Source organism: Hibiscus syriacus, unplaced genomic scaffold, assembly GCF_006381635.1.
Source record: "Hibiscus syriacus cultivar Baekdansim isolate YM2019G1 unplaced genomic scaffold, ASM638163v2 tig00110933_pilon, whole genome shotgun sequence".
Classification (NCBI taxonomy): Eukaryota; Viridiplantae; Streptophyta; class Magnoliopsida; order Malvales; family Malvaceae; genus Hibiscus; species Hibiscus syriacus.
The window spans coordinates 289,955-346,975 of record NW_024062919.1 but is presented as its reverse complement, the minus strand read 5'-3'; the positions used below and the strand labels follow the sequence as shown (position 1 = coordinate 346,975).

At 34.4% G+C, this 57,021-nt stretch overlaps 4 protein-coding genes, 1 long non-coding RNA gene and 5 pseudogenes across 7 annotated transcripts; 3 read left to right on the top strand and 7 right to left on the bottom strand.

Moving 5' to 3' along the window:
* Positions 1-382: 382 nt before the first annotated feature.
* LOC120147190 (probable mediator of RNA polymerase II transcription subunit 26c) lies at positions 383-3,178 on the top strand. Of its 2 annotated transcripts, XM_039160626.1 has the most exons (9): positions 385-1,013; positions 1,111-1,179; positions 1,255-1,337; positions 1,426-1,499; positions 1,595-1,641; positions 1,724-1,757; positions 1,850-1,977; positions 2,212-2,305; positions 2,407-2,742. In XM_039160626.1, the coding sequence occupies exons 1-9, from the start codon at positions 615-617 to the stop codon at positions 2,514-2,516; spliced, it is 1,038 nt and encodes a 345-aa protein (XP_039016557.1). In that variant the 5' UTR covers positions 385-614; the 3' UTR covers positions 2,517-2,742. The 2 variants fall into 2 exon arrangements, with proteins under 2 accessions (XP_039016558.1, XP_039016557.1); XM_039160627.1 differs by lacking the exons at positions 2,212-2,305; positions 2,407-2,742 and adding an exon at positions 3,074-3,178 and having other exon boundaries at positions 383-1,013.
* A 642-nt stretch (positions 3,179-3,820) lies between these two features.
* Positions 3,821-9,659, bottom strand: LOC120147187 (xylose isomerase-like). The gene is made up of 20 exons (XM_039160625.1): positions 9,540-9,659; positions 9,314-9,424; positions 9,088-9,162; positions 8,887-9,016; positions 8,692-8,783; positions 8,557-8,607; positions 8,310-8,386; positions 8,056-8,110; positions 7,815-7,916; positions 7,244-7,295; positions 7,043-7,088; positions 6,890-6,945; positions 6,558-6,609; positions 6,178-6,257; positions 5,857-5,927; positions 5,595-5,635; positions 5,055-5,154; positions 4,835-4,906; positions 4,668-4,745; positions 3,821-3,945 (listed from the first exon to the last, which is right to left on the bottom strand). The coding sequence occupies exons 1-20, from the start codon at positions 9,594-9,596 to the stop codon at positions 3,910-3,912; spliced, it is 1,434 nt and encodes a 477-aa protein (XP_039016556.1). The 5' UTR covers positions 9,597-9,659; the 3' UTR covers positions 3,821-3,909.
* A 1,766-nt stretch (positions 9,660-11,425) lies between these two features.
* Positions 11,426-16,888, bottom strand: LOC120147186 (annotated as a pseudogene).
* A 624-nt stretch (positions 16,889-17,512) lies between these two features.
* Positions 17,513-23,956, bottom strand: LOC120147195. Of its 2 annotated transcripts, XR_005518270.1 has the most exons (6): positions 23,777-23,956; positions 20,823-20,883; positions 20,617-20,731; positions 18,859-18,906; positions 18,562-18,772; positions 17,513-17,737 (listed from the first exon to the last, which is right to left on the bottom strand). It is a non-coding gene; the product is annotated as an uncharacterized LOC120147195 (long non-coding RNA). The 2 variants fall into 2 exon arrangements; XR_005518271.1 differs by lacking the exons at positions 17,513-17,737; positions 18,562-18,772; positions 18,859-18,906 and adding an exon at positions 19,915-20,001.
* A 140-nt stretch (positions 23,957-24,096) lies between these two features.
* Positions 24,097-25,173, bottom strand: LOC120147075. The gene is made up of 2 exons (XM_039160532.1): positions 25,066-25,173; positions 24,097-24,600 (listed from the first exon to the last, which is right to left on the bottom strand). Exon 2 carries the CDS (start codon positions 24,598-24,600, stop codon positions 24,097-24,099), a length of 504 nt encoding a protein of 167 aa, XP_039016463.1. The 5' UTR covers positions 25,066-25,173.
* Positions 25,174-28,796: 3,623 nt separating this feature from the next.
* Positions 28,797-30,165, top strand: LOC120147137 (annotated as a pseudogene).
* Positions 30,166-32,535: 2,370 nt separating this feature from the next.
* LOC120146949 (E3 ubiquitin-protein ligase SINA-like 8) lies at positions 32,536-36,444 on the bottom strand. The gene is made up of 8 exons (XM_039160426.1): positions 36,286-36,444; positions 35,908-36,025; positions 35,565-35,695; positions 34,892-35,493; positions 34,684-34,824; positions 34,496-34,615; positions 33,953-33,994; positions 32,536-33,168 (listed from the first exon to the last, which is right to left on the bottom strand). Exons 4-8 carry the CDS (start codon positions 35,255-35,257, stop codon positions 32,536-32,538), a joined length of 1,302 nt encoding a protein of 433 aa, XP_039016357.1. The 5' UTR covers positions 35,258-35,493; positions 35,565-35,695; positions 35,908-36,025; positions 36,286-36,444.
* Positions 36,445-37,095: 651 nt separating this feature from the next.
* On the bottom strand, positions 37,096-50,725 carry LOC120147074 (annotated as a pseudogene).
* Positions 50,726-50,755: 30 nt separating this feature from the next.
* On the top strand, positions 50,756-53,843 carry LOC120147073 (annotated as a pseudogene).
* Positions 53,844-55,760: 1,917 nt separating this feature from the next.
* On the bottom strand, positions 55,761-56,800 carry LOC120147072 (annotated as a pseudogene).
* Positions 56,801-57,021: the final 221 nt, after the last annotated feature.

Sequence of the window (57,021 nt, the reverse complement as noted above, 5' to 3'; positions counted from 1 at the left end):
AAAAATATAAGATTTATTTGAATAAAGCATTAGAGGTCGAAGACATTTTAGTTTAATATAATATTTTAGCTTTATGAATCCTTTTATAAATATATAATAATATGATTATCTTATTATATAATATAGTACTATTTTATTTAATTTTGCATTGTTTTAATTTATCGAGGACAATGAATTTAATTAAAAGTTTTATAATAATAAAATCCCATTCTTAATAGTATACTCAAATAATCTAATTTAATTAAGAGAAAAATCCCATTCTTAATAGTTAATAAATAAACAAAAGAAGTTAAGTTCCAATTAGGTGTATTCCACCGCAAAAAAATAAAAAATAAAATCCATTACCATTAGCAAAATCAAAACCATCAACTTTCTTCAAAAACCAACACCCCAATTCCAAATTCCTCTTCGACTTCAAAGAGATTTCTTGTCTTTTCTCTTGGGGGAAATTTTTGCAAAAAAAAAAAAAAAATTCAAGCTTTGGTTCATTTTGTTTTCAATCAGATCTGATCATGTTAAAGTTCCAATCTTGATTTGACACCTGGAAACAGGCCTCTGAGTTTGCAATAAAAAAAAATCCATTTTTTTAATTCCCCTCTTTTTTGGATTGTGCAATGGATTTGGATGATTTCAGAACAGTGCTGGAAACAGCAGGCGTTGATGTATGGACTTTCATTGATACAGCGATCCTGGTAGCTTCTTTGGATCATGGTGAAGAGTTGAAGCAAAGGAGAGATGGGATTGTTGAGAGGCTTTATGCTACTTCCATGGTTACCAAGTGTAAAAGCTGTGATTTTGGTGAAAGATCAAATGGATTTCAAGTAAACAGTAACAATGATGAATCCAATTCAAATCCCCATGAAGAAGGTAAAGCAGGAGAAAGGGTTAAAGGGTCACCTTTTTCACCTCAATCTGATAATGAAGCTGATGATTTTGACCCTTATGGTGGCTTGTTTGATGATGAACAAAAAAGGGTTATTGGGATTAAAGAGCGTCTTGAACTACCTAATCAGGTCTTTCAATTATATATATATATATACATATATGCAGATTGTATTGTTGGTTTATTTTTATGGATTTTGATTTGAATTTGGTTTATTTTTGTTGCAGTCAGAAGATACCTTGGTTGATTTGCTTCAAACTTTGGCAGATATGGATATAACATTTCAAGCTCTCAAGGTATTAATTGTGGTCCAATTTTCTCTTTTTTGGGGTTTAATTTTGATTTTTTTCATGATATGGTTTTATGTATAGGAGACTGATATTGGAAGACATGTGAACAAATTAAGGAAGCATTCATCCAATGATGTTAAGAGATTAGTGAAACAGCTTGTCAGGTTTGGTTAATAAGCTTCTGGAAATTCAATATGTTCATGATGTTCAAAGAGTCTTTTTTGATATGATTTTTGTTGTTTGTTTCTCTAGAAAATGGAAAGAAATTGTGGATGAATGGGTTAGGGTGAATCAACCTGGAGAGCCTGAACCAGCTGCACTTATGGGTAAAACTTGTATCTATTAAACTGTAATATGAAGATTGTTTCCTGAGAAAATGTTACCCGAATTTAGTGGAGAATTGAATGTTGTCTGATAACAGATGGAGATTCACCACAGCGAAAGCTTCCTCAAAATGGTCGTCAACAGGTGATCGGAATTCCGGTTTCTAATGTGGAAGTTGTTAGACAATTCTCTTTTGTTTTGTGATTCTAAGATTCTTCTGTTATAGGTTCCCGATTTCACTTACTCTCCGAATCCGCACAGTGAGGATCGAATCTGATTCGATATTTGTTTCTTTCTTTATGTGCATTATAATCAGCCTTCCTTCTAATGCTTTTCTGATTATAATTGATAGATGGTGGTTCTGGTTCGGAAAAGAATTATTCAGAGCCTGAAAGGAAGCCGAAGCCAAAGCCAATCTCTTCTCAACGAAAGGATCCTCCTCTGAGACCTAGTCACTTGACTCCTCCACAAAATGTACAGGTACGACTTACAAGTACATGCCATATTAAAGCAGTAGTTGCATCATTGTTTTCTGCAAAACCGGCATTTTGATTGATTCCGAAACTTCCAAGGCTTGTGGCTTTCACGGAACGAGAATTCGTATTTGTTATGATCGAATAGTTTATGCCACAAATGATTCAATTTGATTGTTTGATTTAGGGTATAAGCTTTTGTCATGTCTATTTGCCTAATCGCATTCTTGGGATTTCATAGAGGCAGAGAGATCAAAAGGAAAACAATTTTGACTCGGAAAGGTTGGCTTCGGCTAGAAAAAGGCTTCAAGAAAGCTACAAAGAAGCCGAAAACGGTTGCTTTTTCTTCTCTTCCGCATTTTATTTAAATCTCGAATCCCTCACTTCCGGCTTGTTCTAAACGTGATTATTTTTGGTTTTCATATGCTTTTTGAAGCCAAAAAGCAAAGAACCATACAAGTGATGGACATTCACGAGCTACCGAAACCCAAGAATGCCTTCTATGCGAAGAACAAGGGAGGCGGTTCTCAAGGGAGACACTGGTGATTTCGGTGAATGAGTTCGGCTTAAAGGCATCCCGGTCTTAGGTTTTTCGTTTCTAGTTTCCCGTTGCGATCATCGTATTCGATAGTACTTTTCCCCACTGTCATAGGTTATCTTTCCATGTTCTCTCATCGAGATGTACCAAATCATTTATCAATTGTTTGACACTTTCGAGAGCCATGGACATCAATAACCATTAAATTCGGGGATGCTCCATGATTCTTCTTTTCTAAACATATTTACCTTCCCCCTCAGCCGAAACGTTCGGAGCGTTAATTTGTAATATATACTAGTTTCCACAGCATGCTGAAGTTTAATTTTCCTGGGCATATTTTTTAATGACAGAGTGATCTGTGTTAAACAAGATAAGTAAATTACTGTTGTTTCCAAACAGCAAGCAGTGCTTGCACTTGCTGGTGCCGCTCCAATTCTCCGATTGTTCTTTTTGCAGCAGCCTCAACTGACCTGTTTAAAGAATTGGTCTTGCTAGGGGAAAAATCTTAACGAGAAAGAAACAGCCGGGGATTAAATTCCCCAAATGGATGTCGGACAATCCACGGGTATTGCAGGATATTGTTTGTAAGATTCCGATACGTAGAAGCGGCTACAAATTATCGGCGATGTGCTCATATCCTCAAAGCTGCCTTTGACAACTTCTGAACTGAAGATGGAGAAGGTTTTACAGTCAAGGTTGCCAAATTGTTCTTGGGGTTCATGTACCATATGTACTTGTTTTGCCCAGTTTACGCATTGGGTACGGATATGTATCTAACACGAATATATTCAAAATTTTAAAAGCCTTTACCATATATTTGAGGACTCATATGCCCGTCTGTACCCATATATTAGATATGTGTGCCTAAGGAAAGAAAGAGTCAGAATAATGCCATGTCTTAAAATGTCAGACATTAATCCTACATAAAAAAAGGTCCCGAAAGTTAAGTCGTGATGCGTATATCCTACTAAACATGTCTAATGACTCCATGACAAATGAGACGTTAGGGAAACGACACATGCTCCTACGCAGCCGTCATACAGTTCACATCAAGCCCTAGTGACATTGACACTGTAGAGTAAGCATTCATCATCAATGAAGGGACATCCAACGACAGTTCTCAACGGTGAACGATTGTCAACGCTCTTCGTTAGATAATGCAATGTACCAAAACAAATTATGAAACGACTTGAAAGTATCCGGCATGATATTTAGAAACAAACACAATATTCGAGATAAGTTGGCGAAAATTCTTGTATTCTATACTTTAAACACGATATTCGAAAAGAGTCGATGAAAATATAGATTGCCTTTTATTGATAAAAAATCAAAAAGATTATTCCTAATACAAAATTGGCAAAAAGACCAAACACTTTGACCATAATGCTAATCAAGGTCTTCCTATAGAAAAGATTGGAAAATCATCTCTGCAAGTTCCTGCAACAACAGAAAAATAAACAAAGCATTGTTTCAGATTCGATTTGATTCGACTCATAGTGCATTATGTACTATTCATGTCTACAGAGTTTGTAAATGAAGAAAGATCAAGGGAAAAACACATAACTAAAATATATTTTACTAGATAAAGTAACACAAAATCATGTTACTTCGATTCTTCATTTTATGACAGAGATATAGAGATATAACAATCCAAACCCCATGCCAGATAAATATTCAGTATCGATGCTCACATATAGAGTAGGTTAACATAGATAGAAACGAAAGAGTATTTAAGAAATAAGAAGAAACTTGATTCTAAAATAAACCCAAACTCATATCCAACCTTAATATTTGGGAGATGTGGTCATCACAAGCTTATCATAAAGTTATATAAGCATATAAACTTACGTTGTTCCGATTCTTCATTTTTTCTTAAGATACTCATACCCGACTCCCTATATATATATAGATAGATAGATAGATAAATAGATATATCAAAATCGATGCTCAAACCTGAACCCCAAATTCCACCCTAATATTTGAGAGACATGTCATCAAAGTCAATCATGAAGTTAAATAAGCATACAAACTTAATGTTCATACCCTAAACTTTTTCTTGAAATACCTATGTTGTTCGTATACTCGTATCTGACTCTCAAAACTTAATCCGAGTAACGTAAACATAAAGATTACGAAAAAGCATTGTATCTATCTACTACCTGCTTGGCTGAAGCCACCTTGGGCTCACCCCATTCAATTGCTTTCTTCTCAAGCATTTCAAAATTAGCTTTACCGGCCTGTAAGATATATTTTCATTAACCCATTGAAGTGCCTTAATTTTGGGCCAATAAGGTTATTACCAAAGCCAAAAAGAAGAATACGTCACCTCAATGAGGGCACCAAGTTCATTATCAAAGCTCGCATACCGCATATGAATAAGCTCGGACAAAGAACCATCCTATAGTCACGAGGAGAAAAATTATAACACTATCCGGGAATTTGTGTATCGATGTTGTGTTATAATCATGTTTCATGCATTCATTTTATATAGGACTTAGTATTTTGTGTTGTGTTTTAACTGTTCTTTTCGTGTTGTGTTCTATTACCTCGATCAACTTGGCAGCATTTCGGAGTCCACGGGCTAAGGTGTCCATTCCAACAATATGAGCAATGAACATGTCTTCAACATCTGTGCTCTCTCTCCGTCTACAAAACCATAGATAAAGAAACAAGGGTTGGATTCGTACACGAGTCAAATGCAGGTTACATTGCTCAAACTCTTCCGTCTATTAAAAGCATTCATTTCCGACACATAAGTGTGACGACATGACATCCAAGGATTGTCCAAATTCATGGAAGAACTTAGAAAAATCATGCCTGGGTCAAATACATACTCGTATCCAACAGTTAGACCCAAGTCCAAGTAACATAGGATACAAGAATGTGTAGGAAAAGGGTATGCATAAATCCCTCTAAGGTTTTCTGTGTAATTGGAGGATCCATACAAAATCATATCCACGTACCGATACGTAGATATGTAGCAGACACAGAGACCGAATACGATTTTTTTTAACAAAATGACGAGTATGAATAATATAGGACACAACACATCTCCAAGAAAATAACAAGGGAAAGTTGGCACTCACAATTTTGCATCAAAGTTTAAGCCTCCTGGTTCTAATCCTCCCTGTCATAACCAAAACCTGTTAGACAGAGTGATAAAAAGTTCGGTTTCGAGCATTGTGAATGGAAAAAAAATGCTGGGAGAGCTTTCCCCCAAGGCTTGGCTTGACTCTGAAATAGTCGAACCCAATATAATTATTGATACCGAAAGGTCTTATATAAAAAAATAAAATAAAAGACCTCAATGAACTATAAGAAATGTATTGAAAAGAATCTACCACATACATTTTTTATCACACTCAACATAATCATAGTTGCCTCTCCAATATCTGTCAAGAACTGATCTGTATCCCAACCTGTATCACAAACAAATCCTGATCTTCAACTCTTAAGAGGATTTTAATTCCAAGTTTAAAACAGAGAAGAATTTTTTAAACAATCTATGTTGCTTTGACTTTTCAATTTTATTGAAGTACTTGTGTGACACTCTTGTCCGATCCAAGGAAATTAAACATATCAGTGTTGGAAATATATCATATATAATTCTCACACCTGAATCCGAGTAACATAGATGAGAATAGAATGGTTTTGGTTAATCAATAATACCGGTCTGAGGATCACCGGAGTTTGCATCAATATTTCCTAGCAATCCATTGATTCTTGCAGTCTCAACATCATGATGGCAGCTGCGAAATACACAAGCACCACAGATTGTCAAAAGAACTTACATGCATGCAATCGTCGGTTATTTTACTGAAGGTTGAGTTAGCCGTCCAAGCTGGGCCTTTCACAAGGTGATCTATAATTCGGATTAATGAGGTCTAAATTATTAGTATAGTAACAAAAGATTACAGACAGGTTCGGTTTTGAACTGAGCTTGGATAAAAAGCTTCAAAAGGTTTCGCCTTGTGGCCCAGCTCATGAACATCTCTTCTTTGAAATAATAAGAACAATAAAAAAAATTAACATATGGAAATATCAGAAACCTGTGACCAGAGAGTGTGGCATGGTTGCATTCAATGTTAAGTTTGAATTCCCCTGAAAAAGTAAATGGTGAATAGATGCAAAAACTCCGAAAGTTGAGTCTATTATTATGAAAATATGAAAGTAAATTTGTCCAAGGCCAGGACTGCTCGCCCCAATTCAAGGCTTGCTCGATATTTGGATCAGACCAGATTTGAGCAACTATGTATAATAATAAGACAATACACGGCTCAAGTCCAAATCGGCCTGGCCCATAGAGACTTTTCTTTTAGAGTTATCAAAAATCATTTGATAGGAAACTTGAGAGATGAAATGAGAATTAATTAGAGCTTACCAACTAGCCCGTGTCTTTGCAAGAAGTTCATTGTTGTTGCAGCATCCCAGTCATACCTGGAAAAAAAATTAAGCCATAATTCATATACTCAAATGGGATTTGATTGATATAAGTTATAACCAACACAAACACAAAGGGTTCTTTGAAACGTACTGATGTTTGGTAGGCTCTTGAGGCTTAGGTTCAATCAATAGAGTTCCTGGATCAAAAGTATGTTCCATCAGAATTTCAGTAAATATAAATAAAAACGATCCGACACATATTCACATATTAAGTATAGTATGCATACCTGTATTTGACATTCACACTCGAAGTTAGCAAGCAGTGTTTTAGATTATCATAATGGATACTTACCTTTGAATCCAATTTTCTTCTTGTAGGCAACCGCAGCCTCTAGAAATTTTGCCTGTCAAAATAACAACAGTTCAGTTTGATGACAACTAAAGAACTGCGTCGGATTTTGTTGCTTCGAGATTATATATTTTTAAAAAGTATTTGTATTTGACACGATACATGTTCGGACATGGGATTAGGATATGATTTTCCAGATCAATGGAAAGACTTAAGGATAAAGGAGAACTTGTTAGTCCTTGAACTTGACAACTTTTCCTAACATTGTCATAAACATTTTTAGTCCACATTAATCCCTAAACTTGACAAATTTTCCATTTTGGTCCTTTTGATGGCATGACACGCTGAGATTATTACATGTGGCACAACCTTAGTGTGCCATCTCATCAAAATGATAAAAATCCAAATTTAGGGATTGACATGGACAAAAAAATTAGGGGCTAAGTTGGAAAAAGTTGTCAGGTTGAAGGGGGAAAAACTTTGAAAAAATCGAGTATAACCGTGTTGGACGTATACTTATATCTGACACCCATACCATATGACGAACAAAATAATAAGAAATCCTAAACCATACCATATGATCAAGTTCAAATTCCATGTCTGTGTTCAAAAGTGTTTGATAACCTTCACGACCACCCCAAAACACATAGTTTTCTCCCCCTAGATAGTGTGTCACCTACAGCATGAGCATAGCAGCATAGAAAACAATTAACAGAAACAAAGACCAATGCATCTCTCAAAAGTTGCAGTAAATTAAATGGAAAAAGAACACACAAAAGTTCACTTTTGTTGTTGTAAAATGATTGAACATTCACCTCCATGGCTTTCTTGACTTGAGTTGCAGCATATACATATACACCCAATTCAGAGCTGCAAAACAAACACAGAAGTAATAAGTTAATCAATGAAAAAATTGATCACTGATTAAGGATACCAATACTACACAGATATGGGTTTGTATCCATAGATGTTTTATCCCATGTATTTGGCGGATACTTAGAAGGTCTCGGTCATGTGCTGAACACACGATATTAGACCAAAAATAAATCAAAACAACATAGATGTATACCTCGTACAACCACCATGCATGTAACGAGGATGCATAAATAGTTGAGCCGTACCCCACAATGGACGGATGTTGTCTCCCTGCATAGATGTGCAAGTAAAAGAGATGTTTGGAAACAAATTAATTAGTAATGTTGAAGCTCAACAAGCAAGCATAATTGTTCATACTAGAAAAGATAACAAAAGGCAAATCTAGCTCCTAGGACACGAGTAGAAGATACTGACACATGAATCCTTAATGAGCCATTTACCTGAAGTTCTTTAGCAAGTTTCACCACTTCATCCAAGTTTGAGTTAGTTTCCTACAAACAAACACAATAAAGATAAAATCGGTTCATACACCATAAACTTTATTTCTAAGCATTCAAATATATAAACAATCCGACCTGGATTGTTTTGCCCTCAGGAGCAATGTCTCGGTCATGGAAACACCACCGATCAATGCCGAGCTTGTTTATGAATTCGAAGTTGGCTCTCACTGTGTGCAGTTGTTTCGAAAATGATTGAACAGAGCAACATGTTTGCATATTAGTATTAATCAATGATTGAAAGGTAGGTTGACAATTAACATTCAATCTTACTTCTTCTTTTGGCCATAGCAACGGAATTGGTACCATCTTCCCAAGGCCAATATTTCGTGGGTGCCCCGAAAGGATCACCACCAGTTCCACGAAACGTATGCCAAAATGCAACACTGAATCTCAACCAGTCCCGAAATTGTACCAATCACTAGTCAGAAGTCGTTGACATATCGGAAAATCTCATATAAAATGGAAACTGACCTTCATTTTCCTCCCAAAGATCACCTCTTCTGCATTATACCATTTGTATGCAAGTCGATTCCGGCTACGAGGACCCTGCAAACCAAAATAGATGTCGAATATCAAGTGTTTGTATAAATTACTCAAAGGTCTTATCCAAAAAAAAAATTACTCAAAGGCAACAGCAAACATGTTCCGGGAATTCTAATGAAATCTTCCGTGAATAGTGATTCAGTACACATTTTACCTCATATGTAATTTTGGGAATTCCAGGGAAAAATTCCCCTTTCCATTCACCAGATTCAGAACATTTTCCACCGGATTCGACAGCGCACATATGCGGACGTGATGAAGCATTCTGAATGGAAGAAACAATCCAATTCCAAGGAAAAAACCAACATAATACTTAAAGAAAACATATTAACATCATCATAAAGGATAAGAATTGACAAAGTTGGAGGTTTTCTTTTTACCACTAAAAAAGATATCACGTTCACACAGAGAAATATTAATAAAATTTTGGCAGCCATAATCTTTTTTTCTTTATCAATCAAAGCATCAAACTAAACCCTGCAAGAACTGAACCGACCAAACAAATTAGTGAACTTTAAATACAATGAAAATTAACTGATAATTGTCCCAAAATAAAGAGTTAAAGTGCATAAAAAGAAATTGGGTTAGTATCAACATCAAACTAAACAAACAATTTAAAGCCTTAACAATCATAAAAGCTTGCATTAGTTCATTTTTATTTTCTTATGAATAGCCATAATCTGATATATAACATAAAACCAACAAAAACATTAAAAAATGAATTTTTGACAAATACCCATCATCATAGATCACATGTTAATCTCAAAATTCTTTTAAAAATATTACTTTAAGAGTGTTCATGTATAATTACGATGAATACAATTCGAATAAATCATTGTGAAATACAATCAACATAAAAAATACTCAATAAAAAAGGGTTAGAGGGAAAGGACGCACGGATTTTGAATGAAAATATGGATTTCGAGAAAAAGAGGTGAAGCCATGCATGAGTGGATGAGTGTGTATTTTATAAGTGGAAATGATATTTTTGGATGAAATATGGTTACGTAAATTCAGCCATTCCGAGGTTTTTCTCTAAAGAAAAAGTCTTGGGACTTGGAAATCCGTTTTGATCATACTAATTACATGTTAACATATTTGATCGTGAATTAGTTTTTTCTTTATATATATTCAAAAAATAATATACTCGTCATATTTTATGTTTATTTTCTAGTTCGTCCTTCGCTTTTCGATATTGAACTCCGGTTTAGTGTGTTTATTTCGTTGTAATTGGTTTTTTGAAAATAAATTATATTTTTAAAAAACGTTTTTGTAAAATAATTTCCGTAAAATGAATTACATTTTTCTGAAAAACATTTTATGCAAAATATTTTACAATGTTTGGAATATGTTGTTTAAACATTTTTTTCACTAGTTGATGAGCTTTTTAAAAATTATTTATTACAAATATTATATACAATAAATAATATTATTTATCATAAAATTTAATATCATTATTTTTAAAATATTAAAATAATTTATTTACTTTTATAATCTTATTAATAAAAATATTAATATATTTTATTGAAATAAAAATATTATAAATTATATTAATTATTTATTAAAGTAATAGTATTATATTATATTTTAAAAATATTAATTAGTATATTTTAAATATCTTTACTAAAATATTATTGGATTATTATATTAATATTAAATATATAAATAATATTATTCATTATTAATAATTTAATAATACTATTTCTATTAAATTAATAAATAATATAAATTTATTAATAATTTATTATATATTATTAAAATAAAAATATAATATCTTATATTATTATAATATAATTTATTATTTTATTATAATATTAAATATTAATAAATATATTTTAAATATTTTAATAATTAATATTTTGATTAAAATGATATTCAAATATTTTATTAATATTAAATTCATAAAATAAAATTATTTTGAGTATTTATTCTTTGAAATGAAAATTTGAAAAATAACTTACGGAAAATCAGACCGTAAGTCATTTTCCAAAAAACACAGGAAATTCTGTTGACCAGGAAAATGTTTTACGTTGACCAATCAATTTTTCTCCAATCAACACTGGAAACATTTTACGAAAAACGTTTTATGTAAAACAAACACGAGATTTTGAGAAAAATTAATTTTGTAATTCATTTTACGGCAAACAAACAGACACTTTATGTTGATTATGAGGAGGTTTTAACGAGGCCCCACTTTCTTTCAAAAAAAAAAAAAATCTCATGCCGATGCCAGTGTGGCTTAAACATCTACATGGATGAATAAATGATATTAGAGAAACATTTCATTCAAAGACCATCCAAAACGATATCTATAGCTTCGGAAATATTAGAGGCTAAATTCTCATTAGCAGCAATGATAACAGTACCAGTCTCTCGAACGTCGATCAAGGCTTTCTCGGGACCAACGACGTCTATAATGCCGGCAGCACTTTCAGGTTCAGCATCATCAATGACTTTCTTTACGGTTCCAGTAATGCCCATCTTGGACAGCTCAGTCAGAAGACCTTTCAAATCCGGTGAACCCCAGTGTAACAACGGTCTTTGTTGCTTGGAGTCTGCCGGTTGGAAGCCAGAAAGTAACCGACGTTTTCCCTGGTCCATGAAAAGCTCTCCGTCCAGCCTCGTGATTTTTTCCTGCTTCAACGTTTTCCAGCAGAACTTGGAAGCCAAATCTGTTGCTATATGAATTTCCGTGCTCTCCTTCGAGCTTGGTATACATAATGTTTCATTTTCAGCGTATCGAAAAATCGTGTTTGCTTCTGAAATTTCGATCTTGCACCTCAATTCCTTTGGAATCTGTCTTAAAAGTGAGCACAAAGTGCAGTTCGATAAATAAAAACCCTACACAAGTGGAAGAAACAAATACAATAAAAGTAACATAGATTACCAGAAGTAATTTTGGCTGCAATGCCTTTAGTAAGGGTTGAACTTTCCGCAAACTGCAGGAAGAAAAAAGAAACATTTATGCAATAGTATCTAAATACGAGACAAACTCTCTTTTTCTTTCATTTTTTTCGCAAAAAGAAACAAACAATTTGTAGTAAAAATGCATAAATTCGGTGTCATCAAACGTCAGGCAAGCTAGAGGAATTTGCGAAAAGGATATCCTCACTGATGTTCGAAAAAATACTTCATTTACTTGACAGAGTACAAAATGAAAAAATCAGCATCGATCGAATTCTATTATGCAATACATACATATATATAAACCAAATTTCACACTTTAGTCATTTTCTCCAAGATAGGTTCAGATAGTCTTGCATAGCCTAAAATACGAGAATATTGCCCACTAAATTGCCACTTTGTCAAGTGCAAGCTTCCGTTCAACATATAATTTGAGTTCTCTCATCTCAATCCAAAAGGATCGCGTGAGACGAATATTTTAAAAGGCTTTCCTCGAGCTCAAAGTTCTTTACGCAAACTATTTTTGTGTGCATCCTCTAGAGAGAGAGAGAGAGAGAGAGAGATTACCTTATTCCAGACAGAAAGGAACACTGAAGAACCTTCATTTCCATTGGCTTGAAAGGCAAGAGTGCTAAGTTAGCATCAACACCACCCTGCAAAATTCACATAATTTTTTTCCATCACTCGAAAGCATTCTCTGAAGGTCATATTAAGTTTAGTATCCAGCCATAAACAAATAATAAAGATGTACTGATAAACATAGATGCAAAGAACCACCTCAAGGATAAGTAAAGAGTTTGGATCCGAGCACCAATATCGAAGCAAATGAACAACTGGACCGAGTCTCAAGCTCCAGTGAGGACAGAATACAATACAAGGTTCCTGCCAATTGGTTCTGTGTACATAATGTTAGCATCTTACAGTGATTACGAATATATGATACATGATAACCATTCAAGTCCCTAACCATACAAAACTGGTTAGTAAGTTCTAAAGCCATTTTAATGCTTTATCAATAAGTTTTTGAACGACATCTAATTGATGTGATGAGAAACGGCAATGGGTAGGGAAAAAGCATGGTCATTTGGTAAAAGGTATTATCACCTGTGTCACTGAACATCTTGGTAAGTAATCGAAAACCTCACGGTATTAAGACTTATTTTCTCACCACCCATGAATGCAATGACAAAAAACATGACTCTTTTATTTATAATTTTCTATGGGAAACAAGAAATATAATTTTTAAGCTGATGTTAGAGCAGTTTGGGCAAAATTGTTACACCTTATCACTTACAAAACATAGAAAACCAAGTAATACATACAATTATTGTTGAGTTAACCTCGCACCATGCAATTTGCAAATTTCTTCTACCGTATGAACTTTAAATCTGTTTTAGCATGTGAAATAGGCCAAAAGCTGAGCTGCCTCCACTGCTACATAGTTCTCTCTAATTAAAATCAGTATTTTACAAATTTTAAGAAGTTGGATCCTTTTTTTCGGTTTCTCTCACGAAAAGTTTAAATTATGTTGAAGACTTAAGTATCTGGAACAATAATAGATATAACAGGTTAATATAACAAAGAGAAAACTGCTCAATCAAAAATTAGGTAGTGGGAGGTAAAAGTGTCAACGTAGATAAATAAGGTACGGTCAAAGATCCATTGAATGTGCATGCCACAGGTAACATTTTCTGTTCACAAGCATAACAATCAGCAGGAAACAATGACAGAAACAAAAAGGGCATATCTTACAGTAACTTGATTGAATGAATTGCTGGAAACAAGTGAATTTTCCCCTCTTTTATGAGCTTGACATGTGTAAACAATGGCTCACCAGAAAAAAGCTGTAACACCAACAAAAAGAGGAATAAGAAAAGGTCCTTCATTTATATTGAGACAATAAACCACTGATTAAATGCACCTTCTCTTGTCTCTGCTTGCAGAGCCACTCTGGTATTATATTGGTAAATGCTAATAATTCTTCTGCTATAGAAGATATAATGTATATTGGAACCTGCATGAAAAATGTATAGCATATGACTGCTTGTGGACGCATGACTCAAAGCAAGTATACAAGTTAAAACATTTTTATCTTTTCACCTGTCAGAGAACTGCTCAACCAGAAAGCTTAAGCTATAAGGTCATGGCTTTGAAATAGATTTTGGTCACTAAAATGAGTACCCATACACAAGTCTTGGGTCTTAAAAGTGATGACAAATCCTGCTAAACCAGAAAACTTAAGCTATAGCATGACCAAACCTCACCTTGTAATTATTAGAAAGGTCAAAGGCGAAGGCCACAGTCCCAAGGTAATCATATCAACCACATAGCTAGAGAAATACACCTTGAGTTTTAGTTTGTAGAAATTAGGTATGATGAAGAAACAACAATTTTCACAAAAAATGACTCCAGCTGATAAACAGTGATTCCTCTCTGTTTCTCTCATATCTGTCAGCTATTGTGTCCTTTTGACAGTACAGCTTAGCCTCTAAATGTCTCCAATGTCTGTGTGGATGAGTACCTACATACGCTAATCCAAAGAAAGGAAAAGAAAAATGCAATACCTTTAGAGATGAAGACTCCAACAAGAGTGACATTTGCTCCAAAAGGCATAGAACAATCCCAAGTCGATCGATAGGGACAAGAACCGACCCACCTGCTCTAACAGAATCAAAGGCACAGGTACATATAAAAGCTAGTTTCTCCATTTCCTCTCTACTTTCATCATCCTTGAGCAAGGATGCAGCTATCTCTTCCAAATTGTTGACATCATCGCTACAATCATGATGCATAGATCCAGATCTATCAATCTAAAGAAATATATAGTATTTTCTAAATGAAAGGCACACAAGCAAAAACTAAATTAATATTTTATTACACTCAGCATAATTACCTAACATTTGATGAAGTACAAGTAACTGGATCAAAGCAAGTATCATCATTCTCCATATTTCCTGTGGTATCCAAGATGAGAAATCTGAATATATTATCAAATCATTCCCTCGAAGGCCAAGGAAATCAAAATCCATCACATGTGTTGAAACAAAGATGGAGCTTGAAATATAAGCTATATTTCTTTTCGGACCATTTATTGTCCAATTGCAGGCCCCTATTTCCAAACCAGAGCTGAATGCTTTTATGATCAAAGTTCCATTGTAGCAAACTTCTTCTGCATATTTTAGTGTTTGAACCTTCCTCATGCAATCCTTCACATCAGCTTCACTGTAAAGTAAATCAATTAATGTCCTATATATCAACTTCTACATTCAAGTTGCTGTAAAGGGGAAAATCTGGACAAAATGGATCTTAAATATGCAAAACTGATGGTTATTCTAAAAGCAGTTTTTAGGTTACATATGATCCAAGGAATGATAATTACATGTACAAAGGCATCCAAGCTCCCAGCTCCTCACAATCTTTTCCTGATGCTATTTCTTCAATTCAGAAGGAAGAAATTCAAGATTTTTCCATTTCATCCACTGAGGGAAACAACATCCTCAGTCCATAAAATCGCCTTAATTCCATATGCATTGAAACAAGATCCTCCATCATAAGCTGCCCTATTCTCGCTGTTGCTTCAGTCACATATATCTAACCAAGGTAAAAATCAAAGCACAGAAACAATTGTCAGCTAAGGTTAACAAGCATCACCATTTAATATTCATGTTTTAAAAAATGAAACATTTCCCAAAATCAAGTTACCTTTGCAGAAAAGTCTTTAGATAGAGTAAGAAATGGCAAGCCAAGCATTCCCATAGGACTTGAGATCAAAACAACATCAATGAAGGAAGTGTCCCATAGATGCAAATTTTTTACAGTTTTATACCAAGGCTCTGCACGTACTAAGTCATTTGCATCAAGAGTTTTTTCAATCTTCTGCTTTTTCCTAACACCGAGTCTGAATCCAAAGACTCGTGAACCTCAAACGCAACTGGAACAGGACCGAAAATGGCAAGAGATGAAAGGTCCAAGGGGCAATCAAGTAATATCCTAAACCCGGATACATTCAGCATATGACAAGGTGGGAAATGGAAACCACTTCCTTTACTAAGGCATGTCTGCAAATGCAAAACCTCAATGAATTCCCCTTAATCAGAACAAAAAGCACAAACAACGATATACAAACAGACATGTACGCACACTAGATGCATAAAAGGAAAATTTTCTCAGACACCAAATGAAGTTAAAACTTAACAAACGAACCTACATAGTTGTTGCACATTCATTTAGCTAAAAAAGTTTAAGTACTCTTTCATAGTTACTCTCTACTTGATTTGTTGCTTCCAATAGCAAACAAAAAGTTTCATTGTTAACTAATTAAGATTTCATTTAACAAAAGCTAGAATCAATCAATCAAATGTAAAACTTAATAACTTACTACCAACTTCCTTATATATCATTAAACTTTAAAAATATACTTTTAAATCAGAGAAAACCCATTTGCGAATATTTTCTAAACTTCATCAATGTATAAAATAACAATCCTTTTAAATAATTACCCTTCCAAATTGCAACCAATCCCTACTAACAAGAAAGTGGGAAAGCATGAAACTTACAAACTTCATTGACGAAACGGATAATAAAGCTAAGTTATGATAGAAACCGAAAGCGCAAATTGTTCATGCGCCTCTGTCACTCTCCGTAGTAGACTTGGAGCCAAAATTGTAAATATAATCAACCAAAGTCCTCAACTTTTGACCTTAATTCAACTCAAAAGTTAATTTTGGACAGACATCATAAGCCAAGTACATAACTATAGCTAAAAGCCAAAAATTCTGTCAAACACCTGGTAGACATTATTCGACTAAGCTACTTTTATTAATTAAAAAAATAGTAGAAATTACAAAGGCTACTGCCTGCCCATATACCCCACAAAAGTATTACCATTCAAAAGTAGAAATACAAGAGTTGTTGGGCCAAAACTTCACCTACTTGCCCTTTCAGCTTGTTTTTCTTCCCTCCAATGGAAAACGAGGAAAGTTTCGACATTTGAAAGAGTTAGCATCTTCCATAGAGTAGTGTTTTTCGACCCAATGAATGATCCAATCTAAGAAGAAGCCCAATATCCGCACTCTTGGAAGGATTTCGCTAGTGGAAGTGGTAGAAATTTTATATCGAGAATGGGTCGAGGAAGTTGAGAGAAAAAAAATTAGTTGAATTTATAAGTATTATTTTATCATTTAAATTTTATTTAATTCTTTTAATCGAGTGGAAGAAATGTATTTGTTGAGTTTCTATTTAAATTTAAATTTAATTATTTATAATGTTATGATACTAATTAGTTTAATTTAAATTAACACAAACGACCTTAATGATTAAAGGAATTGTTGTTCCCTCTATGAATTCATGTGTCGGAAACAAAGATTCCTAGGAATCACACTCCTTCAAAGACTCGACATCAGATTCATCATCTAGATAGTCGCGATCATCATCACATATGTCGTGGAAGTGTAGAGAATGCACGTCATAAGAGTGCATCAAATTACAGGGCCTAAACAAATAGTTTCATTAACATATTCTGGTTGCTGCCGCAGTATGTTTTGCTCGGGAAAGCCGACGTGTTCAATGCTGTCGAATTTCTGTACTTCTTCTATGATCAGTCACCCGAAGACATGCAAAGCTTGGGGACAACATTTTTCACCAGTGGGATCGGAGTTGGGAACTTCTTGAACAGCTTTTTGGTGACAATAGTGAGGTGAGAATAAGAGCTGGATTGGTGACAATTTGAATGACTCTTATGAGTTCCTTTTGGTCATATCAACCCTTAATTTAGGGATAACCAACTTTTAGTCCTAAACTTTTTCAAATTTTTAGTCCTCTTGATAATGTGATTCTCTTAGACAGGATTAAAAAAAAATCCAAGTTCAAGGACTAACCAAAAAAGTTCAAGGATTAAGTTAAAAAGCGAAATTCAGGGACTAATAGTTGCTTTTATCCCTAAAATCAATTAAAAAAATGATCTTGATGTAACCCAGACATGTGTAGAACAATTAATGTTTTCCCCCCTATTTCAATAAGAATGGTGTAATTTCCACCTGTTAGCACCTAGGAGGACTTAAAATTCCCATAAATTTGAGTAATTGATCATCATTCATATGTATGTTTATATCCTTTTCTAATAATACATTTCTGCGCCTTAAACAAAAGAACAAACCTCAAGATGTATATATAGAAGTTCAAGATATTCAAATCCTAGAATCTGCAACCTCTCCTCTTATCTCCGGGTTACAATCTCTATTTTACCCCAAACAACGGGTAAACCGGCTGCATATTTGGCCGAATTTTACTGGATTCTTACTAGTTTTGGCCGGTTCTATAATTTTCCGGTTTTAACAACCATGGACATATGATAGAAGTTTTGGATAAATGCAGGAATTTGCAGGCAAGCCAAAGCAAAACAAGACAACGGAGGTCATGAAAGCAATGCATAATACTCTTCATACTAGATGATTTCTCTCCAATAGTACAATAGAATGCAAGTAACCGTTAAGAAGATACCTAGTTGCAAAATCGAGACCTTTGGAATTTTAAGGAATTTCTGATATACAAGATCTTTTCAAGGCAAGCTGTACATAGATACCCCAGGAAAATTACCATTGCCGTGTGCAGCCTAGCTCTGTGCATTTCTCGTATCATCTTTACCATCTTGCAAAGTGCGGTTGTTGGTCTGATCTGATTTTGTCCATTCAGCTAATAGCCGAGGTCTTAACTGCAGAGAACGTGAAATAGCAATATTAACAACAAATTGAAACCAGAAATGGGAACATAATTAATGAGTGCATCATCAGTGCATACCATCTCAACATATTTGAGTTGCTTCAAAACTTCATTTGTTTCCAGCTCCTGATCAAACAAATGCATCAACAAGTTCGATTAGAGGATAAATACAATCATACTAGCAACAATGATAACCTAAAATTGAATATCATATATCAAGAGAAATTTACTTTTTGCTCTTCTGTTTGTAGCCTTTTAATTGCTATCTAAAACTCAATTTATCTTATATGGCTTGAAATAAAATAAATTAAACTGGTATTTTATAATACAACAGCAGAGACAATATATAGGACATCACCTATTTGCAGTTCCTTTTCCAGGGATTCTAGCAATCTGATAAGAAGACGGGATGACAGAAGTGCATGCGGACAATTTGCTATAAAACCTTAAAATGGGACTAACTTCTTGTTTACTACATTGTAGATTGGAGTCGTGTAAATATCTACTGTTAATATTGTATTTAGTCAGTTGTTTCGATGTAGTCTAAGTCTTATCTTATCTGAAGTATATATAGGATTATCTTATATAAAGTAAAGATAAGGATGTGCCTTAGTGCTAGTAAATCTCTATGTACGCAGCCTATAAATAGGCTGCTTTCTATACGATTTCAAATAAGAAAATTAAGAGAATAAATCAGAAGTCTCTTTACCAAAATACCTACTTTCCACATACATGAATTGCATGTTTTGTTTTGGACAGATTAAGGGACAATAACCAAGATTCTTTCCACTTCTATGGATGGCATGGCCTAAATTTGAGTCTCCAATCAGCATCTATGAAAAACACTTGCAGTGATTAATTACAAGTTGATGACACGTTAAATATGATCCACCTTTAATTTTGAGCTTCCAAATGAAACATATTGACATGAGACATGGCCTGTTCTTCAGTTTGAGAATAACAAAATTAAAATTCTAAATGATGACTGATCCAAGAAGAGATTCCCTAGTAATACAAAATTCCAAATTCCAAGTTAATTTATTCAAAAACCGAAGAACATAACCTGATGCTGAAGGTTGAAATCTGAAAATAACATAGAAAAAAAAAATTAAAGTTGTTAAAGGGTTACCACCTGGGTACAGAACAATCACATGCAATGGATCCCATTGGAAAGAGCAGAAGCACTCCCAATTATCAGTTTGAACTTCAAAAAGTGGAGCCCTATAAAATCATCAGCTTTAAAAAATTAAGCATTGTTCATGAGAAACACAAAACCAAAACTACAAAATATGTGCATGTTAAGTCCCTAGCAACCAGTAACAAAGCTCTATGACCATCTAAGCAATGCCTAGTACTTAAGTCGGAACTGAATTCCTCGAGTTCTTGAGGACAATGAAATCATCTTTATCCTCAATATACGCTGATAATAGAAGATATGATGTACTTCCATCTCATCAATTTTCAATTTTTTACTACACGAAAGTGTTATCTTCTAATCATTAACAAAAGATAATGAAAAAGGGGGTGATATGTTACATGTATCGGGGTTTAAATTCTAAGGTTACTTAACCACTTACTAGAGGATATCCTATACCAATATTCATCATAATTTATTAATTTAATATATTTACTTAAGGATATGATTACCCAAGGTCAACATTGAGTTTTAGACATAACGGATTGATCACTTCAAGTTTCAACAATAATTCATCTAAGTCGATCAGAAGAGAACTGGTAACTATTCCCTAGACAAACGTTATAAATTTTAGCAAATACCAACTTGTGCCAACATAAATAACAACAAGAAAGTAAAATATCAATGCAAGCATGCTATACCTGCGCCATTTTCCACAGATGGTTCCATTATTGCCGCCCTCGCCTTCTACCAACCCTCTACATTGAAGCCAATTCCTATTAAGCTCAATTTATTTAACTTGTAGCAATTCAGTTCCTATGAATAAAATGAGTCAATTTTCCTCAAACGAATAGTCACATATCTGCAAAATGGAAATGCAAACCGAAAAAGAAAATTGAAGCCTTACATGGAAATCTGTATATTCTGAAGGAACCAAATTTAGTGGCTCACCAATTGTATCAACATCACTGCATCATAATACAAACTAGTTATGAAACAACAACACTTGTGAAGCAAGAATCATATGATAGCATTTAACCTTTCTATCTTTTATGGTTTCTAATGAGAAACGAAGTAAACTAAATGAAATTAATATATAAGGAAAAGTAACATGAAAACAAAAGAAAGATTGCTATCAGCAAAGGTAAATAATTAAACATTGGCTTGTCACTAATCAATCAATCACTTGATTAGCCTATAGGCAACCAATGCTGAATCAAAATCCGTATCGTAGGAAATGTGGAATTGAATGCATTATTTAATCTAGCATTCACAATAGTAACACCCCCACACAAAACTCCATTTCCCTTCTTTCAAAACACCCCTACAGTTAATCCTTTCCATTTGACTCACCTACAGTTCGCTGATGACCTTATTCTGTTCTGCCATGACTCTCTTACTAATATCCAGAACATCAGGATTTTCAGTTTAATGACAGGGTTGCACTTAAACCTTTCTAAGAGTAAACTGTTTGGTATAAATGTTGAAGCTGCTACTTTAAATGAATGGGCGAATGATATTGGCTGCTTAGTGGGCTGTTTTCCTATGGAATATCTTGGCTTTCCTATAGGAGCAAAGAAAAATTCTGAAGTACTTTGGGAGCGGTTTTACAGAATTTTAACAGTAAGTTAGCTGGTTGGAAGGCTTCTTCACTGTCAATGGCGGGCAGATTGGTGCTTATAAAATCGGTATTATCTTCATTACCGATTTTTTTCTTATCCATTTTTAAAATGCCGCTCAAAGTAAGGCAAAAAGTTAATACATTGATGGCCAACTTTCTTTGGAGGGAAAGCTCAAACAAAAATCGTATGCACTGGGTTAGCTGGCAGGCAGTTTGTAAACCTTTGGAGGATGGTGGCTTGGGAATTTTGAATTTGAATATCACAATAGGGCTTTGTTGAGAAATGGGTGTGGAAATTTGCAAATGAGAAAGAATCACTTTGGAAAAGGATGATATGCAGCAAACACAATGCTAGTACTTTATCCATGTCAATTACCAAAGTTGTATCGACAAAAGACTCTTGGTTTTGGAAAGGAATTGTGAACAATTATTTGAAAAATGATGACATTGGAGGATGTTTGAGGTCTCATACTAGGACTCAATTGGGAAATGGCAAGTCTATTTCGTTTTGGAATGATGTTTGGGTCAATGACTTACCCTTGAAGACTCAATTTCCCAGGATATTTGCATTATCAAATAACAAAGGGGTAAGGTGGCAGATTTTGGTTGCTTTGATGTAAATGGATGGGTTGTGGATGTTCCAACTAGAAGAAACTTATGTGATTGGGAATTGAACCAATGGGTCGAGCTAATGGAAAACACTAAATTGTTTTAATTTATCTGATTCAATGGAGGATTTTCTTTCTTGATCTGGGAAGGGGGACGATCTGTTCTCGGTGAAATCCTGCAATTGGCTTTATCAAATAGTCAAGGAGATTGTTTTTCTTGGAAAAGGTGGGTTTGGTCGGTTTGGCTCCTCCTAGAGTAGAAACCTTCCTTTGGCAAATCATACACAAGAAATTGGCTGTCAAAATGGAGCTGAAAAAGGGGGTTCCTATGGAAGACGTACTATGTCCACTTTGTAAAAAGAATGAAGAAACAGTCCAACATCTTTTTTTCTCATGTTCAGTTGCAGGGGATCTTTGGAACAAATTTTTAAAGATTTGGGACATCTATACAGACAAGTTTGTGTTAAGTTCATGGTCTGATTTAAAGAAAAACTCGCACATATGGAAATTCATCCCGGGAGTAGTTCTTTGGTCTATTTGGAAAGCAAGGAATTCAATTGTGTTTGATAATTCTAGCCTTTATATAACCTCTCTCTTTTTCCTAATAAATTTAGGTTGGCTAAATGGTTTCTAGCTAAGTTTCCCATATTCAAATACAAGTTGATTTGTTGGTAGGGGACCCCTCTCTGCAGACAGGTTTGGTTATCAGAAAATTCACAGAAGTTTGATACAAAGTTGGTATCCTTCCCCAACAGATTTTTATAAATTTAATTTGATGGGGCTGTCAAGTTTTGATGGGTAGGCTGGAGGAATTGGAGGTATTTTGAGAGATTGTAATAGTATCATTTTATTGACTTTCTCTGTTAGTATTGGTCCAGGCCCTCCTCCGTTGGCTGAGCTAAAAGCTATAAGAAAGGTTTAGACATTTTCTATAATCAGATTGGGCTGTAAAGGGAAGACTGATCTTAGAAAGTGACTGCAAATCTGCAGTAGACTGGATTTGTTGCCTAATTTTGTTCCTAGTTTCTTCAGTTCCCTTGTTTTGGATATTTGTCCTTAGTTCAAGAGAGAGGGCGGTTATTATTGGATGGATTCCTAGGGGATGTAATTGGGAAGCAGATAAATTAGCTAAGGATGGGATCGGTTGATTGTAAGGGTATTTGTATAGGGTGCTTAAGGATTATAGTTTTATTCTGATGCCCTAAATGTATTGGTGTATTTTATTGTAATAGTTCTCTATTCAATAAATGAGGTACTCTTTCCTCCTTCCGCTAGTTACTCTTTCCTAGAGTTAACTAAGAGGGAGGTTTTTAATGAGGCCTATTATCCAATAAAAAAACACCCCTACACAGCCAAACTTCATTTAGTGCTTAAGGTATCCAACTCCGAATTTCCCTAACAAATGAATCAGATAATTTAATCTTGGGGTAATATACAAGATCATGCATAAATATTAATCATAATCAAGGTCAGGAACATAACCCAGCAATATTTTGATGTTACCCGAGACTTTTTTCCCCCAAAAACTCATACTTGCGTGGAAATCAAAGCGCTTATGATTTGGCATAGAAAACCTCAAAACATATCATTCTAAAGAGAATTAATATAAAAATAATAGTTTATGGAACATACTTATCAGTTGGACCAGACCAGTCAGGAACTTCTGCTGATACCCTTTCCAATCCGTACGCTGGTTCTATAAGGTTCAGTCTCTCAACATTAATTCTATTGGACTGAAATCCCCTTCAGGTGATACATCTCTGCATCTACCCATTCCACCAGTGATACTTGAAGCCTTGCTTGCAGTTGCCTCCTTGAATTATTCGCTTATTTTTCATACACAAAGTACAACCCCAGTCAATCGGTAGTTTCTTTATCCGGGAGTGCAGCAATGTATGTGGAATGCTTCTTCACCTATCACATATTAGCATCTTTTGAACAGTTCTGAACGGCTACAAGCTTTGCACACAACCTGGAACTACTACTACCACACCAGTAGTCCTTGTTTCCTTGTTGATGCAAGTTTTATGTACATCATCAGAACTGTGGTCATACACACCAGAACTTCCATTAGCAAATTCACACTTTGAAATGTGAGGCCCTCTACTGCAATCAAGAGTTTCCAGGGGATCACTAACAGTTTGCAGCTTCACGTTCATCTCGAGAAATTCCCTTCTGCTCCATGATTGCCTCGAAAGAGTATCGGAACTGGCAACATAAAGACAATCTCCGCTTCTCCTAGAATTCACCGGCTCCTGTGCACAAAAGTTGGCAACAGCACTACCACTGCTGCTGTTTCCACGCCATTTCTTCCTCCTACTGTAAACTAAAGTCGGCATAGGACTTTCAAACATTAAACTGACATATGACTGCGAGACCAGTTTATGGTAAGGGAAGGCATGAATCCTCGGCCTCTTTACATCCACTCTGTGAAGTGTTATGCATTTAGGAAACATCTGCAAAGTTTTATTACCAGGCATCCAATCACATAAAGAAATCTTGTTGCCTCCACTCAAACACATAAAAAAGGCCGTGTTTCCATTGAACAAGAAATTGAAGCCTCTATCTGGATTCTGATTTCAAATGATATATTTCAAAAAAAAACAACATCTGGGTTTTCCTCTAGAACTCCCAAAATTACTTTCAATGAAAAAGGAAAAACAAAAAACTCCCTTTTTGTTGCAATTATAAACTTGGGTTTCAGTGCATCAACCTTGTGGTTATCAACTATTTCTTCTATTCCTACAAGATCATTCAACAAACTAGTTCAATATACGCCATAAACAAAACATTCCCAATTGTCACGAAAATAAATATATCATGAGATTTTGGTATACCCTTTTGCAAGAAACACAAAGAAATCATAGCAGGCAGCTTTACCACGAAACATAAAGAGCTGAAGAGAATTCAAGGGATCAAACCTGGAACAAATTCCCAATGTTGCAATCGAAGTGTTGAGGCAGAGGGCAGGGGTTTTGGTGTTGTTGAGTGCCCGGGTGCCTGCCTGGTTGGCTCAACGGTGGGAAAGTCTATTACTGGGCTTAAAGTTGGCTTTTTCTACAATGTCCAACTAGTGTTCTCAGCCTTCTAATTATGAGTTTTGCACTTATTTTTCTCTTGGAAAGGTTCAGTTCAATTTTAATTTTAATTTTAATTTTAATAATAAATACAATATATTTGTTTGAATAAATTATTAGTTATATAAATATTGATAAGTTGAATTACAAATATTTTTAAATAATAAAATATCTATTTGAGTTAAAATGTAATTTGATCTATCAAACTCTTTTATTAGTAATGAAGTCAAGCTGATATTGATCTGCTGGAGAGTAATGCAGAGATATGTGGCCACGGTCATAACATAAACCTAATATAAAAGTCCTTTAATTTCATAGTATACTTAACATATATGCAATTTAAAATGATGTGAGATGTAAAACGATATTTTCGGGTCAGATTAAAAGAAATAGATTGCGTAATAAGAACTAAGAGATTAAAAAACATCAAGTCGAAGTCTATAGTCAATAGCCAATGGATCAACGAATCGACTAAACAAGTCGGGTCAATGAGTTAGTCAACGGGTTAAATTCTATTCAAGTTGATTCGGTCTAGCTTGATTCATCATATTAGTCTGTTCTTGGTGCAGCTTGATCACGCTTAAGAATTGCGCTTAAGACTATGGAGGTCCAACATATATTGATAGGCTGCTGATATAAGGTTGGAATAATTAGGTCGGTTGACTGACCCATATGATTTGGAGTATCTTCATTAGTTACGATTAACAAAGGCTATCGACGATTACAACGATAATTACTCTAATGAAGTTTTCAGTCAAAACTTCATTTAACTGTCATACTAATAAGGATCAGATCAAATTCAGAACACGTCTTTGATATATCGAAATCAACAATTTTGGCCATGAGATTCTTAAATTTATATGTTAGATATTGATATTTTTCAAATGTTTAAATATAGTCTTTTAAATATATATATATATATATATATATATATATATATATATATATATATATTAAGTGATTGAATACAACGCTCATACATGTGTGTTGTTGTTGCCAAGCTTGTGCTCGTGTAAATACATATCTATGACGTGTATTGTGTATATTCCTTTTCTGGACAAAATTCGTATAATTTTTTTTTATATTTTGACATACTATTTTTTCTTATTTTCATTTTGGCCCTTACTAATGCAACTTTTAAAAAATTTGATTATTTTCTTATCACGTAAGTAAAGACACGTCTAACAATACATCTTTACCTAAAGATATGTCAATCTGAGAATCAATCTAAAACAAATGATAATTCGGTAACCAATTCTTTAAGGTGACATTTAAGTAAAAGAATCTAAATAATACGAATAATTTCTCTCATATTCTCTTATTACTCTCTTGTAACAAGATAATTAGGCATAATTTCTTCTGATTTCTCTATCCGGATTTATTAATGAAAGCTCATTATGATTTATTTACTAATTTTCTTTTGCCTTTGTAATGAAACTAAGGTGTTGTTTGATTTTGCAGAGGTAAAATGTCTGCAGTATGCGGACCACGTCTGCAAGCATCTGCAGCAGAAAATGTGGACTAGAAGTCTACAGTCTGTAAGAAAAAGACTGTTTATTTTTTAACGTCTGCAGACTGTTAAAATAAACTGAAATATAAAATAAACTGATTTTTTAAACTTAAAAGAGTTTTACAATACTAAAATTTAATAATTTTAGTTTACAATACTGAAATTTAAATAATTCATACAACTACAATAATAATTTTTTTAAAATAAATCAATCCATATTTTGCATTAATTGCTCAGCAATTTCATCTCATAGCTGAATCAATCGGGGGGTTTTTTAGGCGAAGTTTTTTTTAATGTTCTTTGAAGAGGTTGGAAGAGTTTTGAAGACACAAGACTACGTCTGCGCCAAGAAGAGGACGCGTAGACGATTTCAGAGCTACTGTCCTCTAAAAATCAAACGGTTTGCATTTTACGAAATGATAATGCTACTATAAATCAAATAAAAATTTAAGAGATATGCTTTTATTTTAGGAAATTTTTTATATTGGGTTAAAATATCTACAGGCTACTACTATTTGCATCGTCCATATCGTACACTACATCATCAACCTCAATTTAGATGAATTCACATCAGTTTGCATTTTTTGTGTTTTCACGCGAGGCAAAGCCTTATCTTGCACATTTTACAACACCCAAATAGTTTGTATATAAATATATTTCACACTTGATGTTCCACAAATACGGAATATAAACTTTCTATTTTCATTCACATAGTACCTTACTTTAACACTGATTTTTTATTTATCACTAAATTATTTTGAGTATATGATATACCGTTGTCTCATAAAATAAAATATAAAACCATAATTTTATGATTCAAATCTTCATCTTTCTCATTGAAAATATGTCTCGAAGCTTCCAAAAATCTGTTTTTGTAGCAATTTTTTTTTTCAAAATAAAATTGCATAAAATCAAAAAAATCTAAATTGTGAAAAAATATATATATATGTCAATCACAATGGACAATGGTGTGGATCTGTGATAAGTGCAGGGACTGATAATGATATTACACCTTTTTATATCGAGGAAAACATAAGACTTGACAAGAGTAGATATTCAAACTCCCAAAATAGGCTTATTGTTAAGCCCTCGTCTCATCTCAACAGCAAAGCTTGCATGTCGGATTCGACAGCTCTAAGAAACTTCAGGCTTTTGTTCTTCTGTCATAACCAACAGTTTCTATATTTAGTAAAAGGAAATCCAATGATTCCAACTATTACACAACAAATTTCTCATTTTTATTACATCCATTGTACATTCAGCCATTTGTGTCTTTGATTACATCCCTCCACCTCCTCCTTAAAAGGGTATTTTCTTCCATTGATTTCCTCATTTCTTTTTCATTTGGCCTTCAAAAGTAAGTTTGGATTTTCATTTTCATAGAAATTTCATTGTTTTTCTTACATTTTTTATGTTTTTTTTTTATGATTCACAGGTACATCAAACAATTAAGATAATATCTCGGATCGAAGTTTTATCGAATCCTGAAAGGTTCATAAAGTGAGAATTATAGTACCATAAAGTGACATTTATTTACGAACTTGGAAAGATTCTTATTTTTGTGAATTCGTTAAAATTCTCGACAGAGACGAAAGATAAAACCCGTTGAAGAATAATATTTGAGTTGCATGATGTTACTCTCGACCTGTGAGTCTTTCATCTTTATAATTCATTGTTCTTGAATCTTTGAATGATTGTTTATAACTCGAAAAATGGAAGAAAAAGAGAGTTGAACTTGTTGTGTTTGTTGGTTAATTTGGTGCATTCCAGGAGTTTGAATCATTGCCTAACTTCCTCATTTTGTGCTTCAGAAAGCATTAAGAAAGGAGTAGGGGATGCAGAAAGATGTCCTTGCACGCTGAGAACACTTTATCCAAACTCTATAAGCATGGATCCGGATTGAAACTATCGTTATTCGTTCTCGATGAGGTTGGACGCACAACAAACAGCGCGGTCTTGCTCGGTGTCCAAGTTCTTAACAGGTCAGAAAACAACATTGCCGTCGTGTTGGATTTCATTGTTGAAGACGGTTGAGTTTCTTGCTAGAGTGTATGCATATATATTATCACTGCAGGAGACACTACATTTTTGGACTTTGTTAGGATTAAAAATTTTATAGAATGGAGAGTAAAGGGAAGGTGTTGATGCAAAAATACGAATTCGGAAAGTTGTTAGGACAAGGAAACTTTGGCAAAGTTTACTATGCGAAGCACATCGAAACCGGTCAGAGTGTGGCGATTAAGGTCATCAAGAAAGAGAAGGTTCAGAAAGTAGGCATGATAGATCAAACCAAGACGGAGATATCGAGTATGAGCCTCGTTAAGCACCCGAACATCTTGGAACTTTACGAGGTCCTGGCTAGCAAAAACAAGATTTACTTCGTTATTGAGTATGCCAATGGTGGTGAGCTCTTCAACAAGGTAGCGAATGGGAAGCTGAGAGAAGACATTGCAAGGAAGTATTTCCAACAGCTGATCAGTGCAGTCGACTTTTGCCACAGCAGAGGCGTTTATCATCGGGATTTGAAACCCGAGAACCTACTCCTCGACGAGAATGGAACACTTAAGGTGTCGGATTTCGGTTTGAGTGCACTTGCTGTGAATAAGCATCCAGATGGATTGCTCCACACAACTTGTGGAACCCCAGCCTATGTAGCTCCTGAAGTTATAAACCAGAAAGGCTACGAGGGGCGAAAGCCGATATCTGGTCTTGCGGGGTGATCCTCTTTGTTCTACTGGCTGGTATCTTCCATTTCGTGATTCGAATCTGTTAGGAATGTATAAGAAATAAGCACGGCAGATTACAAGTTTCCTAGTTGGTTTTCACCTGATGTAACCAAGCTGCTATCGAAGATCCTCAATCCTAATCCGAAATCTCGGATTTCAATCGCGAAACTAATGACAAAACGTTGGTTCAAAAAGGGGTTTAAATCAAACTCACTTCGGAAAACATCCAAACAGGATTTTCCCTGTGCCGATACCAATGTGGTTTTCCGATCTGAGGCTAACACTGCAGCACTTGAAACAAAGAATCACAAGTATGACCTTCCTAAGTTGAATGCTTTTGACATCATTTCGTTCTCGAGCGGATTGGATTTGTCTGGATTGTTTACAGAAACGAACGAGGAGAATAAGAAGAAGGAAGTTCACTTCACTTCTGTGCACAGTGCCTCTGCCATCACATCCAAACTAAAGGACACTGCTCAGCAATTGAAGTTCAAAATCAAGAAGGAAGATGGAGGGCTTTTGAAAATCAAAAAATCAAGCAGGGGTCGGAAAGGTGCATTGGTTATAGACACGGAGATATTCGAGGTCACCCCTTCTTTCCATCTAGTGGAGATGAAGAAGTCCGGTGGTGATTCATTGGAGTATAAGAGTATGTTGCAGGAGGAGGTTAGACCAGCTCTCAAGGACATTGTTTGGTCTTGGCAATAACTAGTCATCATAGTAGCCTTTGTGTCGATGTTTCTCGAGTTTATTTACATGATTCAACCTCAAAGGAAGTTTGGATGTTTAGTTTCCCATATGAATGTTTGAAGCTTCAAAAGGTTATTGGTTCTGCACTTCAATGTCTGAAAAACAATTTGTTTTTCTTCTCTTGTTTAGTTTGGTTCAAATGTGGACCTATTATTCAATGTAATTGAATATTAATATATGACAAAGTTTCCCATACACTGTTAATGGAATTGAAAAACTGCACAAACAGAAGTGAATGGACATGTGACATAAAATAAGTATATAAAAATCGAGCAAGGGTCGGAAAGGCACATCGGCTATCGACGCGGAGATACTCGAGTTCACCTCATCTTTCTATCTAATGGAGATGAAGAAGTCTTGTGGTGACACATTGGAGTGTAAGATAGTGTTGCAGGAGGACGTTAGACCTGCAGCTCTCAAGGACGTTGTTTGTTCTCGGAATAACTATTCGACATAATCGCCTTCGTGCCGGAGTTTCTCGAGTTTGTTTCCCTTAATTCGATCTGAAAGGAAGTTTGGGTGTTCAGTTACCTACATGAATCTGCAAAGCTTCAAAAATCTTTAGGTTCTAGGTTTTACAGCTCAATGTCTGAAAAAGATCGTGTTCTTTTTTTTTTCTTATTTGGTAATTTGGTTCAAATATAGACTTATTATTCAATGTAAATAAATAATATTTGAAAGATTTTTAAATGAATATTAATGTATATAAAGGGTTGTAAATTATAATATTCGCTTTGATTTTTCTATGATGGAGTATTTTCTTCTAAATCTCAACGGTGAGGAGGTGGAGAAGGAAGAGATGAGTAATACATCTGAATCATAGGGTGATCAGACAATGATGATGGTAGATCAAAATCATTTTCTTTGAGTTTTAAAGATGTTTTGGAAAAATTTAAATTGATAGAATGATAAGGGATACCGAGACATTTTACCGATGTTTAGAACAATTGTAGAAGACATCAAAGAATGGCGGTGTGTGGATGACAACGTGAGATGAGATGAAACTATAATAGTTCTAAAATTGTTGGGAAGACGATGAAATGAGGGGGGAACATGAGTTGGCTTCCACGTCACCGGAATTCAACCAACATCAGCAAAAATAGGTCGTGTCACCCATTATTTCTAATTTAAAGCCCCAATGATAAAAAAAGGGACCAATTCAAATTGATTTTTTATAAAAAAAATAGTGATCAAAACAGAAATATGATCGAAGTTCAATGATGAAAAGCATAGTTTATCCATATATAACAATCAATGTCACTATAATCTAACATTTTTAACTTTAAAAAGCGTCGGTGCTTGTAAAGTTCGAGATAACATCACTTGGACACGAGAGCTTCTGGAGGAAAGGGACCTAGAAAGGTAACATTCTTTAGTTTTAAACAAAATATTTCATGGATCCAGGGTTTTGCATGCACTATTTAGGGTTTGTAATGACTTACTTGTAGGGCAAAACTCGCCTTCCGAGAGCTACGACTGGAGCATGACAACCTCAGAGCTAAGCTTGAGCCCTACTTTCAGGTTCATCTCGGTTCGACTATTATTATATTTAGGGAATGAACAAGATTCAAATTTAACTATCATTTAATTTAATAAGGACTTAAAATACAACTGGTAACAATTATTGTACCAAAAACAATATAATTCACCTATGTCATTGCTTCTCCTCACGTTGTTGGTGTTTTTGTCTATGGTCATTGAGCAGCAATTGAGACAAGTAGGCCCTGTGGAGACTGCAACCCGTCCCAAGGGAAGTGATCATGCATGAGCTTAATTACACAGCCGGCTTACGAGGGGAAGCAGTACAAACTCCAGCTTAAGGTTTCATCTTCATGAAATAATTTCAAAATAATGTGTTTGATAATACTGTAAGTTAGTGACCGTCTTGTATTGTTTTAGTTGTATTTAAAGTGTTCTTACAAAAATAATTGTATTTAAGATATAATTGTATATTTAAGATGTTTTCTTGACGAAATAATGAAAAATAAAGTGTTTCACAAAGTTTAATTATGTTTCTATAGTTTATTAATAAAATATTAAAAAGTAAACTATACATATGGTCCCTTACTATTTCGGTATAACCAATTTTGGTCATCGATTAAAAAAAGAGTGATTTTAGTCGATTTTAGTCCCTTACGTTATCAATCCATTCGATTTTAATCCCTCGATTGTTAACTTCATATAAATCTAATGGAGTTCTAACACCTTTTAATTATTAAAATAGTTATTATTCTTCAATTATATTTAACAAATTTAAATAATATTTTTTTTGATAATTATATAATTACATAACATAAAAACACTACTTAATTAATAAAAAATAAACCTCTAAATTGAGCAAGAGCAATCTGAACCAAGTTCTGCAGAGCTCCATATGCAAACCTCTAAACTGGTCTCCCCCGAGGGACCGAGGAATCGGAAAGGGATTAGAAGGAAATCCATAGGCGGAAAACCCTTGACTCGTCCCAGAAAGTTATCGGTCGACGACTTTAATCTAAGAGAGCTTATTCCTTTTCCACATACAATATCATACAAAAAATGCAACTTTGATGAGCTTGGGGCAACACAAGTTATCGTCACTATATTCCCAATGCTTTTGACACTTGAGTTGAGGACGAAGAGAATACCGTCCTCTTCGGCTTGCAGAACAAGGAACCGTTCGTTCATCCCCAAGGATATGGGAAAGGGGATGTCGTACCCAAAACGTCTACCGGAATCCCAGTGTTTGTTACCAAAGTGAAGTGACAATTGTTCGGACGAGCCAATGAAATTGCAATTCAGAAGTGGGCAAGCGCACGGTGCAAACGTGCAGTTTTCTTCATGATCATTTTTCCTAACGTAATCCACGATTTCACTGCAGCCATATTCTTTGTTACCGCACGGTCTTCTATTGGGTTCAACAATTACATCCACGTCGCCACACTCAACGCCTTTACTCCTTGCGAAATTCGCCACACATACCTGCAGAAACATGAGTAACACGATCAAAAAGTTCATGACGGTTTCATGAAAACCGGAAAGCTACCAATTTCCACTTGATATAAGGTCTGAATGATCAAAAGTCTGGTATCTTTTAGATTTAAATGGAACAATTTACACACGTTCAATGTAATGTGCTTGCATCAAACGTATTGTTTTCTTCTGGCACAATTGGTACTCATGAGGGGAAAAGAACTCACTTCAGAGAGAGATCACTGATTCGAATCTTTGATGCAAGATTGCACGAGGTAACAAACAAATTGTAATACTTAAGGTGACACGGGGTGATAGTACTCGAGGCGACACAAGGCGAATGTATGAATCCAACCCGATCCGTGTTTTTCAAGTTTATAATTACTTCCTTTTTTTTAAATCAAAATGCAAATGAAATAAATGAAAATAAATGAAATAGAAATATAAAATATATAAATAGAAATATATAAATAATAATAAATAATGCTTCCACTCATATCTTAGATCCTCCATTTTAAGGACACAATTAATTTCACCATTTCTGACAGGGACAAAGATAAAGGAAGAAAAAGAAGCAAGCTTTATTGTCACATTTGAATGCTTTATGAAACTATGTCATGAATGTAATACGATATAAAATCCGATAGCACAAAATTTCCAAGTCATATCACGTAACTATAGACTCAATGGTGAACAAAGAATGACAAGATGCAGAAAAGGTTAAAGCTAATAATGACCCAAAAAAAGGGAAAGAATCACCAAAGTGCGGTTGCTTTATAGGAAGAACTATTACCTCCTCCATGCTGAAATCCCCGTTCATTTGTTCTTCATCAGCCTACAAAATCGACAAGTAGAAAATTTGGCGAGTCAAGAAATTTTTTCTCGTAAAAAGATTAGATCTTTCATCTCAGCACATGCCAAGCGTCACATTTGAGTCATCAATTTTAAACTTCAGGTGTTTACTTATGTTATGAATTGCTTTTAAGTTGTTAGTTTTAGCTAATAAACGCTTTGCAGGCTAATATCCTAGATTCTATCACAGTGATCATCGGACAATACTTGAGCTTAAGAAAGATCCAAGCTGTAGCTTTAAGGGGGTAACAAACAAGAGAAGTTGTAATTTTAGTAGCATTTTTTAACAATATGCTTGAAAATTTTCCTTTCACAATAGATTATTGAGACTTACGCGATGGTTAATATGACCCTACAAGGTATAACTTATAGCAGAACCTCATAAAGTTCGTGATAAAGGTTACTTATCTAAACAAAATTAGAATAAAGTTTTTAAAGATATTTATTGAATATATCGGTCCATTAAATGCTTATCAAAAAATACCTGAGTCCTCTCCTGCTCAAAGATGGGAACTCCTGTGCTCATTTTTCCCCCCGATAGGCCTTTCACTTGGATTCTATATTCTAGCGATTCCATATCATGATTATCCTCCTTGCTAATCACCTGCTTAGAAGGAGACTTTACTGTTTCATAAAATTTGATTGTGTGATAAGTAGTGGATGTAATTTTACCTCTCCGCACCCATAACCACCGAGTTCTCTTTCTCGTTTTTCTCTTTCAGATATCTCTCCTCCCCATGAAGATAGGCATGGAACAGCAATTGGTGTAGAAGATCCAGCTCCCTCAATTGAGATGCTCTCATAATAGAACAGCTGAGAAATAAAACAGATTTAGTGAGGATTAATCTTTTTAAAACAAAAGTCAGTGTTGTCTGTCAACGTGGAGAAAAAGACGGCATCCACCAACAGCCCGCTGGTTCCCTTGACGAAAGCGAGATACCTCCCGAACAAGCCGGTCAAGCAAGAACTTTCCCCAATTATACTGGTGCACAACATCCATATTAATTAAAAAATGGAGGAATGATGGGCTAACATCCAGTCTTGCTGTTGGGGATAAAAGTGTACCCAATGCATAAAGGATAAATGATCTCTTAAAATTGTCTCCTGCTTCTGGAGCAGCCAACCGTTCTTCAAGAAGCCGCACTGAAATCCCACGGTTAGTAGCATTATAACTTTGACGCAAGTCTGCTATCAAGTCATCAGAACCTGAATTTACTACATCCTTCCCACAAGCTGCCAGTCCCATCACATGCTCTACATCTCTAGGGGATAAAGGAATGCGCTCCCCACATATCTCCAAGCTGCACCGTGCAGTGTTAAACCTCTCCAACAACCAAAGACATAAACTGCATCGCAGGGTGCGACATCTCAAACCAAGTAGACTACCAAATCCCACGCTCTTCACTGCAGCTTTTTGCTCAGGTGTGAGGCGTTGTAGCACATTGAATAAGCGGCCAGGAGAGCACCTTGTGACTATTTAGTCTGCATCACAAAATCAAAAACTTATTGGATGAGCAGTAAGAAATACACAAATCACCACAAGTAAATGCTACCTGCTTCCTCGGCTTAGGGATACGAGCCGGAGCTGTGCTCAAGTAATTATCCACTTCACAAGCTCGTCGAGTGTATTTTCTTTCTCCTCGGTGCTCATCAACTTCCAAGCATCAGATGCAGCCTTTGTAGCCTAACATAAAATAAATAAATAAATAAACAAACAAACCACAGATCGTTGTCGCAAATCATTATACAGAATCAGAGGGCATTGTCTGATGATTCAAGAACCAAAAGTACTCAGCTTTAAGGCCTGAGGATTCAGGATGAGAAGCACTATACTTAAATAACCCGAAAACAAAAAATTGCTTATGAAAATTCCCATTGAAATGAACCAAATTCTACCTAAAATATACCCAAGAACATGCAGGACGAGGAGCAGAACTCTGCTTCTTTTTTTTTTTTCCTCTTCCCATCTGACACAACATTCTCTCATCATTTACATCTAAGATTGATACATCCCCTTCATTTGGGACCTAAAAGAAACCAATTATATTCAAAGGAAAATTACAGCAAAAAACCCCAGAAAGTATATACAACAAAAATGTAAATGAATTTATTTATTGCAAACAATTTAAAATTTGTAAATGAAAACCCATACGTACAATCTAAAACCCAGATCAAAATTAATTTCTTTTCAAGAAACAACTGAACTACCAACAAAATCACCAATGATTCAAGTAATAGATATGTAACTTTAAAGTGAGAACGAGGGAAACCCACCTGAAATACTGGGATTATTGAACAATCCATGGCCCGTGGTGGATCAGTTGGATTCATCACTCTCCTCGTCTTCCTTTGTATTCCTTTCTTGCTTCTGTATTTATAATGAACACAAAATGGAACTTCGTAATTTCTCTTCTCTTGTTCCTATTTTCTGAAATATAAAGATTATTAAGATTCACCACTTGGGAATATATCTGTCTCGCGGGCTTGCATTTGTGTCGTGTTTATTTTATCGAATCTCTAAATCGAAATTTAACGAATAATTTGTGGTAAATTATTTTGCATTTCACTTTGATAGCTAAATTTTATAAAATTTGTGTTTTAATTTTATTAAATTATTAATTTTTTTTATTATAACCAATATTGTTAGTTTGATCATAAGATTAATAGAGTTTAATTTTAAGTTGATTTGATAGTTGATAGTAACAGATAAAAAAAAATTACTTTTAATTTTAATTAGGATCTAATGAGTTTTCAATGAGTTTAATCGGAAAAAAAATAATTTAATGATCTTTTTAATTAGATAAATATCACACAACACATGAATCTGAAAATACATTATATAATAACTTAATGCTAACAATTAAGTTGATTGTAACAGTGGAATGCCACCGAAGAAAATATTGCAGAACAGCGCAGATTAGTAAGTAGGTTACAGTATCCAAAGGGTTCCCGGAAATGGAGTCCGGTGAAGAGGAATCCGGCAAACCGAACTATAACATACAGAAGAAATTACATATGTAAACTGAAAACCGATGACGACAAACCGGATTCTTCTTCGCCGGATAACCTCTCATGAATCATTCAATTTCTTAAGGTTTTAGTTAAACTCATCCCGAATCTTCTTGGCCTTCCGAAGGACATCTGATCAATTCCAATATCTTAACTACCTCTCCCATATCCGGTCGGTTCGATGGTACTTGTGACGTGCAGATCAAGCCAAGTTTCATCACCAGGATCGCTTCCTCTGCCGAGAATTTCCCTTGCAGCCTCACGTCAACACATTCCTCCACCCTGCCTTCATCCAACGCTCTCGGACCATGTCACAAAGCACCACCACGTCGTCCTCCATGTACTCAACAGGCCTCTTCCCGGTAACCACTTCCATGACCAAACGCCGAATCCATACACATCGCATTTCTCGGTAATCTTCACTGTTCGGCAGGCAAACTCAGGTGCCATGTAGCCAAGTGCACTTTGGATTTTGCTGCTTAAAACGTAACGGTCTAGCATCGGCAGCAACCTTGCTAGGCCAAAATCTCCCAATTTAGGTTCACCCGAAGCATCTATGAGGACGTTACTTGACTTTATATTGTAGTGAATAATGTTTGATTGGTGCAAGTGATCCAAGCTTTTCGCTGTCCCTAGAATGAGACGGAATCTGTCGTGCCAAGAAAGGTGATTTCCGCCTGATCCTTCATGGAGATGTTTATGCAGACTTCCACCCGACACGAATTCAGAAATGAGAAGCTGCAGTGACGGAGTCCAGTAATAGCCCTCGAGCGCCACGAGATTAGGGTGACTTATTTTCCCTAGTTTCTTAACTTCCCTTTCGAATTCTTCTTGTGACTTCACAAGACTTGAGACAGTGAGTTTCTTGATTGCCACGGAGCGCCCATCTTCCAAAACTTTTCGGTAAACTGCTCCGAACCCACCACGCCCAAGCTCACAGTCCTTGTTGAGCAAAGCATGTGCTCCTGTGCTAAAGTCGGGCTCCCAGAGAACATGACAAGTTTCCCAGAGTTGGCATCTGTGGTAGGCGAACGGCTAAACGCGTCCCCGGCAGAAAATGTGAGAGGTGCTGCGGACCGCGATGTAGATGACTTGACACGGAGGTTAAGAACAGTAATGGCAATGACTCCAACAACAATGAAAGCAGCTGCACCAATAGCAATGAGGGAAGAGATACTAAGAACTATCCTTTTATGACTGACATTCGGAGGTAATTCACCAGAAATGGAATCAGCAGTGGTGTTAGGGTTTAGGACAATGGGTTTTGGGAGAACTGCAGGGCAAGACTTGTTAACCATGGAGCCGCAGAGTAAGGGATTGTCAGAGACAGCCGTCGGTGATATGGTGTTGAAAAATATACCAGCAGGTAGCTCTCCTTGTAAATTGTTGTGGGAAATGTTGAAAGATGAGAGACGTGGAAGATTGGCCAACTGCTTTGGCAACGATCCCGTAAGACTGTTGAAAGACAAGTCCACGTTTTCTAGGCTGCTCAGTTTTCCGATTTCGGCAGGTATTGAGCCACTCAGCTTGTTTTGTGAGATGATCCTACACAATTAAATATCGAAAAGAAGTCCAACAATTGTTAAATTTCAACTTAACCGGCAGATATCATGAAGCAAGCAAATTTTCAACACAGAAAAAGGCTTAAACAATAACCAGTTTTCCACATCAAACATCTACACAAATGCAGCAGATAATCTAAAAGATGACATGAAGAGGTTTCAAATTTAAAGTAACTTTTTCAATAAATTAGCCGAACTCATACAACCTTTGAGCAAATAGATTAAAATTCACCCATCAAAATCGTATCTTAGAATTTAAGATATCAAGGAAACAACAGGCTTACAACAGGCTAATTAATGTGAATCAACGCCAACAGCAGGCTTATTAGAAGTTAAGAAGCACAAATTATACTGAAAGAGAAACTTACAAAGTCCTTAGCAAAGTGCAGTTCTGAATCGATGTAGGAATTTTTCCCTCGAGGATATTGGCATTGAGCCTAAGAACCTTCAGGGAGTAAGCTCCTCCAATTTCCGTAGGAATGCTTCCATTAAGCTGATTTCGACTCAAGTCAAGAACATCCAATGCCTTCAACTCTCCAATTGTTCCTGGAACAGGTCCAATGAGAGAGTTCCATGACAGATTCAACAACTTCAAGCTGCTTAAAGCCCCGATATCGAAATGTAATTCCCCAGAAAATGAATTCAGGGATAAATCCAAGACTTGAATTCTTTGAAGAGAGGCTCCTAATAAGGTTGAACTGGCATTATCCACATTTGCACCAGTCTTATTCTCTGAATTAAAATTCCATCGAGGAAGATCACTATTCATCGAGTTGTTGCTAAAATCCAATGCCAAAAGATTCACATTGTTCTCCATCGATGCAGGTAAGCTTCCATTTAAACCATTAGCAGAGAAATTCAACACCTTCAAGGATTTAAGTTTTCCTATAGAATCAGGTACCTGACCAGAAAATTTATTCATTGAAAAATCCAAAGTCTCGAGACATTCCATTTCTCCAATCCATTCAGGAACCTCACCAACAAATGAATTCCCACTCAAATTCATATATCTACACAAGCTGAGCTTCTGCATTGTTTGAGGTACCGACCCAGAGAACGAATTCGAGCTCAAATCGATGGATCTCAACAGCAAACAACTCCCAATCTCATCAGGAACCTGCCCAGAGAACTTGTTTTTACTCAAATTGATGGATCTTAAATTATTCAAAGCTCGAACCCCTCTCGATATCTCTCCTTCCAACATGTTACCAGACAAATCCAATGACCTTAAACCACTCAAACCCCAAATCCAACAGGCAATGACCCCGAAAACCGATTCCTAGACAAATCGATAGCAGCAAGTGTAGCACAAGACCTAAACTCCTAGGAATCTTACCGGAAAACATGTTATTAGCTAAAGAAACAGACCTCAAAGACCCACATTGTTTAAAGAAATCATCAGGGATAAATCCAGAAAGAGAATTCTCACTCAAGTCAATGCTTCTGAGGCTTTCAAGCTTTGCCAAACTGGGGCTTACGGTTCCACTCAGGTTGTTCTTGGCTAAGGAAAGCTTCCTCAAGAACTCGAGCCTCAAAAGGCCGCGCCCGATCCGACCCGAGAGAGACAACCCGTCGAGGGTGAGCTCAGTGACCCGGTTCAACCTGGGGTTACACTTGACACCGTTCCAGTTACAGGGAGTGTCGTCGTCTTCGTTCCAAGATGAAATCTTCTGGGTGGGATCTTGAATGTCTGCTTTAAAAACTATTAGCCCCAAAACATCATCGTTTATTGATGGGATTAGGATTAAAGATCTCACTTCAAAAGAAGCAACAGCTAAAAGAACAACCGAAAACAAGACAAAAGTCGACAGCTTTTTTTCATCTTCATCTACTCCAGCATTTCAAAAACTCCATTTTCTTTCCCACTTAGCTCCGAACAAAAGCTACAGACACTTGAGAAGTTAAGCTTGAAGCAAAGAGATCCTTTGGGGAAAGTGAATTACAGGGAAAACAAACAGAATCCACAAGAAAAATCAGGAATGAACGTCAAAAAAATGCTAAGACTTTTTTATTAAGTTAGAAACAAGAGGAATGGAGCTTGTGAACTGAGAAAAAAACAATGCTAACTGAACAATCGCCGGTAGATTCCCGGTGAGAGTCGCCGCCGGAGAAAAGAAGGAGAGATAGACAGACAGACAGAGAAGTTAAAACTGGAATGATATGCCTTTTCCCTTGTAAAAATAAAATTAAATAACGGGAAATAGAGAGTGATTTTTTTATTAAAAAAATTAATGCTAAAAATGTCCAAAATTTTGAATCTATAATAATCTAATCTTGAAAAGAATCGAACTTGAGATCAACCCGAGTTCAAGCCTGAATGAAGTATCCAACTTTGAGTTCTTTATTATTTTCTTATTATATTGTGTTTCATTCATATTATTATAAATTTTAAGATAAATTACATATTTAATTTAAATTTTATTCATTTAACTATTATTTTTTAAAATCATATTTAATATTACATTTTAATTATATATCGTTAAAAATTTAATAATAATATTAACATGTCATTTTTACGATTATTATATTTGTATTATATAACCATCACAATAAACACTGGATTGTCCTGTTCACATACTCCGAAGGAGGGTTCTAAGTAGGGGTGTAAAAGAGTCGAGTCGAGTTTGAGTATTGCTGAGTTAAACTCTTCTTGAAAATTCTGAAATAGAGCTCGACTCGAAAACTTTCGAGCTTAAAATTTTCAAGCTCGACTCGAACTTAAAATCCTGAACTGAAGCTCGTGAGCAGCTCGAAAAGGCTCGAAATGAAAAAAAATCTTAAACTTAACTCGATTGAAGTCTCAAACTCGAACATGAACCTTAAATACATGAAATCTTGTTGTATTTTTTAAAAAAAAATCAATACATAAATATTAATATTATTAATAATTTTTTTTAAAAAAAATAAAATCTTAATATATTATATCTTCGAGCTGCTCACGAGCTTTTCGAGTCGAATATCGAGTAACTCGTTTCGGCTCGTTAAGAACTCGAGTCGAACTCGAGTCGAGTCCATTCGATCCAAATATTTATCGAGCCTTAATCGAATCGATCTCGAGTAACTCACGATCTATCTCGTTTCATTTAGAGCCCTAATTCCATGCATGGAAGCTCCCACCATGATTCATGGGACCTAGCATTTTTGTAATAGGAAAAGCTCCCACCACACACCAAGAATAGACCAGCTCATGGTTTGAGAAACAAAATAAAACCATGGGGACCATTACCACTAATATAATGCATAAACAATGTAAATCATTAATGACAAAATATTGGACCACACTGTACAATATATATTATATAGAATCACTATAGTTATAAATTTTAGGTATGCAATTAAAGCAGCGAAAGGTGTGTTGGTGCTGCTGCTTTTAAGACTTTGAAACAGACATCACTGTTATTGTTTTTATTTAGAGTAAATTATATTTTTAGTACTAAAATTAAAACTTTTATTTTGTTTTAGTATTTAAACTTTATTTTTTTCAAAATTATACATAACATTTAGTTTATATTTCATTTTAATACTTCTTTGTTAAAAAATTAACGAAACTGTTAAAGAAACATTTTTTTTTTAAAATTCAACGATGACAGAAATTATCTTTTGGTGACACGTCTACATCAACGTTATGGTTTTAATTATTATGTACCAAAATGAATTATAAATTAAACATTATGTGTGATTTTAAAGAAAAAATTGAAGATTGAGTACCAAACTGGAATAAAAATAAATAAATTAAGTACTAAACGTGTAATTTATGTTATAGTTATAAGGTAATATTTATTTATTTATTTTAATTTTTTTGACAAAGCATTCACACTTTTCAACACTTTTCAAATGTAGCTATTTGAATAAGAATCTTTTAAATAAAATAACATTATCTCTTATTATTGAGGTCACTTAATAAGTTTTATTGTTGTTTTTAATCTCTTTATTAAATTCATTTTTTCTCGATATATATAATTATTAAGGTAACATATAAGAAATTGTATATTCTAATATATTTAAACTAGTGATATTTTTTTAATTTATATATATATAAGAATTATCTAACTTAAGTATTATATTAAAACTATGAGTTAATTGCATCACATGTTCTAAAATTATGATTATCATTTTAAATTAGTCTATAAATTTTTAAACATTTAAATTTCATCCTTAAACATTTAAATTTCATCCTTAAACTATGACTGTCATTCTAAACTAGTCCTCAATCTTTTGAACATTTCAATTCCACCCTGAAACTATGACATTCATTCTAAATTAGTTCTCAAACTTTTTGAACATGTCAATTTCATCCTATACTATATGTATACTAATCACATCCATTTTTAATAAAATCGTTAGGTCATGTTATATGATTATATGTTTTTAAAAATATAAAATTTATGTTGAACTATGAAAAATGGTTGGCCCTTGTTCCCATATGTAATGGGGTAAGGGGGAGGTAAGATAGTAGGTTGCCCCAAACACCAGGTTGAGAGTAGCTTCCGTAGAAGACCTCCGAATTATGAAATGCCCTCCGAAGGACTCGATCCCACGACCTCAAGGTTAAGAACCTTGTGCTCTACCAACTGAGCTGGATAGTCATCTCTATGTTGAGCTATGGTTGAAACTAAATAAATATTTTGGTGAATTTGGAATGAAATTGAAAGATTCAAAAGTTTAGGGACACACTTAAAATGTGGATCATAGTTTACGGATTTAAGGACTAATTTAGAATGAGAATTATAGTTTAAAAATGAAATTAAAATATTCAAAAGTTCAAGGGTCAATTTAAAAGAAGTGTCATAATTTTAGAATATATGTATTATACTTATTTTTACAATCATGTTACTTTTTATGTTATTTGTTTATCCTCACAAATAGTTTTTTATTAATATTTGTATCATATAGTAAATTTAATGTCATGTGATGTAGTTAATGTGATGCCAAGTTTCTCGTTATGCTTAGTTTCTTTATTCATAATTAATATGAGAAAGTGGGACATTCAATATGAAAACCATGGGTGAATTACACATGTGGTCTATTTTCATTTAGTTATATTATTTTAATCATCAATTTAAAAAAATAATTTATTTACTCATATTACCAGTCTATTTTGTTTTAGATATAATGAAAAATTAACCTCAAATATTTGGTAAGTTGTCACTTTAATTCTTCATTTTTTGGAATATTCGAACAAAACGTTTAAAATTTTGGTTAAAATAACTCATTATGATTGAAAATATTAGTTGATTAATAATCAACACGTTACTTACATAATATTTCTTATGTGTACTTAATTATTGATGTCATATGTTACATCATTAAAGTGATGACGACGTAATATATATTATATTATTCAAGCGATAAAGGACAAGTATCATATCACACGTAAAAATTTCATGATGATCGAATAAAAATCAAAGTGTCACATTTATTGAATATTTTTTATTGAATGAAACATATATACGAGAGTGAGAACATAATATATATCTAGACAGTTAATTTAAAAATAAGTTTAGATGTTTAAAAAATGGATACTTATTTTCAATTAAGAATGTATTTTAATATATTTACAATAAATATAAAAACAATCGAATGAAACTCAAATAAAAAAATATATATCAAATGGTTGAATGGAATTTAAGAGAAAAAAAAGGTATAATGATAAAATCTTTTAACTTGTATAAATAGTCACTTTACATTTTTTTTTGAAGTATTTTATCTAATGATGTTTTAATTTTTTTATCAAAATAACGATTAACTCATGTTATTAATATGATATTTTCAAATGTATTCAATTATTGATGTGAGACATATTATATTATTATTTTTAATAATGTGACATATATCATAACATCACTTTAAATAATATATCATATATCGTATCATTAATTAAACACAAAAAATATCACAATATCATAAATCAACTATTAGTTGATTAATAATTCTCATCTAACATTATATATTTTAGTAAAAATTAAAACGTTAAAAAATATAATATTATAAAAAATAAAAAATAAATGATCATTTATACGAACATCAACGAACATTTTATTATTGAAAAAGAAAAAACTTAAAAGCAAATGTGGAGTCTATTTCGAAGTCTTAAAAGCAGCAACGACAGCTCCCGTCCCCATTACTTGCTTTTATTACCTTCTCTTTTCTTTTACATTATCCAACACCAATAAATGACACCGTTTTTCTTTTTCGATAAATTAATCTTTTTTCCATCAATTTTAAGGTTAAAAAATGCTTTCAAGTCCCCACTCTATATATATCTCAAATTTAATCCTTTTACTTTTATTTTCAAAAATAACAAATTAAGTTCGATCGTTAACATCATTAAAATTTGTCTATTAAATTTGATAATATTTAAAAATAAAAAAAAAATACTAACTTTGAAGCCATGTAACTAAAAAAATGCGTTGTGATGGATCTAAATTTAACAATATAATTGTTAACAATTTGACTTGAATTGAATTCGTTCAACGGCTTGAAGAAAGCGCTATTAGCATGGGATAATTATTTCAACGTGGAAAGAGAAATCACTTCTCACAACAATCTTAAGATCTCATGGACTCTTTATATATACTTTTTGTGAGAAGAAAGGAATCGCAGAATTTTTCAAGGTTGACATAGAACTATTAAAGATATGCTTAGGGATGGTAAAAAAATCCGAAACCGACGGGGAAAATCGAAAATCGAATTAAACAGGGATGGGAAAAACCGTTTATGCTAAATGGGGACGAAGACGGGACGAGTTTAATAATCCCCGCCCCGATTACCCGCCCCGATAAATATTAAAAATAATTATTATATATATATATAATATTAATAAATTTAATTTAAATTAATATATATATATATATATAATATTTATATATTTAATTTAAATATATATACCCGGCCCAAAACCCGTTTAAATAACCGTTTATGCTAAACAGGGATACCCGTTTTCCCGCGGTTTTCCCCGATTACCCGATGGAGATCCTCTTTTAAATTCCCGTGGTTTTTTAAGCGGGGATGGGTACGAGTTTTTTAAACGGAGACGGGGATGGGGGACCAATACCCAGCCCAAACTCGGCCTGTTGCCATCCCTAGATATACTAAAGGCCATTAAAGAAGCAGTGGAAATCCAACTAAAGGTAGAAATATTAATGGAATATATAGTACAAATGAAAACCTTTGTAATGCTTGGGATATAGTCTAATCAATATGAGTTATTTTTACAAGTTGGTTGTTCTTAGTCCATTTTGTTCTTGATTGCTTTTTACTTGGATAATAAAAATTTAGATTTATCCAAAAAAAAAATTGACTTGAATTTTTTAATCTAAAAAATAAAAGGACTAATTTCCATGTTATATAAAAAGTATAGGGAGTGGGAGCATATGTTATCCTTAAATTAATAAATTGTTTGATTCTATGTAACAATCATGTAAATGTACCGTAGCAGCCCCTAAACTAAATATCAAATTGCAATTTGACCCCTCTTCTTAAAAAAAAGTTATAATAATTCATATACATTTCAAAAGGAATAAAATGATACCACAATTAAAAATTCTATCTATTTTGTATTAATTATTGATATAATAATTACAAAACATAACAATAATTAATTTAATTTCAAAAAATATTTCATTTATGAGAAAATAATAAATAAATTTATTTTTTATCCACATTTCCCCTAATAAAGTAATCTTCTTAAGAATGTACTGACGCATCTAATATCTGTTAAATTTTATTATCACATTTGAAATTAGATTTTCATTTAACAAATGCATTTTTTAGTTTTCAAAAACTAAATTATTTCTAAAACTTTTAAATTATGAATTTCATTTTAAATTATTTCTAAAATTTAAATGTTTTAATTTTATCATTGAATTATGCTTTTTTTTTATTTTCCCTCAAACATTTAAACAATTTAAAATTCATCCATAAACAATATGCCTCGTTCTACATCAGTCTCCAATCTTTTGAATGCTTCGATTTTATTTTCGAACTTTTGAATGATTTTGAGGAACGTCGTTGTAGTATTTAAAAATTTATGAATCAATGTAGAATGAGGGTCATAACTTGAGGATGAATTTGAAATGTTAAAAAATTTTGATACAAATTTAAAATAAAAATCATGAGAATAAAATTAAAATAATAGAAAAAAAAGACATTGGTTTTAGTTTTGGAAGACATGTGTGTCATTTTCCCATGAATTAAAAAAACTGGAAAAAATGTTGGGTTTCTCATAGAATTATTTGGATGGTCAATTCCAAGAATCACGCTTCCCCGACAGAGTAACTTCAAAACCATCAATTCTATATACATTTTTAAAAAGGATCATTTCAATAATAAACCCTTCAAACTATACCCTCTTTTGAAAATACATTGTTATTAGAGACCATGTCTAATGCAAGGCTTATCCAGTGAAATTGCGAATATATATATATATATATATATATATCTTGAAATTCAAATTTTTTTATATAAATTATTTATTTTAATATTAATGCCTATTTTGATTTTTTTGTCTATCCCATACGAAAATTTATGTTATTAATATATATAAGAGAAAATCGTCTCAGTGACCAAAAATGCCTTATAATATACGATTTTAACCAACTTTTTTTGGATTTGCCAAAATGACCAACAAAATCGCAACGCGAAATAAAAATCGCAACGCGATCCCCAGAATCGCAAATCAGTTTCCAAAATCGCAACGCGATTCTTGAAAATCGCAATGCGATAGTACAAATTCGCATTGCGATTTTCAAGAATCGCAACGCGAATATGAAAATCGCAACGCGAACACATAAATCGCAACGCGTATCCGTAAACTGCAACGTGTATCCGTAAATAGCAACGCGTATCCGTAAATCGCAATGCGTATCCGTATATCGCAACGCGTATCCGTAAATCGCAACGATAATCCGTAAATCGCAACGAGAATCTGTAAATCGCAACGATAATCCGTAAATCGCAACGAGAATCTGTAAATCACAACACTGAAATTTTGGGTATATAACTACGCAACAGCAGCAAATCATAAACTAAATCCCTAAATCGCAACTCATTCCATCTCCCTATCACTTCTCCGGCGACATCCGTTCCTATATCCAACGACATCCTTCCCAATCCGGCAAGGTTTTAGTTTCGCAGCTCGTCTGTTTAGTAAAATTAATTTACAACCATGAAATCATCTAATGTTGATCATGTTTGGATAGATTTGTATTTTGGAGGGTCATGGGATAATGTTCATGGTGTTTTACAATATATGCCTTCTAACAGCGTTGTCAATTGAGTTTGCCCTATCGGATATGATTGTCAGATTGCTAATAGGACCTATGCAATCCCTAAGATGCCCCATAAACCATGTCCATGAATCATAGGTTTCAGATTTGCCAACCCCGTAAGCTATTGGCAATATCCCATTGTTAGCATCCATGGCTACTGCTAATAAGTTTACTCCAAGGTATCGACCTTTTAGTTTCATAAGTTAACTTTTGTAAAGACAATTTTAGTTGAAGATTCATGGGTAAATGCATATATTGTAAAACACCATGAACATTATCCCATGACCCTCCAAAACACAAATCTATCCAAACATGATCAACATTAGATGATTTCATGGTTGTAAATTAATTTACTAAACAGACGAGCTGCGAAACTAAAACCTGTTGCCGGATTGGGAAGGATGTCGTTGGATATAGGAACGGATGTCGCCGGAGAGAGTGATAGATGGAGATGGAATGAGTTGCGATTTATGGATTTAGTTTATGATTTGCTGTTGTTGCGTAGTTATATACCCAAAATTTCAGTGTTGTGATTTACAGATTCTCGTTGCGATTTACGGATTATCGTTGCGATTTACGGATACGCGTTGCGATATATGGATACGCATTGCGATTTACGGATACGCGTTGCTATTTACGGATACACGTTGCGGTTTACGGATACGTGTTGCGATTTATGTGTTCGCGTTGCGATTTTCATATTCGCGTTGCGATTCTTGAAAATCGCAATGCGAATTTGTACTATCGCATTGCGATTTTCAAGAATCGCGTTGCGATTTTGGAAACTGATTTGCGATTCTGGGGATCGCGTTGCGATTTTTATTTCGCGTTGCGATTTTGTTGGTCATTTTGGCAAATCCAAAAAAAGTTGGTTAAAATCGTATATTATAAGGCATTTTTGGTCACTGAGGCGATTTTCTCTATATATAATTATCTTCAAAAATATTTCTAGATTCATCATTAATTAGAGACGGATTATCTAAGTTCGTTAAATAATCTACTAGTTTTTTTTTCATGAATCCCTGCGCTGCTGATGTAATATTTATTAGGGTAAATTATATAAATTGTCATTATAGGATGATGTTTTATTGAATTTCTTAACTATTAAGAGTTATAAAATAGCTTCTCGGTTATAGGAAATTTGTTTTGTTGAGTCATTCGACTATTAAAAGTTATAAATTGTTACTTAACTATTTATATATACCAAACTCGTCATTTTTTTGTTAAAAAATTAGCTGTCGTCTAAGATGATCGTTAATTTATTGATTATGATTTGATAAAATCTTATCCTAAAACTGTTAAACTGTACTTTATAGATTGACTCTCCGTTTACATTATGCTATCGAGCCAGTGCTTGAAAGCAACAGCGACACGAGTATACATCATTAAAATGTAATTTTATCATATTTTAATCAGCATGTTAACATTCAACTCATATTTCCGTCAAATTTTTAACAAAAAAAAACGAGTTTAGATAGAATATATGATAGTCGAGTGACCATTTTAACTTTTAGTAGTCAGTGTACCCACCAAAAATAACATCTATAATTGAGTGACTATTTTGTAATTTTTAATAGTTAAGAGACTCAACAAAGTAATAACTTATACTCAATAGACCATTTATGCTATTTATTATTGAGGCTTTATGGTAGTTGAAGGGTTTATGATATGATTTATTCAAAAAAAAAAAAGAAATTTGTTTGATTTTTTAATGATTGTATAAAGTTAATATAGTATATTAATAGTATATTAATCCGTGTTTCCACAACTTAGGTTATTTATGCTATGCAATGAACGACCTTCTTAGCATCTCGTTAAATCCTAAATAACCCTATCACAAGAAAATCCACTTACATAAAGTGTTATTATTTTGATTCATGATGTATAATTATGGATAAACTACATGTTTAGTATTTAAACTATTACTATTATTATTTTTTGGCACCTAAGTTTATTTCAAAATCATATTTAACATTTAGTTTATCAAGAAAATCCACTTACATAAAGTGTTATTATTTTGATTCATGATGTATAATTATGGATAAACTACATGTTTAGTATTTAAACTATTACTATTATTATTTTTTGGCACCTAAGTTTATTTCAAAATCATATTTAACATTTAGTTTATGTTTCAATTTGATATCTCACCGATAAAAAATTAACAGGATTGCTAAAGTAATATTTTTATTTTTTTCAATGATGACTTAGCATTATCTTACGGTGACACATCGATATCACCGTTAAATTTTTAACGACGATATACTAAAATGAAATTTAAACTAAATATTATGTATGATTTTGAAAAAAATGAAATTTGTGTACTGAAATGGAATAAAAGTAATAAGTTTATGTACTAAAACTTGTAGTTTACCCTATATTTATTGATTTTAATTTAATTGTTATTTATGCTTTCGTTGGATTTGGGATTGGGTGTATAGGGTAAGTCTAGTGACTTCCCTTTTAGTGGTAGTTCACAGGGTTAGTCATTTGTTCTTTATTGATTTATTATACGAATATATTATTCACTTAAAAATAAAAAATATAATTTTTATAATTTTTAAAATATAAAAAACTATAATAGAGTGACTGAAATTAATGATTTTTTTCATAAAGTGAAGAAATTAGAATGATCAAATTATTATAGTGACTGAATTGTCTAAAAGAACATAGTACAGTGACCTTTTAGAGAATATAACCGAGTTACACAAAGTCCACACCCTCTCTTTCCCGTTATTTATTTGTTCATAGGAAAAAAAAATCCAAGAGAAGCTTACAATTACGTCCAAACAAAGCATACGTTCCCACTCTTTCTGTTTCCCTCTCTCTCTCCTTCTTTCTCCGGCGGCGGCTCTCACCGGAACCTACCGGCATTTGTTCAGTTAGCATTGTTCCCCCTTTTTCTATTTCACAAGTCCATTCCTCTTTTTTTCTAACTCAAGAAAAGTCTTAGCATTTTTTTTAAGTTCATTCCTGTTTTTTCTTGTGGGTTCTGTTTGTTTTCCCACTAATTCACTTTCCCCAAAGGATCTATTTGCTTCAAGTTAACTTCTCGAGTGTCTGTAGCTTTTGTTTGGAGCTAAGTGGGAAAGAAAATGGAGTTTTGAAATGCTGAAGAAGATGAAGATGAAAAAGCTCTCGACTTTTGTCTTGTTTTTGGTTGTTCTTTTAGCTGTTGCTTCTTTTGAAGTGAGATCTTTAATCCTAATCCCATCAATAAACGATGATGTTTTGGGGCTAATGGTTTTCAAAGCAGACATTCAAGATCCCACCCAGAAGCTTTCCTCTTGGAACGAAGACGACGACACTCCTTGTAACTGGAATGGTGTCAAGTGTAACCCCAGGTTGAACCGGGTCACTGAGCTAACCCTCGACGGGTTGTCGCTCTCGGGTCGGATCGGGCGCGGCCTTTTGAGGCTCGAGTTCTTGAGCAAGCTTTCCTTAGCCAAGAACAACCTCAGTGGAACCATAAGCCCAGCTTGGCAAAGCTTGAAAGCTCAGAAGCATTGACTTGAGTGAGAATTCTTTTTCTGGATTTATCCCTGATGATTTCTTTAAACAATGTGGGGTCTTTGAGGTCTGTTTCTTTAGCTAATAACATGTTTTCCGGTAAGATTCCTGGGAGTTTAGGGTCTTGTGCTACACTTGCTGCTATCGATTTGTCTCAGAATCGGTTTTCGGGGTCAATGCCTGTTGGGATTTGGGGTTTGAGTGGTTTAAGGTCATTGGATTTGTCTGGTAACATGTTGGAAGGAGAGATTCCTAGAGGGGTTCGAGCTTTGAATAATTTAAGATCCATCAATTTGAGTAAAACAAGTTCTATGGGCAGGTTCCTGATGAGATGGGAGTTTTTGCTGTTGAGATCCATTGATTTTAGCTCGAATTCATTCTCTGGGTCGGTACCTCAAACAAATGCAGAAGCTCAGCTTTGTAGATATATGAATTTGAGTGGGAATTCATTTGTTGGTGAGGTTCCTGAATGGATTGGAGAAATGGAATGTCTTGAGACTTTGGATTTTTCAATGAATAAATTTCTGGTCAGGTACCTGATTCTATAGGAAAACTTAAATCCTTGAAGTTGTTGAATTTATCTGCTAATGGTTTAAATGGAAGCTTACCTGCATCGATGGAGAACAATGTGAATTTTGGCATTGGATTTTAGCAACAACTCGATGAATGGTGATCTTCCTCGATGGAATTTTAATTCAGAGAATAAGACTGGTGCAAATGTGGATAATGCCAGTTCAACTTCATTAGGAGCCTCTCCTCAAAGAATTCAAGTCTTGGATTTATCCTTGAATTCGTTTTCGGGGATTACATTTCGATATATGGGCTTTAAGCAGCTTGAAGTTTTGAATCTGTCATGGAACTCTTTCATTGGACCTGTTCCGGAACTATTGGAGAGTTGGCATTCCTACGGAAATTGGAGGAGCTTACTCCCTGAAGGATCTTAGGCTCATGCCAATATCTCAAGGGAAAAATTCCTACATCGATTCAGAACTGCACTTTGCTAAGGACTTTGTAAGTTTCTCTTTCCGTATAATTGTGCTTAACTTCTCTTCTAGATTTATCTGCTGCATTTGTGTAGATGTTTTGATGTGGAAAACTGGTTATTGTTTAAGCCTTTTTCTTCTGTGACTCTTAATCTTCCCTATGCATTTTCGTACACTTCCATGCGAAATTTGAAAATTTGCTTGCTTCATGATCTTCTGGTTGAGTTAAAATTTAACAATTGTTGACTTATTTTCGATGTTGAATTGTGTAGGATCATCTCACAAAACAAGCTGAGTGGCTCAATACCTGCCGAAATTGGAAAATTGAGCAGCTAGAAAACGCGGACATGTCTTTCAACAGTCTTACGGGAACGTGCCGAAGCAGTTGGCCAATCTTCACGTCTCTCTCTTTCAACATTTCAACAACGATTTACAAGGAGCTACCTGCTGGTATATTTTCAACACCATATCACCCACGGCTGTCTCCGGCAATCCCTTACTCTGCGGCTCCATGGTTAACAAATCTTGCCCTGCAGTTCTCCCAAAACCCATTGTCCTAAACCCTAACACCACTGCTGATTCCATTTCTGGTGAATTACCTCCGAATGTCATATAAAGGATAGTTCTTAGTATCTCTGCCCTCATTGCTATTGTCAGCTGCTTTCATTGTTGTTGGAGTCATTGCCATTACTGTTCTTAATCTCCGTGTCAAGTCATCTACATCGCGGTCTGCAGCACCTCTCACATTTCTGCCGGGGACGAGTTTAGTTGTTCGCCTACCACAGATGCCAACTCTGGGAAACTTGTCATGTTCTCTGGCGAGCCCAACTTTAGCACAGGAGCACATGCTTTGCTCAACAAGAACTGTGAGATTGGGCAGGTGGGTTCGGAGCAGTTTACCGGACAGTTTTGCAAGATGTCGATCAGTGGCAATCAAGAAGCTCACTGTCTCAAGTCTTGTGAAGTCGCAAGAAGAATTTGAAGGGAAGTTAAGAAACTAGGGAAAAAGTCACCCCATCTCGTGACGCTCGAAGGCTATTACTGGACTCCGTCACTACAGCTTCTCATTTCTGAATTCGTGTCTGGTGGAAGTCTGCATAAACATCTCCACGAGGATCGGGCGGAAATCACCTTTCTTGGCACGACAGATTCCGTCATTCTAGTCGAACGTGAAGATTACAGAGAAATGCGATGTGTATGGATTGGGTTTTTGGTCATGGAAGTGGTTACCGGAAGAGGCCTGTTGAGTACATGGAAAGCGACGTGGTGGTGCTCTGTGACATGGTCCGAGGGCATTGGAAGAAGGCAGGTGAAGAATGTGACGGAAGGCTTCAAGGGAAATTCCCGTGGAGGAAGCAGTCCCGGTGATGAAACTTGGCTTGATCTGCACGTCACAAGTACCATCGAACCGACCGGATATGGAGAGGTAGTTAAATATTGAATTGATCAGGTGCCCTTCGGAAGGCCAAGAAGATTCGGGATGTTTAACTATAACTTAAGAAACTAAAAGATTCATGAGAGGTTATCCGGCGAAGAAGAATCCGGTTTGTCGTAATTGGTTTTCAGTTTACATTGTAATATATTCTGTATGTTATAGTTCGGTTTGCCGGATTCGTCTTCACCGGGCTCCATTTGTGGTAACTCTTTGGACAATGTACCTGCTTGCTAATCTGCACTGTTTTGCAATATTGTCTTCTTAGGCATTGTCTCCATTCTTACAATCAACCTATGATAGCCATTCTTGTCACTATTTTCATTTCAGAATACATTGTTTTGGCCTTTAATTTTGAATTTTTAACTTTTTATTTATTTTAAATCTACTTTTGTTCATTTTTAACTTGCAAGACATAAAATTTTGATTCTTTTGTATGAAATATCATATTATTTATTCTGATTTGATACTTATTATTTTTATTTAAATTTTTTAAAATTTTCATTTGGTGATTGTAATTTTATTTTTTTTTTCAATTAATTCTTGTTGTATAAAATAAAATTATAATAAAATCAAACTTGTCAGTACTTATCACTGACTCTGGCAATGTCGATAATAAATTTAAAACGAACTAATATTAATTTAAGTGCACAGGTTTACTTTAAAAATAATATGATTAATTTGCTTAAACTCACTGTTTCACTTAAAGGTTCATTTTACAAAATTTAGTCTTATATCTATATTTTTTATTTTCTTATAATTTAGTTCTAAATTGCAAAAACTCAAAAGAAAAAAGAATTAGAGAAAAGTAGCCCTAAATAAATTCTGAATAATACTATTCTCTTACTTTTTTTCCAACACAATATTTCACTAATTTTATCAAACATAAATGCAACAACTTAATCAAATGAATTAACATAAAAATAATAAAACTTGTTAATATTCTTATTTTTTTTAGCTCAATCGGTTAATCAAATGATTAGCCACTTAATTCGATTGAATTATTACAATTTTTTTAAATTCATTGGATTTCAATTATTTTTCATAAATCAAATTTTTAATCAAACCCAACTGAATCGATCATTGACCTTAGCAACAATTTGAATCTCCACCACAAATTTTGCACATGGAAACTATGATCAACAATGCTATTGGAAATGGATGATTGTTGACCTCATTACATTATCAAAAACAAAGTAACCAGGTTGTAATGACCATCCAATTACTATTAGAAGAAAAAAAAGATTCAATTTCTGTACTTAAAAAACTGTAGTACTTTAAATATTTGTTAAATACTTAAGGTTATAAATAATTATTAATTTATCGAATTGATAAATAATTATTCATTTTTGTCGAACAATTACAAATCATGTTTAAATTTATCAATATGTTATAAATGATCATTAAATTCTAAAAAATTTACTATTATTATAAAGTCGCAATGACCACTTTGTAACAGTATACTAATTTTATGATCGTTTTATAACTTTAAAAATTTAAGAACAAAAATAATTATTTTAGCATAATTTATAAACTTTACTGTACTTTTATCTTAAATTCAAATGCCAAGCCAGCTTCATACAAGTGACCCAAGCTAGAAACCAAGAAGTAAGATTCTATTCTAGAAACACAGATTGTTGATTCCTTTCCTTTCCATGTGCCTATGTACCCTGTGCTTGAGAATCATATTTCTTTTCCATAAGAAACCAAACTTCCATGGCAAATCATTTCATCAAACTTAAACTTATTTGGCCAAGACCATGATTTCTTGAGTCATGCATCGACGGATTCTCCAAGTACAAATGCATAACGAAATTTAGAAGGAAAAAATGGAGCATACTTATAGATCTCGCATTCGAATCCGGGTAACATTCCATAACATTGTCTATTTTTCAGTTGGTAGCACACTTCAATGGCCTAATCAGAGTTACCTTTCAGAGATAGAACTAAAAGCCAAAGAAATCCACATTTATTTATCCCGATATGTATGTATGTATGTATGTACATATGTATGCATGTATCATACCAGAAAGTTCCATACCATTCTGTTTCGCATTGCAGTTAACCAGCAACAATAGTTCTGTGTCTATGCATATACATAAATGAAAAGCTCATATAGCAAATGTGAAATAACAAAGAAGAGCTTATTCATTGGTGAAGAACTATTTTCAGACAAGGATCAACCAACCTCATCAGCAGGAGCAGGAACATCAGCTTGTCCCCCTGATGATTCCCATGTTGCCGGACTCCAGTCTCGATCACCACCGGCGAAGCTCCGGAACAAGTTGCTAGCGCTCTAGCAACGATTGCCTGCAAGTGGGACAAGATGAGTGTGACAACAACCAGTGTCTATACACCTCACATGGAAACCATGGTTACATTTTGGCAACACCCTGATTTTTTTCACCATCCATGAATTCACCTAGGCAAATAGGGCAATCCGTGGCCTTCAAATTCATCCCGGGACCGTAAACCGCCACCGGATCTGCCGCAACACGCTCTTCTTCAATCCGTTTGCCGTCAGACGTGCTGCAGTTTCGTTGGGAGTCTCGGGAGCAAACCGTCTGCCACATCGCAACGCGCAACGCAAGATCGAGTTCAACCCCAGAGCACATAGCAGTGCAAAGCAAAGCTGCCAGGATGATCACCATGTTGGTATCGAAATTAGATTCATTGGTTAACGAATTCCGCGGTCTTGTTCCATTCGAATCGTCGAGGAGAAGCCGGTGAGGCCGGTGATGAAGCAAGCCACCACCATTGCTATATATTACCTAAAGGCACTATCAATAGAAAAGAAAACATAAATAAAAACCCCTTTAATCTTCTTTGATGACCAAACTACAAAGTTCACCATCAGAAGATAATCCATTGATGTTTTGCTTGTTTTGAAGGAGTATTAAAAGGAAAAGGCGAGGGCTTATGCTTAAGCTTTCTATGTGTTTGATAAAATGCCTCTGAGATATCACAAGAAACTGTGAGGATTCCATCTGTTGATAAAGACACACCACTAAGAGCATCTTTCATGGTGCCTTAAATTCGAACGATAAGAGAGGAAAGTGGTGAAAATCTATGGCTTCCTCAATGAAGCAGTTGACAACGGTTTGAATTCCACGGGATCATCATCACTGAATTTACTAGGAAAAAAGCAAAAGGAGAGGGAGAAATGAAGATAAATATGGGTTCCGAGATAATGATTTGGGGTTTACCAGAGACTGATGATTACTGATTTTTCTAGCTGAAATTGT

Bases quoted from the DNA above. Each gene is read 5' to 3' on its own strand.
- LOC120147190 (XM_039160626.1), top strand. From the start codon at position 615: ATGGATTTGGATGATTTCAGAACAGTGCTGGAAACAGCAGGCGTTGAT. The intron at 1,338-1,425 runs GTTTGGTTAATA...TTGTTTCTCTAG, and splicing joins TTAGTGAAACAGCTTGTCAG to AAAATGGAAAGAAATTGTGG. The intron at 1,642-1,723 runs GTGATCGGAATT...CTTCTGTTATAG, and splicing joins CTCAAAATGGTCGTCAACAG to GTTCCCGATTTCACTTACTC.
- LOC120147187 (XM_039160625.1), bottom strand. From the start codon at position 9,596: ATGGCTGCCAAAATTTTATTAATATTTCTCTGTGTGAACGTGATATCT. The intron at 8,608-8,691 runs GTCGGATTGTTT...GTTTGTTTGTAG, and splicing joins CTGAGGGCAAAACAATCCAG to GAAACTAACTCAAACTTGGA. The intron at 6,258-6,557 runs GTTTCTGATATT...TGTATTTCGCAG, and splicing joins GCCACACTCTCTGGTCACAG to CTGCCATCATGATGTTGAGA.
- LOC120147075 (XM_039160532.1), bottom strand. From the start codon at position 24,600: ATGTTTCCTAAATGCATAACACTTCACAGAGTGGATGTAAAGAGGCCG.
- LOC120146949 (XM_039160426.1), bottom strand. From the start codon at position 35,257: ATGGGACTGGCAGCTTGTGGGAAGGATGTAGTAAATTCAGGTTCTGAT. The intron at 34,825-34,891 runs GTTGACAGACAA...TTTATTTCTCAG, and splicing joins GATGCCGTCTTTTTCTCCAC to CTGTTCTATTATGAGAGCAT. The intron at 33,995-34,495 runs GTATTTTTTGAT...TCGATTTTGTAG, and splicing joins TTGAGCAGGAGAGGACTCAG to GCTGATGAAGAACAAATGAA.